Here is a 72,089-nt window from a genome sequence, read left to right on the forward strand (position 1 = left end):
AGTCATCATTCTTGCACTAACTTGTAAGGCTTGCCATAATCCAATGAGTACCTAGATTTGACAAGACAAGTTATTAGAACCCTTCATCATGACCTAGACTTGACTTAGACTTGAAATGACAAGAGAGGCGAAGACCATGCCTTGTAGTGAGTGAGATTTGACTCATCATTGAAGCAAAAGATTAAGGAAGGAGAGAGGGAGGGAGAGCTTCACCTTTTGCCTATAAATAGAACCTCACACCTTCAAGCATTCCCCACCTTCTCTCTAGAAATTCTAAGTGTTCTTGCTCTTTTTTGAAGTTCTAGTCATTCTTAAGTTCTTCTTGAGTTCTTCAAGAAACTCATCTAAAGCCACCACCAAACCACCACTCGACCACCATCTCGATCCAAAAAGTAGTTAGGAAAGTTCATATTTTTGTTTTTAGGAAAAGAAAGTCCATTTCTTTTCCTTTCGAAGCAATCTGGCAAACCGTTATTTCGACTGTTTGACAAACCAACCACCTTTTGATCCAAGCAAGCCTCATAGTTCAAGATCAAGTTAGTTTCTAGAGAAAAAGAAAGTCTTTTCTTTTCTCTTTCGAAGCTACCATAAGCGGTCACTCCGTTCAATAGCTACATTCACCTCCTGTAAGTTGATCTCCTTCTTTTCCGTAGCCATACCATCTGACAAGAAGAACGGTAGAATATATCTACTCACTTTCTCTTGTAAAAATTTTAGTTATATTTTCTTTTGTGTTTAAAAATGCATGTTAAGTTAAAGTACTAAAAATAGCTAGCAAACTTGTTTTACTAAAATTTTGAAATGAAATATGATCATGTTGAATATCTCGACTTTTATTCCGGAAAATATATGTGGTTTTGAACTTCCCAAAAATGAAGAAAGAACAGATTTTTGAAATGTAAGAAATAATAGCTTGATTGGTAGCATGGTTACTTGATTTCATTTGAAAGAGGTTATGAGCATGTATACATGTTTTTAGTTCTTAATTTACTTGTTTTGATGTTAAGTTATGTGCATATCTTGTTAAACTTATAGACTAGTCGATGGATAAACAACATAGAGTTGGATGATCTTGTTGTATTAATTATTCAAGTTTAGTTTCAAGATTACGATCAATGATGCATGTGTACGAGACACCGTATATAGTGTTCTTATGTGGAAAGTCCGACTACGGAGTCTTTGCATGAAAACGAGACACAGAAATCCAGAAAGTCTAGAAACATGAAATGTAGGGTACTAGTAATGAAAATGCGTGTTTTTGTTTTTTCTTTTTTTTTTTAAGAAAGTAAATGTTTTTGCGACCGCAATGTGGCCGGACTTGGTAGCCCATTGTGTGTGGGTGGGTTTTTGCGGCCGCAATGTGGCCGGACTTTGTAGTCCGTTGTGTGTGTGTGGGTTGCCAATGGGGCCGGACTTAGTTGTCTCATTGGAGGTGTGACTTGGTTATCCGTGGAGAGGAGCCAATGTGATTGTGTGCCAATGGGAGCCCAAAATAGCTGAACCATTGTGAGGATACTCGGGAGCCCGGGACAGTGGAATCGAGGTTGGGTGTGTAGATAATTTTGGAAATATTGATTTGGAAAATGAATGTTTTTGCGACCGCAATGTGGCAGGACTTGGTTGTCACATTGGAGATGTGACTTGGTTATCCGCGGAGAGGAGTCAATGTGATTGTGTGTTAATGGGAGCCCGGAACAATGGAACAATTGTGAGGATACTCGGGAGCCCGGGACAGCGGAACCGAGGTGGTGTGTAAATGTTTTCGGAAAATGAGAAGTGAAATAGTTAGAAAATAAAAAGGTGACACGGTCTATGAAAATATTGTGTAGGAGAGACTCTGATTACGCGGATACTGACACTAGTTTAATGGTGAATGTGGATGTGTCATTGTTAATCTCTTAATTGGAAGTTGTTTGTTATTGACATGTTATCATGGATTATTTACCTGCTATAGTATGTTGCTACTATGTCCTATTGTTAGAATTTATGGGTTAGCAGGTATGGGATTATTCTACTTAGCTTTTGTAGCTCACGATGTTATTATTGTAACCCTGACATATTATATTGGGGACGACGCTGGTATAATGTGTCAGACTTTGTAGATGAGCAAGGTGAGCTCTACACCTTGGAGGCTTTCAAAGCCAAGAAACTGGCTAGGATGGAGGAGCTGGCCGAGCAGTCGATAGGAACCCTAGTTTCCCTCCCTTTGTTGAATAATTGTACTCTTGTGAGAATTATACTGTAATAATGAGCCAGGCTCTATTTAGGTTTTTAATAAAAATGTTTATTTAACATTCCCAAAATTAGGGGCGTTACAACTTGGTATTAGAGCCCTAGGTTCAAACCCTTGGTCATAAGAAGTTGGGTAGACCATATCTTATACCGATACTGATTTGAGGTTTAAAATTGTTCGTTTAGATGAACAACCTAAATCCCTACCAAGTCAACCTGCTAGCTGAGACCCACCGACTTAGAAGCACCATAAGATCGATGACAAACTAACTAGTGGAGGATCCCTATTTCCCCTAAGCCTTCCCCTATGCTCACGACTTCTACCAAGAGCATGGTGCCACTCTACTTCTGAGGATGACGAGGAGGATGGAGACGTAGCGGCACCTGTCCTAGTTCAGATAGCACCCCCAGTCGATGCGGAGTTTGTGGTTGAGGGAGCCGAAGAGGAACCCGAGGAGCTGGAAGGGGATCCCGAGGAGGAACCAATGGAGGAGGAGGATCCTGAGGAGAATGTGCCTCAACTCGGACTGGAGGACTGGGAGATAGAACCTGAGGAGGAGTTGGAACCTGAGGTGGTTGAGCAGGAGCGGAAGGTTATGGATATACTCCCTGACTCCGATGATGTTCCACCTCCACCATATGAGACTAACATAGGCATCTTTATGATTCGATATCCGGACATCTTCTAGACTGGTTAAGAAAAGCTTAGCGATGGTTAGGCTTTGATGTAGTAGGGATGTGGTAGGAAGCTTTGACTAGTAGTACTATCTATGCTGTACTTATTCCTGTTTAGTAATAAAAGACTTATTATTTCAGTTGCTACTTGTCTTATATGCTTCTTTTAGTACAAGATTACTGTGCACGTGCACACTTGTATTTTTATCCTTGTGCCTGCATAACTACACTAGCAATAGAAACAGAACCCCTAAGTACGAGTATGAAAGTAGTATCATCATTGGGGGGGGAGTGTAGCTGTTAGTCTAGTGTGTAGAGGGTGCAAACTAAAAGTAGCCAACCTACGCCTGACCTGCGACCTTAGAGTGATCGACATGGCGGATTTCGACATAATCCCTGGGATGGACTGGCTATCAGCATATCGAGCTGTCATAGACTGCCATCAAAAGATGGTAACGACTTATACCCCTGATGGGACTCGTTTATGATTTAAGGGGGATAGACAGACGACGAGTTCGACAACAAGAAGATCAAAGTGGCAAAATCAACTGTTTGGATGGCTAGCTACTCTCCAAATGGAAGAAGCCGACATGATGGAATTGGAATTATCACACATCGTTTGCGAGTACGCCGATGTTTTCCCTAAAGAATTTCCTAGCTTACCGCCCCAGAGAGAGATAGACTTCACCATAGAACTCCAACCCGAAACCGCACCGATTTTTATGGTGCCGTACCGGATGGCCCCTGCCGAGCTAAGGGAGTTTAAGACCCAATTGCAAGAACTATTGGACAAAGGATTTATCAGACCAAGTACGTCACCCTGGGGAGCATCGACACTATTTGTGAAAAAGAAAGAAGGAACTTTGCGACTCTGTATCGACTACAGAAAGCTGAATCAGGTTACAATCAAGAACCGGTATCCCTTGCCAAGGATCGATGACCTGTTTGATCAATTGAGATAAGCAACTTGCTTCTCGAAAATCAATCTTCGATCATGCTATCATCATTTAAGGGTCCGGGACAAAGATATTACCAAGATAGCCTTCCGCACCAAATACGGACACTACGAGTTTGTAGTGATACCGTTCGGACTAACCAATGCTCCAGTAGTATTCATGTGTCTCATGAACAAGATCTTTTAGCCCTACTTAGACAAATTTGTAATGGTGTTCATTGACGACATCTTGATATACTCTGCCAGCAAGGAGGAGCACGAGGGACACCTTCGGATAGTACTACAAGAACTCTAAGATAGCCAACTCTATGCCAAAGCAAGTAAATGTGAGTTTTGGCTATAAATAGTTAAATTCTTGGGGCATGTGGTATCCAAGGACGGAATCGCAGTGGATGACGAAAGGTCAAAGCAGTGCTAAACTGGAAGCGGCCAACCTAAGTGTTTGAAATCAAAAGTTTTATGGGTCTTGTTGGGTACTATTGGAAATTCATTCAAGACTTCTCAACCCTCGCCAAGCAAATGATGAGACTAACTCAGAAAGGAGTGAAGCTGGACTGGAACGAAGCCTATGAGAAATCTTTTAAGGAGCTGAAAAAGAGGCTGACTAGTGCACCGATACTTATCATTCCCGAGCGGGGTGCATGTAGGTTATACAGTCTACTGCGATGCGTCAAGGGATGGTTTAGGATGCGTGCTAATGCAGAATGGAAAAGTTGTAACTTATGGATCTCGACAACTTCCACCACATGAGAAGAATTACCCCACTCATGACTTAGAATTGGCTGCAGTAGTATTCGCTCTCAAGTCTTGGCGTTACTATCTATGGGAGAACAATTTGAGGTTTTCATCGATCACAAGAGCCTCAAGTATCTATCCACACAGAAGGAGCTAAACCTGAGACAATGTCGATGGATAGAGTATTTGGAGGACTACAAGTTTATAATGGCTTTTTATCTCGGTAAAGCCAACGTCGTGGCTGACGCTCTGAGCTGAAAAGACAGGGCATAGAAACTCAAAACTGCCGCCAAGGTGTGGGAAATGGTGGATACCCTCAACGAATTCAACTTGCGACCATCGTCAAGGAACGAGAACGCACGTCTGTATGCTCTTGTTGCGGAACCAGGACTCCACCGAGAGATCCTACTAGCATAGACCTTTGAGCAGATTGCGAGTTCATACGATAATAGCCTGAGGTTCAAGGAAAAGGTGTTTGTACCTAACATTGGAACTCTTCGAGAAGCCGTACTCGGAGAAGCTCACCATTCAAACTTTGCAGTTCACCCTGGCGGTACAAAGATGTATCATGATCTGTGAAGGACGTACTGGTGGGAAGGAATGAAGAAGGAGGTGGCCCAGTTTATGTCTACTTGTCTAGTATGTCAGCAAGTCATGGCTGAACACCAGAAACCAGGAGGAGATCTTCAACCATTACCGATTCTAACCTGAAAGTGGGAGCATATCTCAATGGATTTTGTGACTGGACTGCCAAGATCCGCCAAGTCAAACACTGTTATTTGGGTAGTTGTGGATCGACACACCAAGTCTGGGCATTTTCTACCAGTCAAAATGACAGATAACATAGAGAATCTGAGCCTGCTGTATATTCAAGAGATTATGCGCCTACATGGAGCACCTGTTTCAATAGTAGCTGATAGGGACCCACGTTTCGTGTCACATTTCTAGAAGGGACTACAGAAGGCAATGGGAATAGATGTAAGGCTTAGTACGGCCTTCCACCCACAGTCAGATGGACAAACAGAGAGGACAATACAAACGCTGGAAGACATGCTGAGAGCTTGTGCCTTGGATTTTTCTGGAAACTGGGAGCAGCACTTGCTGTTGGTAGAGTTCGCTTACAACAACAACTACCAAGCAAGTATCGAGATGGCATCCTACAAGGCCTTATACGGACAACCCTATTGATCACCAGTGTACTGGACAGACGCCGGAGATACATGATTGATTGGACCCGAAATAGTGAGGGATACCACAAAAAAGATAAAGACCATCAGACAAAGGATCTAGACCACTCAGAGCTGACAGAAAAGTTACGCTGATAAGAGGAGCCGATCACTATCCTTCGAAGTAGGAGACCACGTGTTCCTGAAGATCAGACCAAAGAAAGGAGTCATTAGATTCGGGAAAAAGGGGAAACTGTCTCCACATTACATCGGACCCTTCGACATTTTGGAGAAGATCGGGAAGGTTCTGTATCATCTAGCACTGTCGCCTCAGCTAGATAGAGTACATAACGTGTTCCACACTTCAGTGCTCCGCAAGTATCTCGCATTGCCCACACATGTCCTCAACTGGGAAGACATAACCTTGGACGAAGACGTAACGTAACGTATGAAGATGAACCAATAGAGATTCAGGACCGAAGTGAGAAGATCATCCGAAACAAGACGATCAAGATGATATGAGTTCTATGGAAGCACTATGGAGATGAGGAAACCACATAGGAGAGAGAAGAAACCATGAAAGCAAATTACCCACACCTGTTCCAACCCTAGCGTCTGCTAAATTTCGAGGACGAAATTATTTAAGGGAGATATGTTGTAATAACTCTGATTTTTAGTAAATAAAAATTGTGTAAAATATTTGAATTCCTTTAATTAATTCTTGGATTGCTAAATAAAAATTTCGTTAAATATTTGAATTCCTTTAATTAATTCTTGGATTGCTTTATAAATCCCGTTTTACCTTCTAATAGTCCGTCATAATTAATTTCATTATTTGTAAAAAAAATTGAATTAGTACGCATCGGGCTATGTAGCCATTTTCTAAAGACAAGTGACCGCTTATATATATATATATATAGACACACACACACACACTTGTATATTGACTTGGTGACAAAAAAATTAATTTATAAAATTACATTTCTTGGCTAGAAATCTTGGCAAGTCTAGTTAATTTCTAAGTAACTAGTTGGGCCAATCCAGTTACTTTTCAAGGCTAGTTTCATCTAGTTGAACCTTATGACCCTTATGAACCCTCCTAATTCGTAGGTAAACCTTTTCACCCACCTCTGAACCTTATGAACCTTTGTAAACCCTAGTTGAACCTTTTCAACCCTAGACTAGGAAATCATTGCACTTTCATGACTAGTCATTTCAAGACTTTATTACTCATTATTACTTCTTCCAAGAATATATTTTCTCATCATTACCTCTTTACCCATTGAATAATAGTTCTTAGGGTAATTTTTATCCTTTGAGTAATAGAAATAAGACTTCCTATTGTTTAGAAAATAGTGCTACCATGGACTTGTCTAATCAAGACCAAGACCAAGTTTGTTCTTCCAAACAACCATGATTATGTATTATCACATCAAGAAGGCCATGATTCATCATCATATCTTTTTCTTCCCTAAGTTAAGCCTTGCATAGTATTGTCTTGTCCAAAGTCCATAATTCATCATCATTCCTTCTTGCATGGTGTTGTCAAATTACAAGCAAGCTTTGACCACAGAGAGAGAGAGAGAGAGAATTCAGAGGGAGAGAGAGGCCGAGAGAGGGAGATAGATGGGAGGGAGAGTTGTGCTAGCAACCCATCATTCCTAGTTAGTCATCATTCTTGCACTAACTTGTAAGACTTGCCATAATCCAATGAGTACCTAGATTTGACAAGACAAGTTATTAGAACCCGTCATCATGACCTAGACTTGACTTAGACTAGAAATGACAAGAGAGGCGAAGACCATGCCTTGTAGTGAGTGAGATTTGACTCATCATTGAAGCAAAAGAACAAGGAAGGAGAGAAGGGAGGGAGAGCTTCACCTTTGCCCTATAAATAGAACCTCACTCTTGCCTTCCAACTCAAACCTTCAAGCATTCCCCACCTTCTCTCTAGAAATTTTAAGTGTTCTTGCTCTGTCTTGAAGTTTTAGTCATTCTTAAGTTCTTCAAAAAACTCATCCAAAGCCACCACCAAACCACCACTCGACCACCCTCTTGATCCAAAAAGTAGTTAGGAAAGTGAAAAATCCTAGCTCGCCTAGGTATATAAATATTTGCTATTTTTATCTTTTTAATAAATCAATCCACCAATCAGTAAATAAGCTAATCACACGAACGGGAAGCAATAAAAAGATGAACACCAGATATACGTGGAAAACCCTAAATGGGAAAAAACCACGGGAAGGAATCGAATGCTATAAACACTGTGTAGTTACAAGTAATCTTACTCTATGATTTGAATCCTCATAATCGAGCCTAAGACCTACTTGCCGAATCCACGTTCACCACACCCATTGCTTGACGGCCGCTGCTTTGAATCCACTAGCCTTCCGTTTGCCTCCCGGAAATCCACCGAAGGACTTTAACTTCCCTAGGAATCCTCCTTAGGGCTTTTCTCAATTAAGTTGAAGAAGATATTGAAACCTCTTGGAGATGTCTTGTATGCACAATGATCCATCGATATCATTGTACTCCAAGATTCAAAGCAAAACCACTCGAGACTTTTTCTCTTCAAAAACTGTGTATTTAGCTGCTCTCTTTTTCTCATGTGTGTGCTATATACGTGGCTGCCTTTTTCTTATATATGACTGCCTCTTTTGTTTTTGTATGGCAGAGACAAACCCTAGGAGGAAAAATAATACAACTATTTATATTAGTTGTAATATGTGCACAAGCTGACCAATTCACTTCCAATTTTTGCCTCATTTAGTCAGTACCTTCTGATGGATATCCAATTGATCCGGATCCATTTTGATTTAGCCCCCCTCCATTCGCGAAGTCATTCTGCCTTTTGTAATTCGATTCATGCACACTCGATTACAAATAGAAAGATTCCTTCCACTCTAATCCTATAAAGACTCACTAGTCTATAAAAAAAATTACAACTTGATAAATAAATAATCGCCATCACACATACGAATGTGTTTTGACGCATGCCATTGACAATCATAAATATTTTGCCCTTACAATCTCCCCTTTGGCAATCCATGACAAAACACATAAGAAAAACTAACACCTCTAAAGCCTAATCCCAACAATCATAAAGATCATCCTGCAATGTTCTCAACAAGTGCACAGTTAGATCCCACAATGTCCTACTCCCCCTTTTTGTCATAGATTGATAAAGAAAAAGTAGGGATAAATGAACAACATATGCTAGGACACGCAGAGAAATCAATTAAGTGCATATAGACTAGGCAGAAACACAGATAGATCGATGACACCAAGATATGCCCACTCACCAAACAAAGATATGCTCCCATAGTGTGGGATTGCAAATAGACAAAAGAATATACCATGAAGCACTCAATCACCAAGATATATCACACACAAAAGAAACATCGCATGGTACCCCAATTTAGGATTGCTTTCAAAGGAGCTACCCTAAGAAAATTTCGAAGAACGACCATGGGTATGAAATCATGCAAGTGTTATAGTGAGTGTGTGCAATGATAGCCTTAACAATAAAATCAACTCATCCCTATGAGGTCATATCAACCAAGAAGGGACCAACTTACATCATTCTCCACAAGGGCAGCAGACCAACTCCAACCCGCATGAAGTATGATCATATAAAAAACGGGGTTAAGTGAGTATATAACATGATATTCTCCCCCTCAAGAGATGCCAACCTTATACCAAATAATCACACAATATTTTTGCACCGTCATGGGCGGCTTTCACACATCTAAGGCCGTAGCTTAAATCCATGACACAAAAAGCGAATACATGAGGTGCAAGTCAATGGTAGCTTACACGTGCACATAGAGGTAGCCCTTTACTCAGGTCTTTCAATTTTTTATATTTTCCATTTTTTTTAACCTATCAAACCGAGCCAATTGGCCTCACATGGGGTATGCAAGCCAAAGGTCAATACCCAAGGTGAATGACATAGGGTATCCACCACAAGGACAAATACTCACCCAAAGAGATAAGGATCAACTTCTCAAGGCTATCAATGGGTGTGTACAAACACATGCAATGACTGCCATACACATGATTTTTTGATGAAACTCTCATGAAAGTAGCTCTTGAGAAGGCATGCACGACAAGTATGAACCATGAGATGCATAATCATGAGATATAGCAAGGCATCACGATGAAACATAGCATGCTCAAAGACATCCCAAACCATGTGGGTCATAGAAACAACTTTTTTTTTTGTTTTTAAATATATATATATATAGAAAAACACAAAAAAAAAAAAGAAATGCAAAAACAACAACGAAACTCATAGAGCTAGGCAATAGATTATTAGCATAAAACATCCTAGTCTATGAATAAGGACCATGCCTCAAAAAGCAAGGTCAACCTCTCCGGATGACCTATTATCATCTAGAGAGATACATGTATGATTCACTTGAGACCTCACATCCGAACTTCTCACCCAAAGAGTTCAGATTCTCACTTTCTCAACTTTTGCCTTAGCCTTTGGGAAAGGCTTAGATTGGTGAATCACATTGGTCTTACGTGTAGGCATGTGCTTCTGAGTCCTACCCAAAAACTTTTATCATAAAAATTAGAGTGAGCATGGGGGTATCCAATCAATTGATAACAATGTGGCCTTATGTGACCCTTTACACCACAATGGTGACAAATGGGTATGAAACCCCTTTGCATAGGGGGGGGCTAGGAGGAGTAGGCTTTTGAGATGCATTATTATTTTTCTTGCCACAAACGAAAGATGAAGGATTAGAATGGTTACCTTTATCCTTACCAAATCCATGATTACCTCCACCTTTAGAAGTTGATGCTTCCTTTTGAAACCCAAGGCCGGTTTTATTCGAGATTCCCCTGCACTCCAACTATCTCTTCTAAAGCCTTTGACCCTGCATCCATTTTCTTAAATGTAGCATTGGCCTTGTCAAGCTCAACTTGCAAATTAGCTACCTTCAAGTCAATAAGCTTGTTAGTTTTATAAGACGCATGCAAATCAATCCCAAGTTTACCATTCACACTCTTAACATCAACAAGTTCATTAATCAAAGAATCTCTATCATTCTCAACTTGACTCACCCGAGCTTGAGCTTTCAAAAGCTCTTGCTTGAGTTTTATATTGGACTCATTGCTCTTCTTCACTTCACTAGATAGCTCAATGTTAGTCTTAGTCAACCTCAGGCTTTCTTTGTAGAGTTCACTGTAGGCTTTCTGCAAACTCTCTTCCTCCTCACTATCGCTGTTGATCAAATACTCATCATTCACTCTCTCATCTCCTAACTTAGACTCACTCACATGGGGATGCACAGAAACTCCTAAAGCCATGAGTTTAATATTCCCCCCATAATTTTGTTCTTCATCAGAGTCATTATCATCCCAAGTTCTGACATTATAGGATTTATTTTTCTGTTTGTTAGCACACTCTTGGGCAAAATGACCAAACCCCATGCACTCGTAACATTGGGGACCTGATAATTTGCTCTTTTTCCTCTCTTTACCATTGGAAGACCCAAATTAAGACCCACCTTCATTTTGTCACCACCATTTTTATCTTTCGAACTAGGACCAAAGGTTTTATTACTTTTAAAAAACTTTCCAAATTTTTTAACAAACAAAGCCATTTCCTCTTGGTCCAATTCATCATCATCACTATCCGAGACTTTCAAACTATCTTTAAAACTAAAAAAAGCCAAGGATTTTCCTTGTTTTTGTTCTTCTCTTTTTGAGATACGTATTGCAATAATTTGGTTTCAAATGTTAAGAAATGACCAACAATTTCCTCAACCTTCATGGAATCAAAATTAGGCATGCATTCAAGAACTTCAACTTTTGTAATAAACCTCTCAGGTAATGAATGCATGATTTTCTTAATAATTTTTTCCTGAGAAATAGGCTCACCCAGGTTAAAGCTTGAGTTCACCACTTCGCTCAACCTAGCATAAAACTCACCAAACGTCTCATTATTTTTCATCCTGATCATCTCAAATTCAGTTATGATGCTTTGAAGTTTTTGTTGCCTCACCTGACTATTTCCCTCATGAGTAATGGCAAAAATATTTCGTGCATCCTTAGCAATTTCACAAGTGGAAATACGTTGAAATTCAGGCAAAGACACACAACCAAAATAGCATTAAGAGCACAAAATTATAGGTTTCATTCTGATGATCACCGTTGGTCCTTGACTCATAAGGCTTTCGAATATTTTTACCATCCACGGTGGAGGTAGGCTCAGTATAACCATTAACAACTAAGAGCCAGACTCGATTATTTTGAGACTTCAAATAAGCGTTCATCCTAGATTTCCAATATGCATAATTAGACCCATCTAAAATAGGAAGTTCCACAATAGCAGAGTTATGAAAATTAGGATTTTCCATAACAGCAAATTAGAAAAAAAAAAGGATCTGCTCTAGGAATAAACCTTAATATTACAAGCGACCCGCTTTGATACTAAGTGAAAAATCCTAGCTCGCCTAGGTATATAAATATTTGCTATTTTTTATCTTTTGGTTTTAGGAGAGATGGTGGAAAAGCGATCAGACAAGTGGTATCAGAGCTTGGAAGTCATGGGTTCAAATCGCAGGAGCGTCATCATGAGGGAGGGATTGTTGGGCCCGGAATGCCCCCATGGATTTGGTTACACATTGCCACTCCCTGCGACCGCTCTAAAAACAGACTTTCCGGTGCGATGTCGAATGCCATAAAAGACTTAATTGAAACCCTTCCTACCACCAATTGGTTTTAGAAGAGATGGTGGAAAAGCGGTCCAATAGAAAGTTCACATTTTTATTTTTAGGAAAAGAAAGTCCATTTCTTTTCCTTTCGAAGCAATCTGGCAAACCGTTATTCCGACCGTCCGACGAACCAACCACCTTTTGATCCAAGCAAGCCTCATAGTTCAAGATCAAGTTAGTTTCTAGAGAAAAAGAAAGTCTCTTCTTTTCTCTTTCAAAGCTACCATAAGCGGTCACTCCGTTCAATAGCTACATTCACCTCCTGTAAGCTGATCTCCTTCTTTTCCGTAGCCATACCATCCGACAAGAAGAACGGTAGAATATTTCTACTCACTTTCTCTTGTAAAAGTTTTAGTTATATTTTCTTTTGTGTTTAAAAATGCATGTTAAGTTAACGTACTAAAAATAGCTAGCAAACTTATTTTACTAAAATTTCAAAATGAAGTATGATCATGTAGAATATCTCGACTTTTATTTCGGAAAATAGATGTGGTTTTGAACTTCTTAAAAAGGAAGAAAGAACGGATTTTTGAAATGTAAGAAATAATAGCTTGATTGGTAGCATGATTACTTGATTTGATTTGAAAGAGGTTATGAGCATGTATATTAATTTACCTGTTTAGATGTTAAGTTATGTGCATATCTTGTTAAACTTATAGATTAGTCGATGGATAACCACCATAGAGTAAGATGACCTTGTTGTTTTAGCTATTCTAGTTTAGTTCAAAGATTACAATCAATGATGAATGTTTACGAGACACCGTATATAGTGTTCTTACGTGGAAAGTCTGACTGCAGAGTCTTTGCATGAAAACGAGACACGAAAATCGAGAAAGCACTACAAGAAAAATCAAAATTGGTGACGAAAAAATGGCGACGAAATTTAATTTTGTCACTACATGAGTATATTTGGCGACGAAAAAATAAATTCATCACCATTTTGACATCTTTCGTGACGAAATAATTTTGTCACCAATTATACCTGTTTAGCGACGAAAAAAATATTTTCGTCACCAAAAGTACCCATTTGGCGACGAAATACATTTTTCGTCACCAAAAGATTAAAAAAGGTGACGAAATTATTTTTTGTCGCCAAAGATAATCATTTGGTGACAAAAAATATATTTTGTCGCTAAATGAGAGCAATTTAGTAACGAAATATTTTTTTCGTCACCAAATGCTTAACTTTGGTGACGAAAAATAATTTCGTCACCATTTTAACGCTTTCAGGGACGAAAAATATATTTCGTCATCAAATGGGTACCTTTCGTGACGAAATTTGTGAATTGCGCTTTGTCACTAAATGTATTTCGGACATAACTCTTTACTAAAAACTCCGATTGAGATAATTCAAATTGTGTTTGAACAATAACTCAATTGCCTACAACTTTCATGTTTATCAAAATTACTAATTTTAATGTTTAAAGGTTCAAAATTGCATTCAAAATATATTTTAATGTTAAACATTTATGTTATATATTAGATATTTCAAATATTTATTGAAAAGTGTGTGTGGTGCAGTTGGTTAGAGCTTGCGCGAAAAAATCAAGAGACTCGGGTTCGAAACCTAGTAGGAGCAAGAAAGAAGGATTTTTTTCCCATATGAAAACGTCTTTTGCAACGAAAATTTTCGTCACCGATGAGACTCATCAGTGACGAATTTTTTCGTCGCCAAAAGGAATAATTTATGACAAAAAATTTCGTCATCAAAAAGCACAATAAGCGAGGAAAAAAATTTCGTCACTAATTATTCACTTTTTGATGACGAAGTATTTTGTCATCAAAAGACACTATAGGTGACGAAAAATAGATTTCGTCACCAGGTAGGAATCCTCGACAACCTTTAGTCGACAAATATTTTTTCGTCACCTATATTATTTGTGACGAAAAACAAGCAATTTGTGACGATTTTCATTCGTCACCCAATGTAATTTTTCTTGTAGTGAAGTCTAGAAACATGAAATGTAGGGTACTAGTATTGAAAAGGCGTGTTTTTGTTTTTTGTTTTTTTCTTAAAGAAAGCAAATGTTTTTGTGACCGCAATGTGGCCGGACTTGGTAGCCCATTGTGTGTGTGTGGGTCTTTGCGACAGCAATGTGGTCGGAATTGGTAACCCATTGTGTGTGTGTGTGCGGGTTGCCAATGGGGCCGGACTTGGTAGTCTCATTGTAAGTGTGACTTGGTTATCCGTGGAGAGAAGCCATTGTGATTGTGTGCCAATGGGAGCCCGGAACAGCGGAACCATTGTGAAGATACTTGGGAGCCTGGGACAGCGGAACCGAGGTTGGGTGTGTAAATGATTTTGGAAATGTTGATTTGGAAAATGAATATTTTTGCGACCGCAATGTGGCGGGACTTGGTAGCCCATTGTGTGTGTGTGGGTTGTCAAAGGGGCCGGACTTGGTAGTCTCATTGGAGGTGTGACTTGGTTATCTGTAAAGAGGAGCCAATGTGATGGTGCGCCAATGGGAGCCCGGAACAGTGAAACCATTGTGAGGATACTCGAGAGCCCGGGACAGCGGAACCGAGGTTGGGTGTGTAGATGATTTTAGAAATGTTAATTTGGAAAATGAAAAGTGAAATAGTTAGAAAATAAAAAGGTGACACGGTCTATGAAAATATTGCGTTGGAGAGACTTTGATTACGCGGACACTGACGCCAATTGAATAGTGAATGTGGAAGTGTCATTGTCAATCTCTTAATTGGAAGTTGTTTATTATTGACATGTTATCATGGATTATTTACTTGCTATAGTATATTGCTATTATGTCTTGTTGTTAGAATTTATGAGTTAGTGGGTATGGGATTATTCTACTGAGCTTTTGTAGCTCATTGTGTTACTGTTGTAACCCTGACATATTATACTGGGAGTGATGCTGGTATATTAATGTGTCAGACATTGTAGATGAACTGGGTGAGCTTCAAACCTTTGAGGTTTTCGGAGCCGAGCCGAGGAGTTGGCTAGGAAGTGGGAGCTAGCGGAGCAGTAGATAGAAACCCTAGTTTCCCTTCCTTTGTTGAATAATTGTACTCTTGTGAGAATTATGCTGTAATAATGAGCCAGACTCAATTTAGGTTTTCAGTAAAAATATTTATTTAACATTTTCAAAATTAGGGGCGTTACAGTTTTATAGACTGATGTCAAACGATAGGAACGACTTAGTCTACAAAGAGAACATGTTCCAAATTTAAGGGGGATAGACAAGACCTGCATCCTCAACAACTCATTGATCGAGGTGACAACTACACGCAATAGGAAGCAACGATCTAATTTCAAGGATGAAATTGTTTTGAGGGGATAGGTTATAACGAACCTAATTTTCGCCCTAATTTTTTTCGATTAAAAAAAAAACATCTTTATTTTGAAATAAAACTGACTAGTATCTATCAATAATTTTTATTTTTTTAACCCATATGTTATAATGATCCAAAAATTTTAATAAGTTAAATTATAATTTTATACAAAAAATTATTTCTTTATTAAGTTAGTTAATTAATTATAAATTGTACTCTATATTAGTTTAAATTGAATTGTTTAAAATTCCATTTATGTGTGTGGTGTGCCACATGTGTCGTAACATTTTTTTCACCATCTTCATTCAATTAATTCGGCTCTCTCTCTCTCTCTCTCTCTCTCTCTCTCTCTCTCTCTTGTTCCCCACACCAAGGCGAACCATCCCCCCTTATCCTCCTGCTTGCACCCCACTCCACCCCATTTCTATAAATACCCCTCTCCTTCCCCTGAAAATCAACACACAAAATCATCACCGCTGTTGGAAAAACGGTACAGAAAAACAGTGAGTTCGAGCACCATCCATGGAGGTCCAGAAAGAGAAACAAGGTGGGTTTCCGATTCGCATTCATCAGAACCCGAATCCGGTTCACACCACGCCCACCAAATTCCCGAGCACCTCAGCTATGCCACCCACTCGTCTGAAGCCAGCCCCAGCATCCCTTATTCCGTCATTTTCTCCAAATTTTTTCAAAACCGTTCAAAATCATCCAGACCCATTACTCGCTTTTTCGGTCGGAGTCGAGGTAGTATAATCCCTCTCCTACTTCTCCGTATGTATATTAATGTCCTAATATGTTAGTTTTGATGTTTAAAAGTGAAAAGGATCGAAACCTTGCCTCAACTTTTACAAAAATCGCGACGAACCAGTTCCTCTATAATTTCACTGTACATACCGTTAGAAATTTGGGATGATGATGCCTATATCGTAGTTACACCCCTGAAGTTGTCTGGGATACATGATTCGGCCTAAATGAGTTATTAACTGTTAGAAAAAATATAACCATAGTGCGGAAGCGGGTGGTTCGGGTTACCTTGCAAACTTTAATCGAACCAGACCTTGGTGTGGATGGATTACGAACTCTCGATCACGTATCAAACCAGCGACAAAATCCTGCGATGGAGTGATACTACGAGGATCGTGTCACACCCCAAAAATGAGAAGTGACCGGCCGTGAACCATGAGGCTAATCCTTGGAACATGCAGCCTAAATAAATCAAAGTAACCGAAAATCAAATGATCACTTTTTCATTATTAATCAAATCAAAAGCCAAATATGTCTCATCATAAACATGGGGCACAACCATCCCATGAACCAAACAATATCCAATAATCCAACAATAATTAAAAGAATTTGTTATCTGACAATTGTTTCAAATGCGGAAGCGATTTTTAAAATAAAACTAGAATGAGACACCCTAAGGAGGTCAACAAAAGAAAATCCTAGAAATGCCGCCAGAGTCCTTGTCTAACTCCCCAACTTGCCTGAAAAAGAAGTTGGAATAAATCCATCAGCTGACGAGCTCAGTGAATAGAAAGTATGTATAATAAATAAAGTTGAAAGCGGGGATTAAAATAATTTACCATTAAATCATAATTTGGCATACGAGGTGTCCAATAGAATAATAAATGAATCAATGAAGCATTTAACCAAATAAATATTATTGGTGGTGATCACAACATTAACTCCATCAACAATGGGGAACTACAATCAAACAGTACCATGGCCAAAATAAATCTCAATAAAATTGGATCCAATATCGAACTTAGAGTCACCAGGGTTGGCAGCCCGTGGTACTTTTCCCTAAGACGATCCGGCAAAAGAAAGCCGTTGAGCATTAGGGTCATCGGCCTAACACGGTCTTTTTCCCAATGGCCCAGGGTCACCAACACAAGAAGGAATAATTTCCCTGGACTTCCGAAATAAATGTTCCCATTAATATCCACCAAGTTATCACCAAAAAGAATATTATCAATTGATCTCAGAAAATTCATCGCATGCCAATTTATAGAACAACTTATAAACAGTTTTGAGTCTCTGAATAACATTCATATAAATTTCTGAACGAAATACTTTTAAGGGACATAGGGAACTTTCGAAAATACGTAACATACTTAACTACTCACTTGGATCCAAAAATAATGCAACTCGAACACGCAAACGAGACTAACCTGTAAAAATAAAGCATATAAATTAACTAATTAATACATATCTATCACTGACCATTGAAGTTAGAAGTATCATTAATTAGTATAAGGCCCAAACCTAGAATCTAATCCTACGGTGCTAAACCAACAATGGACACCAACACAACCACCACTCAAGCCTATTCCCAATTAGCTCACATGCATCAACAAATTGAAGCCTTTTTTGCCTGTACAACATAGCACCAAAACTCATGCTCGGCAAATCCAAGCAATGCACAAAGAGAAAAGTCCTGCTCTGGTAATTAATTACCTATGATCAAATCCCCACTTGGGCTCCCTGTTATTCAATCTCGCACACACGCACAACTTGAACAACGTTCAGACCCTCCACTTTACACTAACCACAACAACACTTGCACACCCATCTGTCGTCTCTCTCTCTCTCTCTCAACCACTCACACCAATGTCACCATTCACATCACACAAACTCCTCCACTACTCCATATTTCATCAACAATAAAACAAATCAATCGGTGGCAGTAAATTAACTTTTACAAAACCCATCTAACCTCTCAGCAAGGAAATAAAAGAGAAGCAAGAATATTGAAGGGAACAAGAATTGCATACCCCAATGATAATCAATCTATCGAAACCTTGACTACGGCTTCTCTCTCGTCTGCACTAAGTTCTGTCAACCTCTTATCTCAATTGCTTTGCCCAAATAAAACCCTACACTGTGAAAATATCTCTTAACTTTGTTAAACTACTCACTACTCTCTATATTATAGCTAATTAGTTAATTAGAATTAGATAGTATGTAACACAATTTATAAAAATACCATCCGGTACCACTATTTTACCCAAAATCAATCTCATACCCAAAATATTACAATCGTGTCAACAATATCCATAGCGCGCACAAAATAATTACTTGGGACCCAACCACAACTCCAATTAATAAACGGCCAATATAATTAATTAAATAAATAAAAATGCTAGGTCGTAACAGATTGAGTATCACCCTCTATTCCATGGTGCAAAAGCTCGGATTGCTCTATAATGGTAGAGAGAGAGAACTATCGAAGAGAGAGAGAGTTTCCCACAACTCTATATCTTTTTTGTATACCTCTGGTGTATATTATGTTCTATATTCTTGTGTGTCACATTTATGAACATCCTGCAGGAAATAAATAGGGAGAGAGCATCCTAAATGCTTTAGAAGCCTTCTAATCCTAAGAGATTAGAATTACTTCAACTTCTCCTATCTTATATCCAAGATGAGATAGGACTCTCTAATATCTGGGTCACCGGGTCATGCCCACATGAACGACCCGATTTGGTCCCGGACAGGCCCCAAATTCCAACATCACCCACTCGTCCATGCATGGGCATGACAAGTTGTATCAATCTCTCTTCCATCTACCCAACTAAGAGGCAAACTCATATGCGCTAATGAACCGTGTGATCGCTGGAGCACCTGCAAGTGGGAGCTCTACACTAGAAACTCTTTAAGAGCCATCATAGAGACACCAACCCATAAGAGTGTCTCATGTACCCTAAATCCATTTAGTTACACCATACCAAGCATCTTTAATCCTTCCAAAAAGCCTGCTTGACCACCCAACATCATACACTCTATATTCACACCCAATCCGCATCCCAATAAAGCGACCTAAGTTGTCGACAGTGAATATATTGCAAGGGTGTACTACTAAATGATCCTCTTTTCGCCCTCATGTCACTTCATTTTAACCTTGCTGCTTTCCCAGCCATGCTCCATGGGACCCTGACATTTCGTGGTCTTAGGTAGTCAAGCTAGAGTAGCAACACAAAGTCTATACTACATGACATAGTCAAAAATCAAAGAGCACATTTAATATATATATATATATATATATATATATATATATATATATATATATATATATATACATGTAGTTACCTTATCTAAATGACTGCTTAGACTCACACACTGAGGAAACAATGATCCATTCACTCACCTCTAAAATAAATGATCACCAAACACATGTAGTATGAATACATGCTACGGTGGAGTTACTTTTCCAAAAAGCGACGCCATACTCCCAAACACCGTACAGACCTTAGTCTAGTCGCTACCTAGAGCCCAACCCGAGTTCTCAGATAGCTTGCCATCACATCGCTATACAAGTCCTCACATCTGGCTAACAAAGACAGGTTAATCTCAAGATAGAGGGAACTATCTGAAATTGGTCTCTTGCTAATAGACCTTATCTTGGTTCCAACCAAGGCGACATATGGTGGATATATCTGATTCTTCTTATCAGACTATATCACAGGTCCAACCTGTATATCTTACTACCCATCTGTCTCATCTTCGCTTGCTATCTCAAGCGCCGAAGGCGATTGCTCATGTGAGTGAGCCAATCTTACCTGTTGACATCAACCTTTAAATTCTGTATGTGTTGTTCAATAAACAGTTGTCCAAATTGCAACAATAATAAGCTAATATTAAGTGCACAAATGGCATAAATATCCCATAAATCTGAAAGAAGTGATTAATAAAATTAGTAAATAAAACACATCTATCATCATCTATGCAGTCCTAAACCCTTATCATGAGTCTCAAAAGTCCTCTTAGCAATGGGCTTAGACAAAGGGCATGCAACTATGCGACTCATAGCTATATGTTTTATAATCACTTCCTTTTGTGCAATAATATCTTTGACCCAACAAGGCATAGATTCACACTTTGGAAGCAAAGCATATAATCAACAGTCCCTTAGAGATATATTAATATTCTCTTGACTACTTGTCAATGATCACGACCAAGATTGGACCAATAACTACTTATAAGCTGCCAATGGTACTTGAATAAGGCACGTGGACCATCGGTTCCAATTCTTTAGGAGTTTTAGGTTCCATGTTAAGCCTCTAAGTCTCACCTTTAACAATAGAAGTGTCTATGAGTTTGCAGCTTTGTCTCCGAAATCATTCTAAGAACATTCTTAAAGAAAGAATCTTCCTAGAAGGATCCTTTAAGATCTCAACTCTGAGCACATAGCTTGCTTTGCCCATTCCTTCATCTCATAAGGTAAGGATAACCGCAACTTTGTGGTGACAATCATCTCCAAATTGTTCTAGCTAATTAAAATGTCATTAACCTACAATGACAATATCAAGAAACTATCGTTGGACTGTCTCATATGCACGCAATGGCCTTCATTGATCATCATAAACCCAAATGGCTAGATGAAATCTCAGGTACTACTGCTTGGATAATTGTTTTAGGCAATAGATAGACTGTTGGAGCGTGCAAACTCTGCGCTCCTAGCCTATTGCCTTAACATCCATCTAAAATAGTTCTAAGGCTAGAATAATTTTGCCACTAGACAAGTCTTATTGCTCAGTATGGGACCATCTACTTCGCGTTTGATCTTAAGAACCCATTTGTTCCCAATGATATTGCACCCCCAAGTGAAACATCAACCAAGCCCCAGACAAGGTTTATCTTCATAAACTCCATTTCATCTTACATTGCAGCTATCCATTCCTTACTAGTAGGCGATAAATGAGTTTCTCCTACTGTTTTGGGCTCTCCTTCATCTTCAGGAGCAATCATGACAAACTCCCCCTCAATCTCAAACAGACGATGAGGGATTATTCAATGTTTGCTTCTATGCCTAAGAGGATCTTGGGAATCCATATCCATTAGATCTAATCCATGATTAAGCAAGTCGCTCCCACTATCCCCAGGAGGTAGGAGAATTTCTTCCCCATTCTCAACTGGACAATTTGGTGCGCCTCTCGTTGGATTCTCCATCTGCTAGAGAATTCTCCTCGAGGAATCCACATCTCGTGACTCAATTTCAGCCACAACTGTCTAACGAATAGGCTGTAATGGAACAAATGCCCTTATGGTTTTCTGAATGATTTTCTAATTGCTTTTCTTGTTGGGCAATGGTCACAAATGGGTAGGTTGACTAACAAATCCCCCTCTTGCCCAATGTGACCTAATCTCGAATGCCATTTAATAGAATCAACATCAACAGAAGATGTAACAAAGCAAATAGAATTACTAGCATTATTATTAAAATGAAAATTAATAACATCTAGTATCATCAAACCATCCAAAACCATAACAAATTGTACCCAAATCAATCCTCACTAAGCTACTCTCAAACAAAAATAAAAACCTAGACCCATCATGCTGGTGACTAATAACAAGTTTCATCAAATTCTTGGAGCATAAAATACTTCATGAAAAAACAAAGTGCGCCCTTGTTGCATGTCCAGCTTGCCAACGCCCAGCACTAACACACTAGACTTGTTTCCCATGAAAATTCTTAGGCCTCCAACTAGAACTCAGCGATACTCCACAAACCTATCTTGTTTCATCGCTAATTGGTTGGTTGCTCCTCAGTCTACAACCCACGAATGAGGAGAATATGCTACTAAACCTTGACATGTTCCAAAATAGTCAACACGAGAAACAAAAAATATGGTGTACCTTCTTAGGCTCAGTGCACTCACGAGCAAAGTACCCAACTTGGCACAGAAAAAGCACGCCTTTCTGGCCTTGTTTTTGTCACCACTCTTCTTCTTGCCTCTATTGCGCTTAAAAGAACCAGCGCCAATAGGGTTAAGGCCTATAGTAGCTCCTTTCATAAGGGCGCGTTTAGCCTTCCTTCGCTGGTACCTAGACCTATGAGGGAAAGTCTCGAGTATGATGCATGAACCATTTGGCTCAACTACCTCTTGGCGCTTAGCCTTCGTGATCTCGGATTTATGTTCATCATCACATTTCAAGTTTGAGACCATCTTAGTAAAGAAGTCAATATCATATTTTTGTTTGATACCTTTCCCCAGCCTATGAGCAGTCTCATAGTACTCAAACTCACATATCAAATCATTATGCATGCTGCGTACCATAGTAAATCGCGCACAGTGATCTTTCTTGTACCATCTTTCAAAGGCCTCAAGATCACAAAGATATTGTGGTGAGTCACTGTCACGTCCTCAATTTTCAACAAAATAATAACACATTTTCTACAAACAAAAGTCTTTCTCTCAACTATATTTACCCTTACATGTCATGCCAATCCAAACAAAGAATCAAAGTCTCTTCTTCTTCTCTCTAATTTTCTATTTTTTTTTTACATAAAGTCTCCCAAACGTCTTCCACAAAATGGGGCTTCACAATAATCAAGAGGAGGAATTTAAACATAGCTTTACATACGTTCTAACCAAAAGGTACAATCTTCAATTGCAGGTAAAGTACACAACATGAATTAGACTAGATGATAAACACCTCCTTAATGTTTCCAATGAAGCTCTCAAGAGACGTTTCAATGTGCACTCCATGCAATCCAAGCTAAATGCCATGGCGAGTACCTGAAAGAATAGGGTGAGCTACACTAGCTTGTGTAAAAGACCCAAAGTCGCCCCTGATGTTCAACATGCCCAGAACGTTAACAAAAGACAGCTATGCACAGATTCGCACATTCAGGAAACAGCCGGCATTCAAAAACTCATAACTAATTGTGTGATTATCGGTTTTGCTTGATCTTGGTACTGAAATCTTCGTATTGAAACGTAATTTAACAGTTATGAAGACACCGAAAATTAATTCCTAGCAGAAGGGCCCCAAAAAGACAGATTACCAAAACCCACGAAACTTTCAGCATACACTGGATTTATTCAAGACTCAAAATAGATGATCAAACTTGATTCTTCTACATTGAACTAACACTTAAGCATGTAAAGAAGGCAGGAGATCCCTACCTCGAAGGTTAGAAGCAAGCCCGAACATGGAGGAAACCTCAAAGTGCTCCGATCATGATTCTTCTTGGATCGATAGGAAGATCTCATCGCGTAGAACAACTTTAGTACTTGGGATTTTTCCGAAATCTCATTCTAAGACGATGAAATCAGAGAGAGAAGTTTGGAGGAGAGGTGAGAGAGAGAGAGAGAGAGAGTCGGCCGGGAGAGCAGAGAGAGAGAAAAAGAAAAAAAAGAATTTTTTACTTCTCTACACACCACCCCCACCTATTTTTACTAGCACCAACACCAATCACACTCACACCCCTCCACTAATAACCTTACCACATTAACCCCAAATCTCATATTCACATCATATTTCACATTTCATAGTATAATCTCGCATTAAAATTATTAAAATAAATACGGGTCTTTACATTCTACCCTCCTCAAAGAAATTTCGTCATCGAAATTTGATAAACCACGTACAGTCTATCACGTTCTGCCTCAATGGATACAAGGAAAACCACTTTTGATCGAAGTTATGCAACCATTCAACAAACACGAAATCTTAACTTGAGAAACTTGCGTTCATTATACCAAATATAAATAAGGATTCCTTTCTAACCTTGTCTCTCCTTTCCTATGTCGATTCATTCTTACCCAAACTACTAAACAAAAACTCTTGCTACAGATATCACATTACCCCTCAACACATGATCATGGAGATCTAGGACACGCACCAATTTTTCCTAAAAAATATGCACCGACTCTAGCTCTAGACCTGTCCATTTTACGACACAATGCTAACAATCCCAATTCCAATCAAATAAACATGACCCACTAAGCATGCCATACAATTTCTTTCGAATGCTACCATTTCCATCTTCCTTTTTGCCTTGAGTTCAATCTAAAAGAAATAATTCTAACTATATGTCTGCTTATTATCGTTTAGTCCACTACCTACAAATCATTTCTAACTTCGTACACTAATGTTTCAGCCACAGTCATGCAAGAACTTAGATATTTAACACAGTCAAGAAAACACGAATAAGATAAGTCTGAATACTTCATTCTATTTCATTTTTTTTTCACACAAATTCCTCTTTTCTTTTCCCGTGCAACTCAAACTCTTTGCCTCAAAACAACCCCGTCATGTTTCTACATATTCAAGTGTTCCATCCAAGGCTCAACCTTAATTCATCATTAGATCGTTATTCAAGACTTAACCTTTCCTTTCAATATTTTCCTCAGCATAGAATCAAGAAACTAAATTCAACCACAAATTTACACTAGTTCTTGTTAATTAAACAACATCATCAAGTCATATTCTAACATCACTTAGTGTCAAACAAACACGTGCCACCCTATCATCATGAAGGTAAAAGAAAGCATTGCAATTCCAAATAAATTTAACCATTTCACTTCACAGTTCTCAATTTTCTATCGGATGCAAAAACACATGTTCACATGAGACATAACAAGACATGCATACTCTTCATAACCCCTTTCAAACAAATTGATAAGCTCACCAATAGAGAAAATTTTAAAGTTGGACTTATCTTTTTCTGTTTTAAAAGAATTAAATATTATCTTTCTTATTAGTGCACCGTATATGACAAGGTCCAAATTGATACCCCCCCTCTTTTTTTTTTAAAACAGGTGTCTATTCTTGATATTCAATCTCGAAGTCGTGGTGGCCAGCCGCACCTCAAACTGAATATCCGGAAGTAGATCCTAAAATTCTTAGAAAAAATAAGTTTCACATATGCTAGATACAGTCACCCTTAACAATCAAAATGTCACTTAACATAAACATATTAAATGCACTATATGTTCAAGCCTTACTATTTTGGATAACACAGAACATATACCAAAATAATTGCATAAAACATAAATAACAAACAAAATACACATCAATGCGTAACAATCACAAAGCCTAACCACATCATATCAACGCCGTCTACCGGTAACTTCATACAAATACACCTATTCGCCAAACAACCAATTTCTAGCCACTGCAAGCTTTAAAGAAGATAGGTAATCAACAACAATCACATCACCAATGAAGTCAAGCATTCAATTTTCCTCTGATATGTGTCAAAACACTACACAGCTCTTACGCAAATATACATGCAATGCCATGTAGACAACTGAAACCTATTTACATTGGCACACACACTTTCATGGCCCAAATGCAACCGCTAGACCCATGAGACCTAGTGTCTCCCCACGGTTCCGAGGTATTCTAAACCTATGCTCTGATACCAAGTTGTCACGTCCTCAATTTTTAACAAAATAATAATAAATTTTCTACAAACAAAAGTCATTCTCTCAACTATATTTATCCTTAAATGTCATGCCAACCCAAACAAAGAATCAAAGTCTCTTCTTCTTCTCTCTAATTTTTTTTTTTTTTACATAGAGTCTCCCAAACGTCTTCCACAAAATGGGGCTTCACAATAATCATGAGGAGGAATTTATACATAGCTTTACATATGTTCTAACCAAAAGGTACAACCTTCAATTGCAAGTAAAGTACACAACATGAATTAGACTAGATGATAAACACCTCCTTAATGTTTCCAATGAAGCTCTCAAGAGAAGTTTCAATGTGCACTCCATGCAATCCAAGCTAAATGCCATGGCGAGTACCTGAAAGGATAGGGTGAGCTACACTAGCTCGCGTAAAAGACCCAAAGTCACCCAAAATGTTCAACATGCCCAGAACGTTAATAGAAGAAAGCTACGAACAGATTCGCACATCCAGGAAACAGCCGGTATTCAAAAATTCATAACTAATTGTGTGATAATCGGTTTTGCTTGATCTTGGTACCGAAATCTTCGTATTGAAACGTAATTTAACGGTTATGAAGACACTAAAAATTGACTCCTAGCAGAAGGGCCCCCAAAAGACAGATTACCAAAACCCACGAAATTTTCAGCATACACTAGATTTATTCAAGACTCAAAATAGATGATCAAACTTGATTCTTGTACATCGAACTAACACTTAAACATGTAAAGAAGGCAGGAGATCCCTACCTCGAAGGTTAGAAGCAAGCCCGAACATGGAGGAAACCTCAAAGAGCTCCTATCATGATTCTTCTTGGATCGATAGGAAGATCTCATCGCGTAGAACAACTTTAGTACTTGGGAATTTTCCGAAATCTCATTCTGAGGCGATGAAATCGAAGAGAGAAGTTTGGAGGAGAGGTGAGAGAGAGTGAGAGTCGGCCGTGAGAGTAGAGAGAGAGAGAAAGAAAAAAAGAATTTTTACTTCTCTACACACCACCCCCACCTATTTATACTAGCACCAACACCAATCACACTCACACCCCTCCACTAACAACCTTACCACATTGACCCCAAATCTCATATTCACATCATATTTCACATTTCATAGTATAATCTCGCATTAAAATTATTAAAATAAATACGGGTCTCTACATTCTACCATTCTTAAAGAAATTTCGTCCTCGAAATTTGATAAACCACAGTCTATAACGTTCTGCCTCAATGAATACACGCAAAACCACTTGTGATCGAAGTTATGCAACCATTCAACAAACACAAAATCTTAACTTGAGAAACTTGCGTTCATTATACCAAAAATAAATAAGGATTCCTTTCTAACCTTGTTTCTCCTTTCCTATGTCGATTCATCCATACCCAAACTACTAAACAACACTCTTGCGACAGATATCACATTACACATCAACACATGATCATGAAGATCTAGGACACACACCAGTTTCTACTAAAAAATATGCACCGACTCTAGCTCTAGACATGTCCATTTTACGACACAATGCTAACAATCCCAATTCCAATCAAATAAACATGACTCACTAAGCATGCCAAACAATTTCTTTCAAATGCGACCATCTCCATCTTCCTTTTTGCCTCGAGTTCAATCTAAAAGAAATAATTCTAACTATATGTCTGCTTATTATCGTTTAGTCCGCTACCTACAAATCACTTCTAACTCCGTACACTAATGTTTCAGCCACAGTCATGCAACAACTTAGATATTTAACACAGTCAAGAAAACACGAATAAGATAAGTCTGAACACTTCTTTCTATTTCATTTTTTTTTCACACAAATTCCTTTTTCCTTTTCCCTTGCAACTCAAACTCTTTGCCTCAAAACAACTCTGTCATGTTTCTACATATTCAAGTGTTCCATTCAAGGCTCAACCTTAATTCATCATTAGATCGTTATTCAAGACTTAACCTTTCCTTTCAATATTTTCCTCAGCATAGAATCAAGAAACTAAATTCAACCACAATTTTACACTAGTTCTTGTTAATTAAACAACATCATCAAGACATATTCTAACATCACTTAGTGTCAAACAAACACGTACCAACCTATCGTCATGAAGGTAATAGAAAGCATTGCAATTCCAAAAGAATTTAACCATTTCACTTCACAGTTCTCAATTCTCTATCGGATGCAAAAACACATGTTCACATGAGACATAACAAGACATGCATACTCTTCATAACCCCTTTCAAAAAAATTGATAAGCTCACCAATAGAGAAAATTTTGTAGTTGGACTTATCTCTTTATGGTTTAAAAGATTTAAATATTATCTTGCTTATTAGTGCACCGTATAAGACAATGTCCAAATTGATACCCCCTTCTCTCTTTTTTTTTTTAAAATAGGTGTCTATTCTGGATATTAAATCTCGAGGTAACGGTGGCCAACCGCACCTCAAACTGAATATCCGGAAGTAGATCCTAAAATTCTTAGAAAAAATAAGTTTCACATATGCTAGATACGGTCACCCTTAACAACCAACATGTCACATAACATAAATATATTAAATGCACTATATGTTCAAGCTTTACTATTTTGGATAACACAGAACATATACCAAAATAATTGATTAAAACATAAATAACAAACAAAATACACATCAATGCGTAACAATCACAAAGCCTAACCACATCATATCAACGCCGTCAAGCCGTAACTTCATACAAATACACCTATTCGCAAAACAAGCAATTTCCAGCCACTGCAAGCTTTAAAGAAAGCAGGTAATCAACAACAATCACATCACCTATGAAGTCAAGCCTTCAATTTTCCACTGATATGGGTCAAAACACTACACAGCTCTTACACAAATGTACATGCAATGCCATGTAGATAACTGAAACCTATTTACATTGGCACACACACTTTCATGGCCCAAATGCAACCGCTAGACCCATGAGACCTAGTGTCTCCCCACGGTTCCGAGGTATTCTAAACCTATGCTCTGATACCAAGTTGTCACGTCCGCAATTTTTAACAAAATAATAATACATTTTCTACAAACAAAAGTCTTTTTCTCAACTATATTTACCCTTAAATGTCATGCCAATACAAACAAAGAATCAAAGTCTCTTCTTCTTCTCTATAATTTTTTTTTTTTTTTTACATAAAGTCTCCCAAACGTCTCCCACAAAATGGGGCTTCACAATAATCAAGCAGAGGAATTTATATATAGCTTTACATATGTTCTAACCAAAAGGTACAACCTTCAATTGCAAGTAAAGTACACAACATGAATTAGACTAGATGATAAACACCTCCTTAATGTTTCCAATGAAGCTCCCAAGAGAAGTTTCAATGCAATGCCATGGCAAGTACCTGAAAGGATGGGGTGAGCTACACTAGCTCGTGTAAAAGACCCAAAGTCACCCAAGATGTTCAACATGCCCAGAACGTTAACAGAAGACAGCTACGCACAGATTCGCACATCCAGGAAACAGCCGGTATTCAAAAATACATAACTAATTGTGTGATTATCGGTTTTGCTTGATCTTGGTACCAAAATCTTCGTATTGAAACGTACTTTAACAGTTATGAAGACACAAAAAACTAATTCCTAGCAGAAAGGCCCCCAAAAGACAGATTACCAAAACCCACGAAATTTTCAGCATACACTGGATTTATTCAAGACTCAAAATAGATGATCAAACTTGATTCTTCTACATCAAAGTAACACTTAAGCATGTAAAGAAGGCAGGAGATCCCTACCTCGAAGGTTAGAAGCAAGCCCGAACATGGAAGAAACCTCAAAGTGCTCCGATCATGATTCTTCTTGGATTGATAGGAAGATCTCATCGCGTAGAACAACTTTAGTTCTTGGGATTTTTCCGAAATCTCATTCTAAGGCGATGAAATCAAATAGAGAAGTTTGGAGGAGAGGTGAGAGAGAGAGAGAGAGTCAGCCGGGAGAGTATAGAGAGAGAGAAAGAAAAAAAAGAATTTTTTACTTCTCTACACACCACCCCCACTGATTTATACTAGCGCCAACACCAATCACACTCACACCCCTCCACTAACAACCTTACCACATTGACCCCAAATCTCATATTCACATCATATTTCACATTTCATAGTATAATCTTGCGTTAAAATTATTAAAATAAATACGAGTCTCTACATTCTACGCTTCTTAAAGAAAAATTTCGTCCTCGAAATTTGATAAACCACAGTCTATCACATTCTGCCTCAATGGATACACGCAAAACCACTTGTGATCGAAGTTATGCAACCATTCAACAAACGCAAAATATTAACTTGAGAAACTTGCGTTCATTATACCAAAAATAAAGAAGGATTCCTTTCTAACCTTGTCTCTCTTTTCCTATGTCGATTCATCCTTACCCAAACTACTAAACAAAACTCTTGCGACAGATATCACATTACCCCTCAACACATGATCATGAAGATCTAGGACAAGCACCAATTTCTACTAAGAAATATGCACCGACTCTAGCTTTAGACCTGTCCATTTTACAACACAATGCTAACAATCCCAATTCCAATCAAATAAACATGACTCACTAAGCATGCCAAACAATTTCTTTCGAATGCTACCATCTCCATCTTCCTTTTTGCCTCGAGTTCAATCTAAAAGAAATAATTCTAACCATATGTCTGCTTATTATCGTTTAGTACGCTACCTACAAATCACTTCTAACTCTGTGCACTAATGTTTCAGCCACAGTCCTGCAACAACTTATATATATAACACAGTCAAGAAAACACGAATAAGATAAGTCTGAATACTTCTTTCTATTTCATTTTTTTTCAACACAAATTCCTCTTTTCTTTTCCCTTGCAACTCAAACTCTTTGCCTTAAAACAACCCCGTCATGTTTCTACATATTCAAGTGTTCCATCCAAGGCTCAACCTTAATTCATCATTAGATCGTTATTGAAGACTTAACCTTTCCTTTCAATATTTTCCTTAGCATAAAATCAAGAAACTAAATTCAACCACAATTTTACACTAGTTCTTGTTAATTAAACAACATCATCAAGTCATATTCTAACATCACTTAGTGTCAAACAAACATGTACCAACCTATCATCGTGAAGGTAATAGAAAGCATTGCAATTCCAAACGAATTTAACCATTTCACTTCACAGTTCTCAATTCTCTATCGGATGCAAAAACACATGTTCACATGAGACATAACAAGACATGCATACTCTTCATAACCCCTTTCAAACAAATTGATAAGCTCACCAATAGAGAAAATTTTGCAGTTGGACTTATCTCTTTATGGTTTAAAAGAATTAAATATTATCTTGCTTATTAGTGCACCGTATAAGACAAGGTCCAAATTGATACCCTCCCTCTCTCTTTTTTTTTAAAACGGTGTCTATTCTGGATATTCAAACTCAAAGTTGAGGTGGCCAGCCGCACCTCAAACTGAATATCCAGAAGTAGATCCTAAAATTCTTAGAAAAATTAAGTTTCACATACGCTAGATACGGTCACCCGTAACAATCAAAATGTCACTTAACATAAACATATTAAATGCACTATATGTTCAAGCTTTACTATTTTGGATAACACAGAACATATGCCAAAATAATTGCATAAAACATAAATAACAAACAAAATAAACACCAATGCGTAACAATCACAAAGCCTAACCACATCATATCAACGCCGTCAAGCCGTAACTTCATACAAATACACCTATTCGCAAAACAAGCAATTTCCAGCCACTGCAAGCTTTAAAGAAAGCAGGTAATCAACTACAATCACATCACCTATGAAGTCAAGCCTTCAACTTTCCTCTGATATGGGTCAAAACACTACACAGCTCTTACACAAATGTACATGCAATGCCATGTAGACAACTGAAACCTATTTACATTGGAACACACACTTTCATGGTCCAAATGCAACTGCTAGACCCATGAGACCTAGGTTCTCGCCACGGTTCCGAGGTATTCTAAACCTATGCTCTGATACCAAGTTGTCACGTCCTCAATTTTCAACAAAATAATAATACATTTTCTACAAACAAAAGTCTTTCTCTCAACTATATTTACCCTTAAATGTCATGCCAATCCAAACAAAGAATGAAAGTCTCTTCTTTTTCTCTCTAATTTTTTTTTTTTTTACATAAAGTCTCCCAAACGTCTTCCACAAAATGGGGCTTCACAATAATCAAGAGGAGGAATTTATACATAGCTTTACATATGTTCTAACCAAAAGGTAAAACCTTCAATTGGAAGTAAAGTACACAACATGAATTAGACTAGATGATAAACACCTCCTTAATGTTTCCAATGAAGCTCTCAAGAGACGTTTCAATGTGCACTCCATGCAATCCAAGCTAAATGCCATGGCGAGTACCTGAAAGGATAGGGTGAGCTACACTAGCTCGTGTAAAAGACCCAAAGTCGCCCAAGATGTTCAACATGCCCAGAACGTTAATAGAAGACAGCTACACACAGATTCGCACATCCAGGAAACAGCCGGTATTCAAAAATTCATAACTAATTATGTGATTATCGGTTTTGCTTGATCTTGATACCGAAATCTTCGTATTGAAATGTACTTTAAGAGTTATGAAGACACCAAAAATTGATTCCTAGCAGAAGGGCCCTCAAAAGACAGATTACCAAAACCAACGAAATTTTCAGCATACACTGGATTTATTCAAGACTCAAAATAGATGATCAAACTTGATTCTTGTACATCGAACTAACACTTAAGCATGTAAAGAAAGCAAGAGTGTAACGCCCCGCTATTTTCTATAAATAACTCAAAAATACATTTTATTTCAAACACTTCTAGGCCCTATTTTCTCCATAAATAAATTGCATCACCGAAAATAAACTTAAGCCGCCTTCTAAATAATCTTCTAGATGGTCCAAATTTATCAACTCTTCCAAGACCTCTCCAAATTAATCCTTATATGCTCCGATTTAATTTCCACTAATTCAGCTCCACACCTGAAAAAGAAATTACCTGGGAAGTATACGATACAACAAAATAGCAAAGCTCATAAGTGGAATCAATAAACGATAATCGACCAAGTCGAAGCAACAATCACAAGGAACCTTATACCATGTCATCCTCAGTACATGACCAGTGATCCTCCCCAAATTCCTTCCTCACTGAGTCATCCTCGACCCATTCTGGCTATTGGATAGGCTATTGGTGCATGAGTTCACTGGATCCATGTACGAAACAATTCCATAGTATTCAGCCAACAACATCATATTCGATACCAATTATTCCACTTTTCAACAATATTCCACAGGATTGAACAAATATCATGAGATAATCAAAAGGAGTACAAAATTGAGAATGAAGAAAGGATTCCGGAAGTAGGAAGCTTATCGTATACTCCTCGGATTACCTCAATTATAACCGGCCGTTTCGTCAACGAATCAATGCCTTAAAAATATTTTTCCATACCAATATCCACCCTTCAAAACATCACTAACTATTTATAAACTAAACTCTTAAGGTTTTTTTCTCTTTTATCTATCTCTCTCTCTCTCTCTCTCTAAGCTAGAATTGGAATGAGAAGTGAGGTGTGTGGAATGGAGGGGAAGAGTGAAGCCTATTTATACTAGTAGCAAGAAGATTCTAGATTATATCTAGATCAAAACTAATCATATCTTATATAATCATGACCATATCTTATAAAATCTAAATCAAATCTAAGAAAATCCACTTATATCTAATAATATCTAATCAAATCTTATAAAATCTTACAATATCTTATAATATCCAATAAAATCTATATAATATCTAACAAAATCTTTATAATATCTAATAAAATCCAATCAAATCTTAATATATCTAAGTATATCTTAGAATATCCAATCATATATCATATCTAATATTATCAAATGAAATCTTATCCTAGATTTTTAGGATTACGGACCGAAGGCTAGGGTTCTATAATAGTTGGGTATAAGGATATCAAGGTTTAAGATATGAATAAAAATCCTATGATATCAAAGGGTTTTTAATGGCTAGCTCCTAAGGTTAAATTATAATACAATCACTTTAATAAATGATAAAATGATTTTTAGTAAAAGAATTATAATAAAATATTTAAAAAATTGACGTGAAAATTCGGGTCATTACATCCAACCCCCCTTAAAATAATTTCGTCCTCGAAATTAAAATGTATGTAATCAAAATCATATAATCAAAGTATTATACAATTTGCAAAAAAATATTTTTTTTGAAAGGAAATAAGTCAAAATAAATTCATATTTCTACCATTGTCCTAATAATCTCAAATTCATCCTTTGGATAATAGCGTATAAAAATTATAACTACGCTTTCGCTACGAACTCTGATAAATTTCTAATTCTTATAACCTCAAACAATAATTTATAATGACATCCTCTCCCAAGCAACACCTCTAGATTATACCCAAGGTCCCGATTATTCCAAATTTTCTCCTATAATAAATCTCAAATATCAACAAGGATCTTACCCCCAAGCGATGTGAAACTCACACTTTCGGTCGTGACCCGCTCTGATACCATTTTGTAACGCCCCTCTATTTTCTATAAATAACTCAAAAATATATTTTATTTCAACCACTTCTAGGCCCTATTTTCTCCATAAATAAATTACATCACCAAAAATAAACTTAAGCCGCCTTCTAAATAATATTTTAGATGCTCCAAATTTATCATCTCTTCCAAGACCTCTCCAAATTAATCCTTGTATGCTCCGATTTAATTTCCACTAATCCAGCTCCACACCTGAAAAAGAAATTATCTGGGAAGTATACGATACAACAGAATAGCAAAGCTCATAAGTGGAATCAATAAACGATAATCGACCAAGTCGAAGCAACAATTACAAGGAACCTTATACCATGTCATCCTCAGTACATGACCAGTGATCCTCCCCCAAATCCTTCTTCACCGAGTCATCCTCGACCCATTCTGGCTATTGGATAGGCTATTGGTGCATGAGTTCACTTGATCCATGTATGAAACAATTCCATAGTACTCAGCCAACAACATCATATTCGATACCAATTATTCCACTTTTCAACAATATTCCACAGGATTGAACAAATATCATGATATAATCAAAAGGAGTACAAAATTGATAATGAAGAAAGGATTCCGGAAGTAGGAAGCATATCGTATACTCCTCGGATTACCTTAAATATAACTGGCCGTTTCGTCCACGAATCAATGCCTTAAAAATAATTTTCCATACCAATATCCACCCTTCAAAACATCACTAACTATTTATAAACTAAACTCTTAAGGTTTTTTTCTCTTTTATCTCTCTCCCTCTCTCTAAGCTAGAATTGGAATGAGAAGTGAGGTGTGTGGAATGGAGGGGAAGAGTGAAGCCTATTTATACTAGTAGAAAGAAGATTCTAGATTATATCTAGATCAAATCTAATCATATCTTATATAATCATAACCATATCTTATAAAATCTAAATCAAATCTAAGAAAATCCAAGTATATCTAATAATATCTAATCAAATCTTATAAAATCTTACAATATCTTATAAAATCTTATAATATCCAATAAAATCTATATAATATCTAACAAAATTTTTATAATATCTAATAAAATCCAATCAAATCTTAATAGATCTAAGTATATCTTAGAATATCCAATCATATATCATATCTAATATTATCCAATGAAATCTTATCCTAGATTTTTAGGATTATGGACCGAAGGCTAGGGTTCTATAATAGTTGGGTATAAGGATATCAAGGTTTAAGATATGAATAAAAATCCTATGATATCAAAGGGTTTTTAATGGCTAGCTCCTAAAGTTAAATTATAATACAATCGCTTTAATAAATGATAAAAAAGATTTTTAGTAAAAGAATTATAATAAAATATTATAAAAAATTGACGTGAAAATTTGGATCATTACAAGGAGATCCCTACCTCAAACGTTAGAAGCAAGCCCGAACATGGAGGAAACCTCAAAGTGCTCCGATCATGATTCTTCTTGGATCAATAGGAAAATCTCATCGCGTAGAACAACTTTAGTACTTGGGATTTTTCCGAAATCTCATTCTAAGGCGATGAAATCAAAGAGAGAAGTTTGGAGGAAAGGTGAGAGAGAGAGAGTCGGCCGGGAGAGTAGAGAGAGAGAGAAAGAAAAAAAAGAACTTTTTACTTCTCTACACACCACCCCCACCGATTTATACTAGCACCAACACCAATCACACTCACACCCCTCCACTAACAACCTTACCGCATTGACCCCAAATCTCATATTTCACATTTCATAATATAATCTCGCATTAAAATTATTAAAATAAATACGAGTCTCTACAGTCACTATGCTTTAGCTCAACCATCTCATGGTCGAGGGTCTCCAAGACCTCTAGCTCATTAAGGAGAAATTGGATCTCATAGCAGCAAACATTATAATTGTTGCTTTTCAATTTCTCAACTTGAGTCAAACCTGCTACAGCTTTCTTAGCTTCCATTTCAACTCTATCAAAGAAATGCGCATGGGATAATTAATAACAACATAATACAGAATTATTTGCTGCAAGAATCTCAATTAGAAAATAATAACATCATACATGTCGCATTATCGATAACTCGCAAAGCTTATAATCATCTCTTGCGCCTCTAAGTATTTTACTATTACAATTTAATTTAATTCATGTGCAAAATTTTAGTTTACGGGAAAAACATATATAAATATTTTCTCTACCGATCAACCTCCCACTAGATATGGCATATCACAAGCATGAAACAAATTTGTTATGGTGCATAACACAATTTATGCATTAAAAAGTATTTTTCATGCTATCAAAATGAATAATTTAAATATTGAACAATGCCAAAAATTATTCAAACATGCCATATACAACATGTAAAATCGTCCAAAATATTAAACATGTTGTTTTCAATATTTTGTACATTTCCAGTTGCTCACATGCAATTATTGTCAATTTTTAGAATTTATTCTACTCCAAGAATAAATAACAAGTAGAAAATGCTAAATAATATCAACATGTACTGGAAAAATAAACAACCCACACCAACGAATAAGTACTAAATCCAAGAGGTTGAATGCAAAAATTTATAATTTTTCAGATTTTTATTCTAATTTTCGTAAATTATCAACGGATAGAAAAAATAGAATAAAAAACCACCGTTCATTGAAAAATTACACCAACCACTCCTATAAATTGGTTTTGATTCTAGGAGGTTAAATCTGAAAATTTATAATTTTTCAGAATTTTATTCTAATTTTCCCAAATAAACAACGGATAGAATAAAACAGAATAAAAAAAAAACATGTTCCCTAGAATATTACATCTCATACCTCAAACAATAGGTAACAGTAGCAGAATATGCCACAAAAATTTTGGTTCCCAATGGACGAGGCACGCATCCCCGCTCTCTCATAAATTGAGTCAAAAATTTCATTTTTCTTGTATTTAAAATTCTAAAAAATAATTTCACAAAAACGTAGGAAATACAATTATGAGTTCAACGGTACTCTCGTATTACAGTGAGGGGTGAATCTGACTCTCTCTCGGCTGAGAGTGAGAGAGTGCATAAACTGCACTTCATCTTCTTCCCAAGTTAGGGTTTTTCACAAAAATAACCAAAACTAGGGTTAGTCATAACTTTTGATCCATAACTGCAAATCAAGCTTATAATATATTTATGAAAAGCTAGAAACAAGAGCTACGCAATGATATAAGTCCCGCATGCTAAATCAAAACACAGAAAAAGCTCTACCCAGTCAAAGTTTTGGGAAAACAAACTAGATTTCAATTTTTCTCAAAAACGGTTTATCCAATAAACATGAAACTTTCTAGATATGATCTACATGTTATGGACTACATTTTGTAAAATTTTGAAACAATTTCGAGAACTTTTGAATAATCATGTTTTTTGGGCCCATATCCGGCATACACGAAAATCAGTCAATACGTACGCCTAAAACATTGTACATATGGCTATTCAAGTACTAAAGAGCACGAAAACATCCAACTAAGGATCTGATACCAACGTTAGAAAAAATATAAGCATAGTGCGGAAGCGGGTGGTTCGGGTTACCTTGCGAACTTTAACCGAACCAGACCTTGGTGTGGATGGATTACGAACTCTCGATCACGTATCAAACCAGCGATAAAATCTTGCGATGGAGTAATAATAGGAGGATCGAGTATCACCCTCTATTCCACGGTGCAAAAGCTTGGATTGCTCTTTAATGGTAGAGAGAGAGAACTATCGAAGAGAGAGAGTTTCCCAGAACTCTATATCTTTTTTGTATACTTTTGGTGTATATTATGTTCTATATATTCTTGTGTGTCACATTTATGAACATCCTGCAAGAAATAAAATAGGGAGAGAGCATCCTAAATGCTTTAGAAGTCTTCTAATCCTAAGAGATTAGAATTACTTCAACTTCTCCTATCTTATCTCCAAGATGAGATAGGACTCTCTAATATCTGGGTCACCGGGTCATGCCCACATCGACGACCCGATTTGGTCCTGGACTGGCCCCAAATTCCAACATTAACTTAATACGATTAGACGCTTGGGTTACATAAGTTTACAGTTCCCTATTGTTATATTTTGTTATTTTCTACCACTAATATGTTTACCTAATTATTTGGCATGGTCAATACACTCTAGTACTAACGATCTTGACTAGAAATGGATGTTGGAAGGTTTCTGAATAAAATAGTCTATAACAAAACTTTGTTTATAAATAACTATACAAAATATAAGATAATAGTAAACAAAAGTTGACATGAAAATAGTAACGTGATTAGTAATATTGAGAATGTTGATAAATTATTTGTATCATTTAGTAAAGACATGTATACTAATAAGTTGAGGAAATCATTAACTTATTTGCTTAATAAAATTACTCGTTCATTTAATAAACGTGAAGGTATAAATCATAAAATGCTATGTGTTTTATTTACTTGCATAATATCAATGGATGTGCTTGCTCTCGCATTGAAACATATCATGTTATTAATTGAGCTTTTATGGATATAACGTGATGTACATGCTAGTTCGGACTTAGATGTACTGGGTGGTTTACGATGAGAGAAATTATGCAAACGCACGTTGTTATCATAATGGAAAAAGCAAAACAAATGAAAGGTAATAAGCTTAGTAGGACCTCGGGGGTAGCCTGATAGGACCCCGTATTAATCAGGGGTAGCTTGGTAGGACCTCGAAGGTAGCCTGAAAGACCCGGTGTAGCTAGAGCGGCCAAGCAGGACCTCAGGGTTAGCCTGGCAGGACCTCAAGTATTGAGGATAGCCTAGCAGGACCTTGAGGGCGGCCTGATGGACCTAGAATTGTGAGGGTAGCCAAGCAGGACCTCATGTATTGAGGATAACCTAGTAGGACCTTGAGGGTAGCCTGATGGACCTAGAATTGTGAGGGTAGCCAATAGGACATCTGGCATAGCTTGGCAGGACCTCATGTATTGAGGATTACCTAGCACGACCTTGAGGACAGCCTGATGGACGTAGAATTGTGAGGGTAGCCAAGCAGGACCTCTAGGGTAGCCTGACAGAACCTCAGGTATTGAGGATAGCCTAGCAGGACCTTGAGTGCAGCCTGTTGGGCCTAGAATTGTGAGTGTAGCCTACTAGTACCTCATGATATTTGTAACGACCCTAATTTTGGCCCTAAATTTTTCAAATAAAAACTCGTATTGTTACCCTAAAATTTTATTAGTTAACTAAATTATAAGTATTTTTATTCAGAAATTATCTCTTTAAAAAATAGTAATAATTAACTAGTCATATATCTTATTTCTATATTAGTCAAAATTTTAATACCCAATTTATATGTATATATATACATATATATATATATATACATATATATGTTTGTGTACATGATAATTGCTCCCTAAAATTGTGGGATTGTGTTCCCCAATCCTCATCTCCCTGACTCCCTCTCACCTCTCCCGAATATATATCTCTCTCTCTCTCTCTTCCTTTGTTTCCAGCAGAACCACCACTCCATCTCCCTTATACTTCGGCTACCACCCTTGTCCCCTGAAACTTGCACGTACCACTCCTTCCTCCCTCCAATAAATACCCTCTCTTCTCCTTCGAAAATCAAAATATATACTGACACGCCACTAAAAAAAATAGTAGAGAAAAAAAAAAAAAATATATATATATATATATATATATAGAGAGAGAGAGAGAGAGAGAGAGAGAGAGAAACTTCCAAGTTCATCAATGGAGGTTTAGGTTAGAAAGAGAAAGGTGGGTTTTGAGTTTGCATCAAACCAAACCCGAATTTAGTTCAAAAATTCATCCACCAGGTTCCCGTACATCTCAGAAACGTCCACCACTTGTTCGAAGTCAGCCACGACGAACCGTCGCTCCGTCATCTTGCCCATTTTTCCAAAATTTATTCGAAATCCATTTTTCATTTCCAACCGGAGTCGAGGCAGGATAATCGCTCTTCTACTTTCTCCTAAGTATAACGTAATCCCTATATGTAGATTTTAAGGAGTATTAATGGTTGAAATCAAGCTACGGATCAAAACCGCGAAATCTGAATGATACTTTATTTTTCCAAAAAGTGCACTGTAGCATGCACGTTTAGTTTTAAAAGTCAGGCTATGAAATTACAATTTGCCCCCTATATTTATTTTAGTGCTAAATTCAACTCCGGTATTAATTAGTTTATGATTTCGGCCCTAGACATGTTTTGACTAGATTCCTTTCTTTCACTCTTCTATAACCTTGAAATGTTAGAATGCCTAACACTAATTGTGTGCAAATGTGAACATAATTATAATATATTCAAACATTTACTAAACTTCATTATAGTAAAATAATGATTATGTTAGATTAATAATAAATAGATTACAGTTCATAGTAACATAATACACAAGACAAATTTGTCAAAATATTATGTTATCTATTACTATTACTATTTTATTATTATTATTATTATTATTATTATATGACAAGGGTTAGACAATCCAGTAGATATCTATAGATTATTAAAATATCAAGAAGGATAAAATTCTATAATATCATGTTTAAAACTATTGTTTTCACCAATAGTACTACATTAATTAAAGTATCATGACTAGTTTAGCATAAACTATAATACTTAGTATGATAAGATAGTAAAATAATTACAGTGAGAGTAAACCTAATAAATTAGTAGTAAAACTTTAGGCCTTATTCTGGTACTAAATGTAGGATTGGATTTCTACTAGTTAGCCTCATAATAATGCTAAGAGGAAGAAAATATAGTAAGTAAAGTTGGACAATTGATTAAGTAACTACATATAAGATCCTAAATTTATAAATACAATACAAACTAGGATTCTAATTAGATTCACCAGATCATTAAGTATTGGACGGATTACAAAATTGCTAATTATATCTCAAGTTTAATAAATTGATTAAAGAACAGAGATATTCATTAAAATTTTAAGTACTCCAAAGGCATTGGCACAATCCAAATCCCCTATGTGTCTAATTATTTGCACCTAACAATTATTATGTTATATCTCATTAAAATGTTTGCACCTATAAATTGTTATGTTATATCTCATTAAAATGTATCATGTTATGAATTGAGCTATTGTTGATTGTATCATGTTGTACGTGCTAGAATGGACTTAGGTTCACTGGGTGGTTACGAGTAGTGACTCACGTAGATGATGTTTAAGTAAAGGATAAAATGGTGAAGTTGATTGAGGATGTTGGGTGTCGGTAAAGGATCTTGGTACGGTAAAGTACCTTTAGTTGAGTTGGGGAACGGTAAAGAACCCTGAGTACAGTAAAGTACTTAGAGTGTGTGGAGGACGGTAAAGGACTCCGGGTACTGGATTTGGGATACAGTAAAGGATCCTAAATGCGGTACAGTACCCCAGTGTGTGTGTGTGAAGGATGGTAAAGGACTTCGGGTACAGTATTTTTGGGAAACGGTAAAGGATACCTGAATACGGTATAGTACCCAGTGTGTAGATTAGGGGTATGGTACCCAGTGTGTAGAGTTGGGAGACGGTAAAGGATCCTGGCAATGAGATAGTGCGACCCCTAATGCTGAGTTGTCATGGTGAGCTGTTCCTTTATTATGGTTGTAGGCGAATTCAGACTGAGTACATAATTTAGTAGTATTCGCTTAGAACCCTGGTGTAGGATAAATAAAGGGAGCGTTATTCCATGGGACGGTCAAAGTTGATGGATGTGGGAGGAAAGGATCTCGTGGAGAGGATCCTTAGATTCTATGTAAGTTGATGGATAGTAAAAAAAAAAGGATGATGTGCTATTATGTTGTACCTTCTGTGTACTATCATTTGTTATATTGTTGAATTGCTAACTGTAGTGTATAGGGTTAGTAGGGTTGAGATTATCTACTGAGTTTCAAAACTCATTATAGTGTCGTTGGGCTGGCATTTCATGCTAGGTAATCAAGAGATCGGAGAACAGAAAACCTCTACAAGATAATCAGTATCAAGACGAGGATCTCCCTGTTGAGGAAGAGGAATTTGTCGAGCTTTGGACGTCTTACCCTTTAAAGCTCTGTTAATTTGAAGTACTGTTATTTGAAATTTTCAAAAGTGTTATCACATTTGTCAAACTCTGTTATATTTTTGTTGAGTTGTAAGATAATTAAGTAGTTTTGAATTTAGTATGTGAGATTTTCGCTGCTAAGCTCTGTTTAATAAATTTTATTTCTTAAATCAGTTTTTTAATTTATTAAATCAATTAAATTTTTTTTAATTAACTTGTCCGAAAATCGGGGCGTTACAGAATGGTATCAGAGCTTTAGGTTCAAACTCTTGGCCTTGGGTAGTTTGGGTTGATCACTTTCCGAGAGAGTAAACCTAGATAGTTAAACGTTTATCTTATATATTACTTTTCTAAGTTTGCAGCATCATACTTAGGTATAACATATAAATATTTTATTAATTGTTAGAATTTAGACTCTGAGGAAGTATGCAATCAATGTTGACTTCCATCCGAAGAAAGCGGTAGAGGAATCACTCCTATTGTATTTGGATAGCTGATCAACTGAGACTAAAAGTTCAAAGTCTGAAGACAAAGAGACAAGCCCTCAATAAAGGAGAAAGGATTGTCAGACGACGTTACTTAGTAAATAAAGTACTTACAAAAAAAAAAAAAAAGATCCTTCCCTGGGTAAATAGTGATTGAAAATAGGCCGAATAGGGTAGATCCATCGTGAGAACGTACCGTGAGAAAATAGAGGCTCTACATGTTGACTAACATTTAGGCTTATATGTTACGTGTCTACCGTATATCTATACTAATAGGGTTTGACTAGTTGTACTATAATATCATCTTCTTGAAATTATTACTTGTCATACATGAAACCAAAACTTTACAATTGCAATTCTAAAATCCTTGTCATGTTTCCGTAATTAGAAACCCTTAACCCTAATTTCGTATGAACACTAATGCCAACATCAAAGCCGCTCACCTCATCAACATACTTACATTAATCTCGAGGTCAACACAAAAGGAAGCCTAATGTGATACCGAGTAACAAGGAGATCGTACAACTTCTATGAGCGATTGCCACCGCGACTATTTCGACACCCCAACCTCAAGCACCGTAGGCCCCTCAAAATAGTTGATCGACATATAAAGCATGATGTTGTCAGAGGTTCACTATCGCCAACTGTAGAGACTCATATTTTTGAGGTTGTATTTTTCTTTTGTAATCGTATGGCACGTCGAGATAGACGGTACGGATATTTGGTGTGGCGTATTCGTGGAAGGATATAAGGGTGATTGTGCGAAAGGTGCATGTGTGAGTGTGTGGTGTGAGAAGTAGGGGATTACTCCCCCACCTTTATTATTTCTCCAGGACGAGAAATATTCTCATTCTCTCTCTTTCTCACTCTCGACTCTCTCTCTCTCTCTCTCCCCTCTCCTCCGAAAAATGCCCTCCTCTCTTCTCTCTTCGATTTTATCTACCTAGGGTGTGATTTCAGACAAGGTCCGAGAATTAAAGTTGTTATACGAAGCACGGGCTTTCCGAATATCCAAGAAAATTCATGATCGGACCTCGTGGGAGCTCGGTTGACTTGGTCAAAAGGTCGGGTTTTGCTTAAAACCCTTGAGGTAAGAATTTCTTACTTGTTCTATGCGTTGATGAGTTGAATTTGTACCTAAATCTCGTGTCTGATTGTTGTTTTGAAGTGTATTGTTGGCCCTTGAAATCTGTGTATCACGCTGAAATTTCCAGGCGCTACCCGTAGTCTGTTTTTGGTCCTACCCGTAGCCACTGATAAGAAACCGAACATTTGTTCCGCTACCCGTAGTCCGTTTTTGGTCCTACCCGTAGCCACTGCAGATTTTTGTAAAAACTCTTGTTCTCACATTCTAATGTCGTGGTTCGTTTCCATAAGTGATGATATGTATCTTTATGAGTTCAAGGACGTTAATTTACATTTAACGGGAAGTATGACGATAGCTTGATGTATACGATTGCCAAATGCCGAACCGAGAACTTAAGACACTATGTGAGGAATATGATTGAAATGGAGCACACGAACACCGAATGCAAGTTGTGAACTTTGTGACTTGGTGATGTAATAAGAATCGATGACATGAGTAATGAAATGGCTGAAGGAAACTTGAATGGGTCCGTCAATTGGCGTGGTGATCGGCAGGGGATGAACGGGGTCCTAAATACCTGGAATGAACGGATCCACCTATTGGTGCGATGACCGGTAGTGAATGAATGGGTCCACCTATTGGTGCGATGACCGGTAGTGAATGAACGGGTCCGCCTTTGGTGTGATGACCGGCAGGGGATGAACGGGGTCCCAAATACCCGAAATGTGCACTTGGAACAAAAGACTTATTAACTATGAAACATGGGACACTTTGAATGTGATGGTGAACTAGATGATTGTTTCATTTTCGGCTTGCCGTTTTGTATCCTCGCGATTTGTCTCATTGGTTTCTCTAAATTTCTTAAGTATTCATTCTATGGGATTTAAGCATAGGAACTAGCAGACTAGGTTTAGTAGAGACTATTTGTGGTTAATACGTTGTGTGGGATGCGGGAACATATCCAGAGGTATGGCATGGACTTGTGTATTTGTCGATGTACGATATGGTACTTTGTTTGTAATTAAAATGGGACAATGAATGATTGCTTGATATTGTGGACAATGCAAATGAACGGGTATCACCATGACCAATCGGTGATATGACCGAACCATCCAAATGAACGGGTATCACTACTTGGTGATATGACTGGACTATGAGCGATACATGCGAAGACCGTAAATGATGAAATGTGGAATAATATGTGATTATTGAAAAAATGATGAAAGATTGGCTTTTAATCAATTTTTTTTAAAAGGAAAAGGATTTTGATAAAAAAATCCTCCGATATTCTTGAGCGAATCAACAATTTCCAGTGTTTTGGCACAAATCAACGGACTCCGGTATTCAAGCTCGAATCAACGGAGCTTAATCTGATTTTGTAATACTTTACCTTCTTTTTTTTTTTGAAATCAGAAGGGAAAGTTTCATGGCGAAGGGGTTTGATGATGAATGAGGTGGAGGTGAGAAAGATTGTGGTATCATACGAGAGACGATGAGATGATTGAGGATTGATTGAGGTATATCGATGCGACTTTATTAATGTTGCTAGTTTGATGTGCGAACAGCTAGGACTATTTATAAGATGTCAAGAACCCTATGGTTGTAGCCCACTTGTTTGTTGTGGTAAACCTTGTTTTCTTGTGTTCGCTTATTGAACTTCACTCACTCTTGGTGCATGTTCTCTCGCATTTTTGCATAGCTTAAGTATAGATTCTCTACTTGGCTAGTGTAGCTCAACCTACCATTTTCAGGTACACCACAGGAGCACAGTCATGGAGAGTATGGAGTGCATGCAGACATCACAGGCTAAAGTTATTTTCTAAACTACTCGTCTTTCGTCGTAAATCAAACTGCATTGTACTATTTTCTCTAGTTTAGAATACTGTATCAGTTTGACAGATTTGTGAGATTCGGGAATTGTATTGTAATTTGGGGTATGGTATGTACTATTGCGAGGATTTGTATTTAAAATGGTATTGTTATTTATGTTAAAAATCGAGGGCGTGACAACATGGTATCAGAGCATAGGTCTAGAATACCTAGAGACCGTGGGGAGACTTTTTAGTTTCATGGGTTCAAAATTCGCTACATGTTTTGTTTCAACACATGTGTGCTTGCATGAACGAATTTGTACATCATTGAGGTATTGTATTTTGCATTATGGCAGAGTGACATAGAATTGTTGACCCGTGTTGGGAAGTTGGAGGCTTTGACCTCATTGTTGTGGTTGTGATCGTGGTAATGACGACATGTGAAACAAAATATACGTTGGCATGCGATGAAAGAGATAGACTATTGATATGACTCATAAGATGAATGTTTGATGTGTATCTATTTGAATTGTGTGGATTACGTACTAAGTATTATATGCATGGAGTAAATCATGTGAGATTTTAGTTGTGTTAAGTGTAAGTACGAGGAGAGTAACGTATATATTAGGAGATGAGCTAGAAAGTGTCTTGAGGTGTTAGCGGTTGAGGTAACATTTATGGTTGGTTATCTTGTGGGTAGTCGTTATTGTGACTGTTAATGAGGTTGTGATTGTGATTGTGAGCATAGGTAGGGCAAGCTAAACCTACATAGTGATTTATACGTAGCTAAAGTTGACTTAGGAAAAGAGGGTTATAAGTAGGGTGTCAGGATACGGTATGTGTTTTCTGGACACCAAGGCGACTACCGATGAGATCCAGTTGGAAGAGGCGCCTGATCACCGCTCCTTCTAGATGGAAGTCTCGGAAAGTCAATTGGACACTAGGATTGTGTATAGGGATTAGATCTCTAGGCTTAAGAGAGATGGCTGTATGTAGAAAGTTTGTAGAAAAAGGGAAGTGTTATGGTGTTGTAGTCTCCATTGTCGAGGTGAATATCGTGGTGGTGTCATTATGATAGGATGGTAGAAAATAGTGATAGCATTGTTTGGAAAAAAAAAGAGACAAGGCTTGAGGTGTACTACATTGATGTGACATGAGGTGAGTGATTAATGTCAGTATGTGGTGAGAAACTTGTTTGAAGTGAGGGCAATATGAATGAAGACTGTTGTGGTTGATTTTATATATATATATATTCTGTTTCTTATAGACACCTTCACTTCAAAGTCTAACTAGCGATCTTTGAGTCATAGAGATGTTAACCTTGAGGAAATGACTATCCACCAAAGCAAAGATGGTGATAGAGTATACTCCAAATGAAATGTATTTCAAATTTTAAAGGGATAGAGAGGACCTCGCATTAATAGCGAGTCGGCGATCAAACGTAGCACGACAAGCCGTTAAGATAGCCACAAATCCTTACTTCAAAATCATGCCAAGAAGAATCAATCGGAAGGAAACAAACGTCAACTACTCCAAGCGAAATCGACGCCCTAATTTCGAGGACGAAATTATTTTAAGGGGGATAAGCTGTAACGGCCCTAATTTTGGACCTAAATTTTTCAAATAAAAACTCGTATTAATACCCTAAAATTTTATTAGTTAACTAAATTATAAGTATTTTTATTCAGAAATTATCTCTTTAAAAAATAATAATTAGCTAGTCATATATCTTATTTTCTATATTATTCAAAATTTTAATATCCAATTATATATATATAGACGCAGATATGTTTGTGTACATGATAATTGCTCCCAAAAATTGTGGGATTGTGTTCCTCAATCCTCATCTCTCCTGACTCCCTCTCACCTCTCTCTCTCTCTCTCTCTCTCTCTCTCTCTCTCTCTCTCTCTCTCTCTCTCTCTCTCTTCCCTTGTTTCCAGCGGAACCACCATTCCATCTCTCTTATACTTCGGCTACCACCCTTATCCCTCGAAACATGCACGTACCACCCTTTCCTTCCTCCAATAAATACCCTATCTTCTCCTTCGAAAATCAAAATACATACTCACACACCACTAAAAAAAAAAATTAGTAAGGAAAAATATATAGAGAGAGAAAACTTCCAAGTTCATCAATGGAGGCTTAGGTTAGAAAGAGAAAGGTGGGTTTTGAGTTCACATCCAACAAAACCCGAATTCAGTTCACAAATTCATCCACCAAGTTCCCGTACATCTCAGAAACATCCACCACTTGTCTGAAGTCAGCCACGGTGACCCGTTGCTCCGTCATCTTGCCCGTTTTTCAAAATTTGTTTGAAACCCATTTTTCATTTCTAGCCAGAGTCGAGGTAGGATAATAGCTCTTCTACTTTTTCCTAAGTATAAAGTAATCTCTATATGTTGAGTTTAAGGAGTATTAATGGTTGAAATCGGGTTACGGATCAAAACCGCGAAATCCAAATGATACTCTATTTTTTCGAAAAGTGCACTGTAGCATGCACGTTTAGTTTTAAAAGTCAAGCTATAAAATTACAGTTTGGCCCCTGTATTTATTTTAGTGCTAAATTCGACTCCTGCATTAATTAGTTTCTGATTTCGGCCCTAGACATGTTTTGACTAGATTCCTTTCTTTCACACTTCTGTAACCTTGAAATGTTAGAATGCCTAATACTAATTGTGTGTCGAATGTGAACGTAATTATAATATATTCAAACACAATACATAAGACAAATTTGTGTAAATATTATGTTATCTATTACTATTATTATTATTATTATTATTATTATATGACAAGGGTTAGACAATCCAGTTGATATGTATAGATTATTACAATATCAAGAAGGATAAAATTCTATAAAATCATGTTTCAAACTATGTTTTCACCAACAGTACTACATTAATTAAAGTATCATGACTAGTTTAGCATAAACTATAATACTTAGTATGATAAGATAGTAAAATAATTATAGTGAGAGTAAACCTAACAAATTAGTAGTAAAACTTTAGGCCTGATTCTGGTACTAATTGTAGGATTGGATTCTACTAGTTAGCCACATAATTATGTTAGGAGGAAGGAAATATAGTAAGTACAGTTGGACAATTGATTAAGTAACTACGTGTAAGATCCTAAATTTATAGATACAGTACCAACTAGGATTCTAATTAGATTCACCGTTTTGAATTTGGTATTTGAGATTTCCACCGCTAAGCTTTGTTTAATAAAATTTGATTTCTTAAATCAGTTTTATAAATTACTAAATCAATTAAAAAGTATTTAATTAACATGTCGAAAATCTGGGCGTTATAGCATGGTATTGTGATACCCCGCTTTCCGGTGGCTGGCGGTACTGCAGGATTGCAAACTCAGTCCGGACGGGAAGGGGCAAGTCATGATTTATAAGAAAGAGGAAACATGGGAGGATGAAGCCACCAAACGAAAGCATCTTGGGATGCAAATCTTCTTTGATCAAGAATTCTTGGACCAGCACTGACAAAGAGGAAGAACCACCAAACCTATCCCCCACCCCCACAGACTAGATCAAAAAGTTAGCCATGGTTGATCAAAATATTCTGTTTGGCAAGAAACAGGGTCAAGAGGAGTATGAAACTGTGAAGAAAGAAGACGAGGAAAAAGAGGCGATCCCTGTGATGCCACAGAAGCTGCAAAGTCATGACGTACCAAGAATGAATTTCCGTTTTATCTTCCGAATTATGCTTATTAATATTTTGTTTCCCAAATTGCAATTGTTTTGCACCATGGTCTCTTTGCCAAGTAAGGGCAAATTAAGAATCAAGTTCTTAGTATTGTTGATAGAAGGGAAAGTAGGGACGAGCTTTTAATTACTTAAAACTAAGTTTTTGTCAAAATAAAAGAAAGGAGGCGCTATCTCTGCAAAAACACTTAGATTTAGCTTGCCCATTATGAAGATACAAACACAAAGGAGGGTCAGAAAAATATCTTCACCAGATTCTTCCCCTAAGTACAAAATCCTTTATGAGAGACGCTCGTGGGGTTATCAAGAACCCAAGCAAAAGTAAGAGCAAGCTTGCTAGGACAAGAAATTGCAAAAAGTAGCCTAGGCAAAAGTTAAGGCATTGAAAGAAAAGATCGCTAGGGTCTCAGCCTTCATTAGGCAACCTAGGCAAAATTTACAGCATGGGAGAGGAGAAAAATCATGAGTGGACCCCCACCCCCAAAAGTTGTAACTTGGAACTACGTAAAAGGATTGATTCCCTGATTAGGATACATAGGCAATCTCACATTGAGATGCATCCCAAATATGTTGAGAAAGAAAGAATGTTGCAAGTAAAAAAAAAAATGTGCTACTTCAATATGTTGAGAAAGGAAGAATGTTGCGCGAAATAAAGATTTGTGCCAATTGATGGGTATTGCTAACTCTGCGTATTGAACTCGCAAAAGATGAGTATGCCATTTTTTGAAGGAACGACAGTAGCAAAGTTATGAGAATTATCATTCGTCCTCTTCGACTTAAAAGTCATAGATGTAAACGACGGGACCTCTTAAGGTTCCTAGATTTGGCAATTGGAATATGGCAAAAGTAAAAGAAGGGCGTGAATTGAGTATGAGCATAATGGACAAAGGAAAAAGGGATATCATTTGGCTAATTCAAAATATGGCATCTTTTAGAAAATAGAAGTAACGGCCGAAGCCGAAGGATTGCCTCTCGGGATGAAAATTTTTTCAATGAAAGTGAAACGATTTCTCGACTGTTAAATCTATTTTGTTGTGCTTGGAATTTTAACCCACCTCCCCCCTACGGGAGCCGAGTGTCTTCATTCGCCTTCTCCATCCCTTTGGGAGGGATAAAGAGGGGCGCGAGCGAGAGGAAAACGGTCGGGAGATAAGTGATCCGGTTCCTATGGATTGCGACTTTGGTTTTTGAAAAAGAAGGGAAATGGAGGAGTTTTGTGTTCTATAAAAGGGCGTCGAATATTTTAGAAAAATACTTGAATTTTAGGAAATGAATGGGGTTTTATTTAAAAAGGGACTGAGCTCTCCTCAAGCTGCCTACATATCTCCGAGGAAAGGAAAATCAGGTCCAGCTGTAGTTCGGGCCAAAAGAGGGTTTAGAAAATTACTCAGAGTCGCCACGGGCATAGAGTTTAGGTGTGCCTGGTCACCACTTGGATTTCCAAAGAATAATTCAAGTATTTTGGAAAAAGAACCGTGGGCCAGATAACCTGGTTTTTAGAAAAGTGTGACTCCATTTTGCTTTTTAGGAAAAGGTTTTAGGTCTACGAGATTAGAAGACAAACGGTTCGGCAATTCACTATTACGTGTTGGGAAGCTAGAGCACTCTATCCTGCCCTTGCGGCACTTGCTCCTTTGAACATGCAATAGAATAGAGCTGTTTCCAGATGAAGATGAAATAAAAATGAGTTGAGAAGGAAGAATGTTGCACGCAAATAAAGATTTGTGCTAATTGATGGGTAAGGCAATCTCTGCATATTGAACTCCCAAAAGATGAGTATGCGATTATTTGAAGGAATGACAGTAGCAATGTTATGAGAATTATCATTCGACTTGAAAGTCATGGATATAAGGGACGGGACCTCTCAAGAATCCTAGATTTGGAATTAGGATTGTGGAATATGGCAAAAGCAAAAGAAGGGCGTGAATTGGGTATGAGCATAATGGGGAAACAAAAAAGGGATATCATTTGGCTAATTCAAAATCTTGCATCTTTCAGAAAATAGAAGTAACGGCTGAAGGATCAATTCCCCCGCCGAGAAATCGAATCCTCAGCCGAAGAATTGCCTCTGGGCATGAAAAGATTTTCAATGAAAGTGAATTGATTTCTCGACCGTTAAATCTATTCTGTCATGCTTGGAATTTTGGCCCCACCTCCCCCTTGCGGGAGCCGAATGTCTTCGTTCGCCAGAAAAAGGGGTGCGAGCGAAAGGAAAACGGTCGGGAGATAAGTGATCCAGTTCCTGTGGATTGCGACTTTGGTTTTTGAAAAAGATGGGAAATGGAGGAGTTTTGTGTTCTATAAAAGGGCGTCAAATATTTGAGAAAAATACTTGATTTTTTTTAAATGAATGGGGTTTTATGTTCTATAAAAGGGCGTCAAGTATTTTAGAAAAATACTTGAATTTTAGGAAATGAATGGGGTTTTATTTAAAAAAAGGGACCGAGCTCTCCTCCAGCTGCCTACATATCTTCGAGGAAAAGAAAATCAGGTCCAGCCGTAGTTCGGGCCAAAAGAGGGTTTAAAAAATTACTCAGAGTCGCCACGGGCATAGAGTTTAGGTGTGCCTGGTGACCTATTGGATTTCCGAAGAATAATTCAAGTATTTTGGAAAAAGAACCTTGGGCCAAAGAACCCGATTTTTAGAAAAAAGTGACTCCATTTTTCTTTTTAGGAAAAAAGGTTTTAGGTCTGCGAGGTTAGAAAAGAAAGGGTTTAGTAATTCACTGTTACGTGTATGGAAGCCGTAGCACTCTATCTCACCCTTGCGGTACTCGCTCCTTCAAACATGCAATAGAATAGAGTTGTTTCCGGATGAAGATGAAATAGAAATGAGTTGAGAAAGGAAGAATGTTGCACGTAAATAAAGATTTGTGCTAATTGATGGGTATGGCTATCTCTGCATGTTGAACTCCCAAAAGATGAGTATGCCATTAATTGAAGGAATGACAGTAGCAATGTGATGAGAATTATGATTCGTCCTCTCCGACTTGAAAGTCATGTTTATAAGGGACGGGACCTCTCAAGAATACTAGATTTGGAATTGGGATCGTGGAATATGGCAAAAGCAAAAGAAGGGTGTGAATTGGGCATGAGCATAATTGGGAAAGGAAAATGTCACGCCCCGTTCCGGAATAGCACCTCATCGGCCTATCCCGATACGACACGTGACAACCAGCTACTAGCAAATCCAAGAATAACGAACAACTACAGTAAAAATACCAGAAAATAACATGATCGGTATGTCAATGGTAAAAATTCGTCAAAAACAGGACAGGCTCAACTCTGCTCAAAACACAGTTATGCATATTCATATGTTATACACGAATTTTCAGGAATAAACTCAACTCCAAGCTCAAAAACCTTCTGCTATGGATTCAATCCATCTCTAATTACTTCAATCAAGTACATACTAGATGTAAAACATGAAACCTAACATGAAAAACATGAAATTCAGCCTTGAAGGAGATGGAAATCACCTAATTAAGCTTCAATCAACCTAACTCTAATTTTCTTCTTCTTTTCTCCTTCTTCTTCCTCTTCTCCACGCTGCTCTCTCACTCACTCTCTCTCTCTCACGTTGGAACAACCTGATGGATTTTCTTGTTTTTGTTTTATTTTTCTTTTCTTTGTTTTGAAGAAACCCACACACACCCAACACATCAGCACACACACACGGCACACATGCACAATTTAAAAAAAATTGCACTTTAGCCCTTAAGTTATTAAATTTAGCATTTAAGCACCTCAAAGATAAAAGGATGTTACACCCTCCCCCTCTTAGGAAATTTCGTCCCCGAAATTACTCACCAAGTTCAAACAAATGCGGATAACTCTTTCGCATAGACTCCTCCGTCTCCCACGTAGCTTCCCTTTCCGAATGATTACGCCATTGAACCTTCACCAATGGTATTACTTTTGAACGAAGGACACGCTCCTCTCGCTCCAAAATCTGAATTGGTTCCTCTACATAGGTCAAGTTCCCCTTTAGTTCCATCGGTACCATACCCAAGACATGAGATGGATCTGGCATGTACTTCCTTAACATTGAAACATGGAAGACGTCGTGTAATCGTGCCAACTCCGCTAGTAGAGCCAAACGATACGCCGTTGCTCCTACTCGTCCGATGACCTCATATGGCCCAATATACCTTGGAGCCAATTTCTTCTTACCCTTGAAACGTACAACACCTTTCCAAGGAGACACACGAATAAATACTTGGTCACCAACTTGAAACTCCAAATCTCGCCTCCTTTTATCAGCATAGCTCTTTTGTCGATCTTGCGCAATTTTCAACCGTTCTCTTATGAGTTTAACACCATCAGCAGTTTGTTGTACCAATTCCGGTCCCAATATACGCCTTTCTCCCACATCGTCCCAATAAATAGGAGTTCGACACTTTCTGCCATATAACGCTTCGAACGGTGGCATGCCAATGCTGCTATGGTAACTATTATTGTAAGCAAACTCCATTGTCGGCAAGTATTTATCCCAACTGCCTTTAAAATCAAGAACACATGCCCTCAACATGTCCTCCAAAGTCTGAATAGTTCGTTCAGATTGCCCGTCCGTTTGAGGGTGAAAAGCGGTACTGAATTTCAAGGAAGTACCCAAGGCATGCTGCAAACTAGCCCAGAATCTAGAAGTAAACTTAGGATCTCTATCACTAATAATAGACACAGGCGCCCCATGCAATCTGATAATCTCATCAACATAAATTTGAGCATATTTATCTGTAGTGTACGTAGTCTTAACTGGAAGAAAATGAGTTGATTTTGTCAATCTATCCACAATCACCCAAATGGAATCGTACCCCTTCTGAGAGCGCAGTAAACCTGTCACAAAATCCATTGTCACATGCTCCCATTTCCACTCCGGTATAGGAAGATTTCGCAATAAACCTGCCGGTCGTTGATGTTCTGCCTTAACTTGCTGACACACCAAACAACGAGCCACATACCGAGCTATCTCCTTCTTCATCCCATACCACCAATAATGTTCTCTAAAATCCCGATACATTTTTGTACTTCCCGGGTGCATTGCATACGGTGAATTATGAGCCTCCTCCAGAATTTCCATCTTTAAGTTTAAATTCCTAGGAACACACAACCGATTCCCGTACATTAACACTCCATCATCCCGAATCATGAAGTCTTTCCGTTTCCCCTTTCTCACCTGATCTCTGAATCCCCTCAACCTTAGATCCTCATACTGCGTCTCCCGAATGTGATCAATCAACACAGGCCTCACTCTAATTTGAGCTATTAAAGCATCAGTTCTTGTTAAAGCCAGCTTTACTCCCATCATAGCCAACTCAGTAAAGATATCAACGCGTGTACATTGAACACAAGCCAATCTCCCAGCTGTCTTCCGACTCAGAGCATCAGCAACCACATTGGCTTTTCCCGGATGATAGTGTATAGAACAGTCATAATCTTTGATTAACTCCATCCACCGCCTTTGCCTCAAATTCAAATCCTTCTGCGTAAACAAATATTCAAACTCTGGTGGTCCGTGTAAATTTCACAAGTCACCCCATACAAGTAATGCCTCCACAATTTCAAAGCAAAAACCACCGCCGCCAACTCTAAGTCATGAGTAGGATAGTTACGCTCGTGATTTTTTAGTTGTCTCGACGCAAACGCAATAACTTTACCCCGTTGCATCAGAACACAGCCAAGACCCTGATGTGAAGCATCACTGTATATCACCAAATCCTCATTACCCTTCGGTATAGTCAACACTGGCGCTGTTACCAATCGAGTCTTCAACTCCTGAAAACTGTTTTCACATTCTTCAGACCAAATAAATCTTACATCCTTCCTTGTCAATTTTGTCATGGGTAATGCAATAGCAGAAAAGCCTTGAATGAACCTTCGGTAGTACCCTGCCAAGCCAAGGAAACTACGGATCTCAGAAACATTAGTTGGCCTTTCCCAATTCACCACTGCCTCTATCTTCTTCGGATCAACACAAATACCATCCCTGGAAATTACATGACCCAAAAATACGACGCTGTCACGCCAAAATTCACATTTGCTCAATTTATCGTACAATTGCTTCTCTCGCAAAGTCTGCAATATGGTTCTCAAATGCCGTTCATGATCCTCCTTATTCCGAGAGTAAATCAGAATATCATCAATGAACACAATAACAAACGAATCCAGATATGGCTCAAACACCCTATTCATTAGATCCATAAATACCGCAGGAGCATTAGTTAACCCAAAAGGCATAACTAAAAACTCAAAATGGCCATACCTCATTCGGAAAGCTGTTTTGGACACATCACTGTCCTTCACTTTTATCTGATGATACCCTGATCTCAAATCTATCTTGGAAAAGACGGCTGCCCCTTGCAACTGATCGAACAAATCATCAATTCTGGGCAAAGGATACTTGTTCCGAATTGTAACCTTATTCAGCTGCCTATAATCAATGCACATACGCATGGTACCATCCTTCTTTTTCACAAAAAGAACCGGTGCTCCCCAAGGTGAAATACTCGATTGTACAAACCCTTTATCCACCAAATCTTTCAACTGAATCTTCAACTCTAGCAATTCAGCTGGTGCCATTCTGTAAGGTGGAATGGAAATAGGATTTGTCCCTGGTAGCAATTCGATAGTAAACTCCACTTCCCTATTAGGCACAATTCCCGGTAACTCGTCTGGAAACACGTCCGGAAATTCATTCACAATAGGAATATCGGCCAACTCTAGTGGTTTCTTTTCAGTGTTAACCACAAAAGCAAGATAACCCCGACATCCCTTTCTCAACAAGTTTGCTACCTTAAATGCAGAAATCATACCATTCAAAGGACCCAGTTTATCACCATAGAATTTAATTTCCGCCTCACCTGGTATTCTAAATACAACTTCTTTATTAAAACAATCTAGAGATGCATGATGCGTTGATAGAAAATCCATGCCAAGAATAATGTCAAAATCAGACATAACTAAAGGAATTAAATTCACCTCTATTTTCCTATCATTAACACACACCACACAATTCGGGTATGACACCCCAACTATCACTACCTCTCCAATGGGGGTAGATATCGCCAAAGCAGTGTCTAATAACACACAAGGTTTATTTAAACGCATGCTGAACACGTTCGACACAAAAGAATGCGTAGAACCTGGATCAATTAAAACTTGTGCATAAATACCAGAAACTACTAGGGTACCTGTCACCACTTCCGGAGTAGCTTGAATATTCTGTCGTGTCATAGCAAACACCCTACCCGGTGCAGTAGAACCCCTCACTCCGCCACCACGACCAACAGAACTACTCAAAGCTCCGCGTCCAACAGGAACGTTGCCAACTGACGATGCTGCCGGCACACGAGATTTTGGACACTGTGTTGACATATGCCCCATTTCACCACAATTGTAACATTTAATTCCCTTGCCTGCTTCTGGACAATCTCTAACACGATGATCAGGAGAACCACAACGGAAACACTGAAAGAAAGTCCCTCGACCACTTGATCCACCTTCCCTATTCACGCTTTGCTTACTTACCTCTCGCCCTTGTCCACTTTGTTGTTTGAAATCACTTTGGCCCTTCAAATGTTGAAATTTGCTTCCACCCTTGTAGTCACCACCAGATTTCCTTGCTTGCCTAGCTTGACTGGCTGCAATTTTGCTCCTCTTAGTCTGTTCCCGCTTTTCAAACATTTCTTCAACATCTTTGCCAATCTTGTTTGCCATGTCAACCAAATCAGCATAATCTTTTTCTTTATAAGGCGTTATTCTGGTTCGAACATTATCCTCCAGTCCCTTTCTAAACCGTCTGCCCTTCTTTTCCTCAGTATCCACCATATCCGTAGCATAAGCTGAAAGAGCATTAAACTTGGCATCATATTCGGCCACCGACATACTCCCTTGTTTAAGATTGATAAATTCTGCTTCTTGCGCAAAACGATACATCTCAGGACAATATTTATCATTAAAGGCCTTCACAAATCTCGCCCATGTAATCACTTGTGGCACAGGTGGCTGAACATTGGGTAATGGGGCTGAGAGCAACCTCTGACTTGCCTCCCACCATATTAAAGCTTGCCCTTTAAAGGTAAAAGTTGCTAAGGTCACCTTTTGTTCGTCAGTAACTCCCATAGCTGTTAGAACCCTCTCCACCGTTTTCAGCCAATCCTCTGCCTCTTGAGGTTTGAAAGTACCCTCAAACTCCGTTGGATAAAGCTTCTTGAATTTCTCTAGCAATCCGACATTCTGATTAACTGGAGTTCCAGCTTGTCGTTCAACATACTGTGCTATAGCCGCCAAAAGCCTTTCTATGTCTCTGGCCCCAGCCTGAACTCCTATCGGTGCAAGCCACCAGTCGCATCACCTTGCCCTGGATGAGAAGATGCTTCCCCTTCTTGATTTTCCATTTCCCTGTTGCAATTCAATTAAACAACAGCAACAATATATACTATTTTCATCATGTTAGATATACTAACACTAAACTCGACTCAACAAAAAGGAACAACTTCCTATAGTCCACTACTAGACCACAACTCGCTCAACGACACTCAGAATCTAGATAATTCTAGGCTCTGATACCAAAACTGTCACGCCCCGTTCCGGAATAGCACCTCATCGGCCTATCCCGATACGACACGTGACAACCAGCTACTAGCAAATCCAAGAATAACGAACAACTACAGTAAAAATACCAGAAAATAACATGATCGGTATGTCAATGGTAAAAATTCGTCAAAAACAGGACAGGCTCAACTCTGCTCAAAACACAGTTATGCATATTCATATGTTATACACGAATTTTCAGGAATAAACTCAACTCCAAGCTCAAAAACCTTCTGCTATGGATTCAATCCATCTCTAATTACTTCAATCAAGTACATACTAGATGTAAAACATGAAACCTAACATGAAAAACATGAAATTCAGCCTTGAAGGAGATGGAAATCACCTAATTAAGCTTCAATCAACCTAACTCTAATTTTCTTCTTCTTTTCTCCTTCTTCTTCCTCTTCTCCACGCTGCTCTCTCACTCACTCTCTCTCTCACGTTGGAACAACCTGATGGATTTTCTTGTTTTTGTTTTATTTTTCTTTTCTTTGTTTTGAAGAAACCCACACACACCCAACACATCAGCACACACACACGGCACACATGCACAATTTAAAAAAAATTGCACTTTAGCCCTTAAGTTATTAAATTTAGCATTTAAGCACCTCAAAGATAAAAGGATGCTACAGAAAAAGGGATATCATTTGGCTAATTCAAAATTTGGCTTCATTTAGAAAATAGAAGTAACAGTTGAAGGATCAATTCCCCGGCCGAGAAATCGAAACCTCAGCCGAAGGATTGCCTCTGGGCATGATGAAATTTTGAATGAAAGCGGATCGCTTACTCGACCGTTAAATCTATTTTGTCGTGCTTGGAATTTTACCCCCACCTCCCCCTTGCGAGAGCCGAATGTCTTCGTTCGCCAGAAAAAGGGGCGCGAGCAAGAGGAAAACAGGCGAGAGATAAGTGATCCGGTTTCTATGGATTCCGAATTTGTTTTTTGAAAAAGAAGGGAAATGGAGGAGTTTTGTGTTCTATAAAAGGGCGTCAAATATTTTAGAAAAATACTTGAATTTTTCCAAATGAATGGGGTTTTGCGTTCTATAAAAGGGAGTCAAATATTTTAGAAAAATACTTGAATTTTAGGAAATGAATGGGGTTTTATTTTAAAAAGGGACCGAGCTCTTCTCTAGCTACCTACATATCTTTGAGGAAAAGAAAATCAGGTCCAGCCGTAGTTCGGGCCAAAACAGGGTTTAAAAAATTACTCAGAGTCGCCACGGGCATAGAGTTTAGGTGTGCCTGGTGACCTATTGGATTTTCGAAGAATAATTCAAGTATTTTGGAAAAGAACCTTGGGCCAAAGAACCCAGTTTTTAGAAAAGAGTGACTCCATTTTGCTTTTTAGGAAAAAAGGTTTTAGGTCCGCGAGGTTAGAAATGAAAGGGTTCAGTAATTCATTGTTACATGTATGGAAGCCGTAGCACTCTATCCCGCCCTTGCGGTACTCGCTCCTTCAAACATGCAATAGAGCAGAGTTGTTTCCGGATGAAGATGAAATAGAAATGAGTTAAGAAAGGAAGAATGTTGCGCATAAATAAAGATTTGTGCTAATTGATGGGTATGGCTATCTCTGCAAATTGAACTCCCAAAAAATGAGTATGCCATTAATTGAAGGAATGACAGTAGCAATGTGATGAGAATTATGATTCGTCCTCTCCGACTTGAAAGTCATGGATATAAGGGACAGGACCTCTCAAGAATCCTAGATTTAAAATTGGGATCGTGGAATATGGCAAAAGCAAAAGAAGGGCATGAATTGGGCATGAGCATAATGGGGAAAGGAAAAAGGGATATCATTTGGCTAATTCAAAATCTGGCTTCATTTAGAAAATAGAAGTAACAGTTGAAGGATCAATTCCCCGGCCGAGAAATCGAAACCTCAGCCGAACGATTGCCTCTAGGCATGACGAAATTTGAATGAAAGTGGATCGCTTACTCGACCGTTAAATCTATTCTGTTGTGCTTGGAATTTTACCCCCACCTCCCCCTTGCGGAAGCTGAATGTCTTCAATCGCCAGAAAAAGGGGCGCGAGCGAGAGGAAAACAGGCGGGAGATAAGTGATCCAGCTTCTATTGATTCCAAATTTGGTTTTTGAAAAAGAAGGGAAGGAGTTTTTTATTTTATAAAAGGGGGTCGAATATTTTAGAAAAATACTTGAATTTTAGGAAATGAATGGGGTTTTATTGAAAAAAGGGACCAAGCTCTCCTCAAGCTGCCTACATATCTCCGAGGAAAGGAAAATCAGGTCCAGCCGTAGTTCGGGCCAAAAGAGGGTTTAGAAAATTACTTAGAGTCGCCACGAGCATAGAGTTTAGGTGTTCCTGGTCACCTGTGGGATTTCTGAAGAAGAATTCAAGTATTTTGGGAAAAGAATCTTGGGCCAGAGAACCCGGTTGTTAGAAAAGTATGACTCCATTTTTCTTTTTAGGAAAGGCTTTAGGTCTATGAGATTAGAAGAGAAACGGTTCGGTAATTCACTATTACGTGTAGGGAAGCCAGAGCACTCTATGCCGCCCGTGCGGTACTCGCTCCTTTGAACATGCATTAGAATAGAGTTGTTTCCAGATGAATATGAAATAGAAATGAGTTGAGAAAGGAAGAATGTTGGGCGTAAATAAAGATTTGTGCTAATGGATGGGTATGGCTATCTCTGCATATTGAACTCCCGAAAAGATGAGTATGCCATTATTTGAAGGAATGACAGTATCAATGTTATGAGAATTATCATTCGTCCTCTTCGGCTTGAAAATCATGGATATATGAGACGAGACCTCTCAAGAATCCTAGATTTGGAACTGGGATCGTGGAATATGGCAAAAGCAAAAAAAGGGCTTGAATTAGGTGCGAGCATAATGGGGAAAGGAAAAAGGGATATCATTTGGCTAATTCAAAATTTGGCTTCGTTTAGAAAATAGAAGTAATGGTCGAAGGATCAATTCCCTGGCCGAGAAATCGAATCCTGAGCCGAAGGATTGCCTCAAGGCATGACGAAATTTTCAATGAAAGTGGATCGATTACACGACCGTTAAATCCATTCTGTCGCGCTCGGGATTTTATCCCCACCTCCCCCCTGCGAGAGCCGAGTGTCTTCGTTCGCCATCTTCTTCCCTTTAGGAGGGAGAACAATGAAATGGCCGAGAGATAAGTGATCCCGATCTTGTAGATAGCGACATTGATTTTTGAATAAGAAGGGGAATGGAGGAGTTTTGCATTCTATAAAAGGGCTTCGGATATTTTAGAAAAATACTTGAATTTTAGGAAATGAAGGGGGTGTTATTTAAAAAAGGGACCGAGGTCTCTTATAGCTGCCTACGAATCTCCGGGGAAAGGAAAATTAGGTCCTGCCATAGTTCGGGCAAAATGGGGTTTAGAAAGTAACTTAGAGTCGCCACAGGCATAGAGTTTAGGTGTGCTTAGTCACCTCTTGAATATCCGAAGAATAATTCAAGTATTTTAGAAAAAGAACCTTGGGCCAAAGAACACGGGTTTTAGAAAAGAGTGACTCCATTTTGCTCTTCAGGAAAAAAGGTTTAGGTCCGCGAGGTTTGAAAAGAAAGGGTTCGGTAATCCACTGTTACGTATATGGAAGCCGTATCACTCTATCCCGCCCTTGCGGTACTTTCTCCTTTGAACATGCAATTGAATAGAGTTGTTTCCGGTTGAAGATGAAATAGAAATGAGTTGAGAAAGGAAGAATGTTGCGTGTAAATAAAGATTTGTGCTAATTGATGGGTATGTCTATCTCTGCATATTGAACTCCCAAAAGATGAGTATGCCATTATTTGAAGGAATGACAGTAGCAATGTTATGAGAATTATCATTCATCCTCTCCGACTTGACAGTCATGGATATAAAGGACAGGACCTCTCAAGAATCCAAGATTTGGAATTGGGATCGTGGAATATGGCAAAAGCAAAAGAAGGGCGTGAATTGGGTACAAGCATAATGGGGAAAGGAAAAAGGGATATGATTTGGCCAAATCAAAATCTGGCTTCGTTTCGAAATAGAAGTAACAGTCGAAGGATCAATTCCCCGGTCGTGAAATCGATTACTCAGCCGAAGGATTGCCTCAAGGCATGACGAAATTTTCAATGAAAGTGGATCGATTACACAACCGTTAAATCCATTCTGTCGTGCCCGGAATTTTATCCCCACCTCCCCCTGCAGGAGCCGAGTGTCTTCGCTCGCCTTCTCCTTCCTTTTAGGAGGGAGAACAATGAAATGTTCGAGAGATAAGTGATCAGGATCTTATGGATTGCGACTTTGGTTTTTGAATAGAAGGGAAATGGAGGAGTTTTTCATTCTATAAAAGGGCTTCGAGTATTTTAGAAAAATACTTGAATTTTAGGAAATGAAGGGGATTTTATTTAAAAAAGGGACCGAGGTCTCTTCTAGCAGCCTACGAATCTCCGGGGAAAGGAAAATTAAGTCCAGCAGTAGTTCGGGCAAAAAGGGGTTTAGAAAATAACATAAAGTCGCCACGGGCATAGAGTTTAGGTGTGCCTAGTAAACTCTTGAATATCCGAAGAATAATTCCAGTATTTTAGAAAAAGAACGTTGGGCCAAAGAACCCGGTTTTTAGAAAAGAGTGACTCCATTTTGCTTTCTGGGAAAAAAGGCTTCAGGTCTGCGAGGTTAGAAAAGAAAGGGTTCGGTAATTCACTGTTACGTGTATGGAAGCCGTAGCACTCTATCCCGCCCTTGCGGTACTCGCTCCTTTGAACATGCAATAGAATAGAGTTGTTTCCGGATGAAGATGAAATAGAAATGACTTGAGAAAGGAAGAATGTTGCGCGTAAATAAATATTTGTGCTAATTGTTGGATATGGCTATCTCTGCATATTGAACTCCCAAAAGATGAGTATGCCATTATTTGAAGGAATGATAGTAGCAATGTTATGAGAATTATCATTCGTCCTCTCCGACTTGAAAGTCATGGATATAAGGGACAAGACCTCTCACGATTCCTAGATTTGGCAATGGGACCGTGGAACATGGTACAACCACAAGATGGGCGTTAATTGGTATAAGCATAAGGGAAAAGGAAAAAGGGATATCATTTGTCTAATTCAAAATCTGGGTTCTTTTAGAAAATAGAAGTAACGGCCGAAGGATCAATTCCTCGGCCGAGAAATCGAAACCTCAGCCGAAGGAATGCCCTTGTGCATGACGAAGTTTTCAATGAAAGTGGATCGATTTCTCGACTGTTAAATCCATTTTGTCGCACTCAAGATTTTATCCCCATCTCCCCCCTGCGGGTTGAGTGTCTTCGTTCGCCTTCTCCTTCCCTTTAGGAGGGAGAACAAGGGGCGCGAGTGATAGGGAAATGGTCAGGAGATAAGTGATCCGGTTCTTATGGATTGCGACTTCGATTTTCCATAAAAGAAGGGGAATGGAGAAGTTTTGTGTTCTATAAAAGGGCTTTGGATATTTTATAAAAATACATGAATTTTAGGAAATGAGAGGGGTTTTATTTAAAAAAGGGATCGACCTCTCCTCAAGCTACATACGTATCTCCAGGGAATAGGAAATCAGGTCCAGCCAAAGTTCCGACCAAAAGGGGGTTTACGAAATAACTTAGGTCGCCACCCGGCATAGAGTTTAGGTGTGCCTGGTCACCTCTGAAATATCCGAAGAATAATTCAAGTATTTTGGAGAAAGAACCTCGGGCTAAAGAACCCAGTTTTTAGAAAACAGTGACTCCATTTTGCTTTTTCGGAAAAAGGCTTTAGGTCCGCGAGGTTAGAAAAGAAAGGGTTCTGTAATTCACGGTTACGTGTAGGTAGGCCGGAGCACTCTATCCCGCCCTTGCGATACTTGCTTTTTTAAACATGCAATAGATATGAGTTATTTCCGGATGAAGATGAAATGGAAATTAGTTGAGAAAGGAATAATGGGTTCTTTTAGAAAATAGAAGTATCTGTCGAAGGATCAATTCCCCGGCCGAGAAATTGAATCCTCAGCTGAAGGATTGCCTCTGGGCATGATGAAATTTTCAATGAAAAAGGATCAATTTCTCGGCTGTTAAATCCATTCTGTCGTGCTCAGTATTTTATCCCCACCTCCCCCCTGCGGGAGCCGGGTGTCATCAATCGCCTTCTCATTCCCTTTGATAGGGAGAACAAGGGTTGCGAGCGAGAGGGAAACGGTTGGTGGATAAGTGACCCAGTTCCTATGGATTGTGACTTCTATTTTTTTAAAAGTAGGGAAATGGAGGAGTTTTGTGTTCTATAAAAGGGCTATGGATATTTTAGAAAAATACTTGAATTTTGGGAAATTAAGGTGGTTTTTTTAAAAAAGGGACTGAGCTCTACTTAAGTTGCCAACGTATCTCCGGGAAAGGTAAATCAGGTCCAGCCGTAGTTTCCGCCAAAATGAGGTTTAGGAAATAACTCATTGTCGCCACCCGGCATAGAGTTTAGGTGTGCCTGGTCACCTCTTGATGTTCCGAAGAATAATTCAAGTATTTTGGAAATAGATCCTCGGGCCAAAGAACCCGGTTTTAGAAAAGAGTGACTCTGTTTTGATTTTTAGGAAAAAGGCTTTAGGTCCGCGAGGTTAAAAAAGAAAGGGTTCTGTAATTAACTATTACTTGTAGGTAAGCTAGAGCACTCTATTCCGCCCTTGCGGTACTCGCTCCTTTAAACATGCAACATAAATGAGTTGTTTCCGGTTGAAGATGAAATCGAAATGAGTTGCGAAAGGAAGAATGTTACGCATAAATAAAGATTTGAGCTAATTAATGGATATGGCTAACTGCGTATTGTACTCCCAAAAGACGAGTACGCCATTTTTTGAAGGAAAGACTGTAGCAAAGTTATGAGAATTATCATTCCTTCTCTCTGACTTGATAGTCATCGATATAAGGGACGGCACCTCCCACGATTACTAGATTTTGCAATGGGAACGTGGAATATGGCAAATGCAAAAGAAGAGCGTGAATTGGGAATTAGGATAAGGGGAAAGGAAAAAGGGATATCATTTGTCTAATTCAAAATCTAGCTTCTTTTAGAAAATAAAAGTAACAGCTGAAGGATCAATTCCCCGGCCGAGAATTCGAATCCTTAGCCGAAGGATTGCCTCTGGGCATGAAGAAATTTTCATTGAAAGTGGATTGATTTCTCGACCATTAAATCCATTCTGCCGCGCTCGGGATTTTATCCCCACCTCCCCCTTGTGGGAGCCGAGTGTGTTCGTTTGCCTTCTCCTTCCCTTAAGGAGGGAGAACAAGGGGCGCGAGCGAGAGGAAAATGGTCGGGAGATAAGTAATCCGGTTCTTATGGATTGCGACATTGGTTTTTGAAAAAGAAGGGGAATGGAGAAGTTTTGTGTTCTATAAAGGTCTTCGGATATTTTAGAAAAATACTTGTATTTTAGTTAGGAAATGAAGGGGGTTTTATTTTAGAAAGGGACCGATCTCTCTTCTAGTTGCCTAGGAATCTACAGGGAAAGAAAAACCAAGTACAGCCATACTACACGCCAAAACGGGGTTTAGAAAAATACTCAGAGTCGCCACCGGGCATAGAGTTTAGGTGTGCATAGTCACCTCTCGAATATCCAGAGAATAATTCAAGTGTTTTGGAAAAAGAACCTCGAGGCAAAGAACCCGGTTTTTAGAAAAGAGTGACTCGGTTTTGCTTTTTAGGAAAAAGGCTTTGTGTCTGCGAGGTAAGAAAAGAAAGGGTTCGGTAATTCTTTGGTAAATGTAGGGAAGCTGAAGCACTCTATCCCAACCATGCGGTACTCACTCCTTTAAACATGCAATAGAAATGAGTTGTTTCTGGATGAAGATGAAATAGAAATGAGTTGAGAAAGGAAGAATGTTGCGCGTAAATAAAGATTTGTGCTAATTGATGGGTATGGCTAACTCTGCGTGTTGAACTCCCTAAATATGAGTACGCCATTTTTTGAAGGAATGACAGTTGCAAAGTTATGAGAAGTATCATTTGTCTTCTCCGATTTTATAGTCATTCATATTAGGGACGGGACCTCTCAAGAATCCTAGATTTGGCAATGGGACCGTGGAAAATGGCAAAAGCCAAGGAAGGGCGTGAATTGGGTTCGAGCATAATGGGGAAAGAAAAAAGGGATATCATTTGGCTAATTCAAAATATGGCTTCATTTAGAAAATAGAAGTAACGGTCGAAGGATCAATTCCCCGGTCGAGAAATCAAATCCTCAGCCGAAGGATTGCCTCTGGGCATGATGAAATTTTCAATGAAAGTTGATCGATTTCTCGACAGTTAAATCCATTTTGTCGTGCTCGGTATTTTATCCCCACCTCCCCCTTTGGCAACCGAGTGTCTTCGATCGCCTTCTCCTTCTCTTTGAGAGGAAGAACAAGGGGAGCGAGCAATAGGGATACGGTCGGGAGATAAGTGACCCGGTTCCAATGGTTAGTGACTTCTGTTTTTGAAAAAAAAGGTAAAAGTTGGAGTTTTGTGTTCTATAAAAGGGCTACTGATATTTTAGAAAAATACTTGAATTTTAGGAAATGAATGGGGTTTTATTTGAAAGAGGGACCGAGCTCTCCTCAAGCTGCCTACGTATCTCCGTGGAAAGAAAAATCAGGTCCTGCCGTTGTTCGGGCCAAAAGGGGGTTTAGAAAATAAATCGAAGTGCATAGAATTTAGGTGTGCCTGGTCACCTCTTGAATTTCCGTAGAATAATTCAACTATTTTGGAAAAAGATCCTCGGGCCAAAGAACTCGGTTTTAGAAAAGAGTGACTCCGTTTTGCATTTTAGGAAAAAAAACTTCAGGTTCGCGAGGTTAAAAAAGAAAGGGTTCTGTAATTAACTGTTACGTCTAGGTAAGCCGGAGCACTATATCTCGCCCTTGCGGTACTTGCTCCTTTAAACATGCAGTAGAAATGAGTTGTTTCCCGATGAAGATGAAATAGAAATGAGTTGAGAAAGGAAGAATCTTGCGCGTAAATAAAGATTTGTGCTAATTGATAGGTATGGCTAACTATGCGTATTGAACTCCCAAAAGACGAGTACGCCATTTTTTGAAGGTATGACTGTAGCAAAGTTATGAGAATTTTCATTCGTCCTCTCCGACGTGATACTCATCGATATAAGGGACGGCACCTTTCACGATTACTAGATTTTGCAATGGGAAAGTGGAATATGGCAAATGCAATAAAAGGGCGTGAATTGGGAATTAGGATAAGGGGAAAGGAAAAAGGGATATCATTTGTCTAATTCAAAATCTGGCTTCTTTTAGAAAATAGAAGTAACAGTCGAAGGATCAATTCCCCGGCCGAGAATTCGAATCCTCAGCCGAAGGATTGCCTCTGGGCATGAAGAAATTTTCATTGAAAGTGGATTGATTTCTCAACCATTAAATCCATTCTATCGCGCTCGGGATTTTATCCCCACCTCCCCCTTGTGGGAGCCGTGTGTCTTCGTTTGCCTTCTCCTTCCCTTAGGGAGGGAGAACAAGGGGCACGAGTGAGAGGGAAATGGTCGGGAGATAAATGATCCGGTTCTTATGGATTGCGACATTTGTTTTTTAAAAAGAAGGGGAATCGAGAAGTTTTGTGTTCTATAAAGGGCTACGGATATTTTAGAAAAATACTTGTATTTTAGTTAGGAAATGAAGGGTGTTTTATTTCAGAAAGGATCCGAGCTCTGTTCTAGCTGCCTAGGAATCTCCAGGGAAAGGAAAACCAGGTATTGCCATACTTCGCGCCAAAACGGGGTTTAGAAAAATACTCATAGTCGCCACCGGGCATAGAGTTTAGGTGTGTCTGGTCACCTCTTGAATATCCAAAGAATAATTCAAGTGCTTTCGAAAAAGAACCTCCAGGCAAAGAACCCGGTTTTTAGAAAGGGCAAATTTTCGTACTCGTCCCTGTAGTTTTACGGTTGTCTCACTTTCGTCCCTCTAGTTTTAAAGTGCTCTAATTTCGTCCCTGTAGTTTGTTTTATGTTCCAAATTGGAAAAATCGTTAACACCGTTAACGAAACTAATGGAAAAAAAGAAGTGTTCCAATTTTCAATCTGTTTGAACCGGTGCGAAGATCTTATTTTTTTGATCATTTTATCCTAAATGGTCGTAATGAATTTTTGGCTCTAAGGCCTTTCAACGAGCACCCGAAGACTCCTTATTTAGTTTCAGGGCTCTCTTAGGGTGCTCATTGAATGGCCTTAGAGCCAAAAATCCATTATGACCATTAAGATAAAATGATCAGAAAAATAAGATATTTGCACCGGTTCAAACGGATTGAAAATTCGAACACTTTTTTTTTCCCGTTAGTTTCGTTAACGGTGTTAACGATTTTACCAATTTGGAACGTAAAACAAACTACAGGGACAAAATTAGAGCACTTTGAAACTAGATGGACGAAAGTGAGACAACCGTAAAACTATAGGAATGACTACAAAAATTTGCCCTTTTAGAAAAGAGTGACTCGATTTTGCTTTTTAGGAAAAAGGCTTTGTGTCTGCGGCGTAAGAAAAGAAAGGGTTCGTTAATTCCTTGGTACATGTAGGGAAACCAAAGCACTTTATCCCGACCATGTGGTACTCGCTCCTTTAAACATGCAATAGAAATGAGTTGTTTTCGGATGAAGATGAAATAACGATGAGTTGAGAAAGGAAGAATGTTGGGCGTAAATAAAGATTTGTGCTAATTGATGGGTATGGCTAACTCTGCGTGTTGAACTCCCAAAAGATGAGTACGCCATTTTTTGAAGGACTGACAGTAGCAATGTTATGAGAATTATCATTTGTCCTCTCCAACTTGAAAGTCATGCATATAAGGGACGAGACCTCTCGCGATTCCTAGATTTGGCAATGGGACCATGGAACACGGCAAAACCACATGGAACACGGCAAAACCACAAGAAGGGCGTGAATTGGTATGAGCATAAGGGAAAAGGAAAAAGGGATATCATTTGTCTTATTCAAATCTGGGTCCTTTTAGAAAATAGAAGTAACGACCGAAGGATCAATTCCTCGCCGGAGAAATCGAAACCTCAGCCGAAGGATTGCCCCTGTGCATGACGAAATTTTCAATGAAAGTGGATCGATTTCTCGACCGTTAAATCCATTCTGTCGCGCTCGGGATTTTATCCCCATCTCCCCCCTGCGGGAGCCGAGTGTCTTCGTTCGCCTTCTTCCCATTGGGAGGGAGAACAAGGGGCGCGAGCGAGAGGGAAATGGTCAGGAGATAAGTGATCCGGTTCTTATGGATTGCGACTTCGGTTTTCCATAAAGAAGGGGAACGGAGAAGTTTTGTGTTCTATAAAAGGGCTTTGAAATGAGAGGGGTTTTATTTAAAAAAGGGATCGAGCTCTCCTCAAGCTACCTACATATCTCCGGGGAATAGAAAATCAGGTCCAGCCATAGTTCCGGCCGAAAAGGGGTTTACGAGATAACACAGAGTCGCCACCCGGCATAGAGTTTAGGTGTGCCAGGTCACCTCTGAAATATCCGAAGAATAATTCAAGTATTTTTGAAAAAGAACCTCTGGCTAAAGAACCCGGTTTTTATAAAAGAGTGACTCCATTTTGCTTTTTTGAAAAACGGCTTTAGGTCTACGAGGTTAGAAAAGAATGGGTTCTGTAATTCACGGTTACGTGTCGGTAAGCCGGAGCACTCTATCCCACCCTCGCGGTACTCGCATCTTTAAACATGCAATAGATATAAGTTGTTTCCGGATGTAGATGAAATAGAAATGAGTTGAGAAAGGAAGAATGTTGCGCGTAAATAAAGATTTGTTCTCACTGATGGGTATGGCTAACTCTGCGTATTGAACTTGCAAAAGATGAGTACGCCATTTTTTGAAGGAATGATAGTAGCAAAGTTATGTGAATTATCATTCGTCCTCTATGACCTGATAGTCATCGATATATGGGACGGGACCCCTCAAAACGCCTAGATTTGGCAATGGGACCGTGGAATATGGCAAAAGCTAAAGAAGGGCGTGAATTGGGTATGAGCATAATGGGGAAAGCAAAATGAAATATCATTTGGCTAATTCAAAATCTGTTTTCCTTTAGAAAATAGAAGTAACTGTCGAAGGATCAATTCCCCGACAGAGAAATCGAATCCTCAGCCGAAGGATTGCCTCTGGGCATGATGAAATTTTCTATGAAATTGGATCAAATTCTCAGATGTTAAATCCATTCTATCGTGCTCAGTATTTTATCCCCACCTCCCTCCTGCGGGAGCCGAGTGTCATCATTTGCCTTGTCCTTCTATTTGAGAGGGAGAACAAGGGTTGCGAGTGAGAAGGAAACGGTCAGTAGATAAGCGACCCGGTTCCTATGGATTGTGACTTCTATTTTTTAAAACGTAGGGAAATGGAGGAGTTTTGTGTTCTATAAAAAGGCTACGGATATTTTAAAAAAATACTTGAATTTTAGGAAATGAAGGTGGTTTTATTTAAAAAAGGGACGGAGCTCTACTCAAGTTGCCTACGTATCTTCGGGGAAAGGTAAATCAGGTCTAGCCATAGTTCCCGCCAAAAGGGGGTTTAGGAAATAACTTAGAGTCGCCACCGGGCGTAGAGTTTAGGTGTGCCTGGTCACCTCTTGAATTTCCGAATAATAATTCAAGTATTTTGGAAAAACATCCTCTGGCCAAAGAACCCGGCTTTAGAAAAGAGTGACTCCGTTTTGCTTTGTAGGAAAAAGGCTTTAGGTCCGCGAGGTTAAAAAAGAAAGGGTTCGGTAATTAACTGTTACGTGTAGGTAACCTGGAGCACTCTATCCCGCCCTTGCGGTACTCGCTCCTTTAAACATTCAATAGAAATGAGTTGTTTCCGGATGAAGATGAAATAGAAATGAGTTGAGAAAGGAAGAATGTTGCGCGTAAATAAAGATTTGTGCGAATTGATGGGTATGGCTAACTATGCGTATTGTACTCCCAAAAGATGAGTACGCCATTTTTTGAAGGAATGATTGTAGCAAAGTTATGAGAATTATCATTCGTCCTCTCTGACTTGATAGTCATCGATATAAGGGACAACACCTCTCAAGATTACTAGATTTTGCAATGGGAACGTGGAATATGACAAATGCAAAAGAAGGGCATGAATGGGGAATCAGGATAAGGGGAAAGGAAAAAGGGATATCATTTGTCTAATTCAAAATCTGGCTTCTTTTAGAAAATAGAAGTAACTACCGAAGGATCAATTCCTTGGCTAAGAAATCGAACCCTCAGCCGAAGGATTGCCTCTATGCATGATGAAATTTTCAATGAATGTGGATTGATTTGTCAACCGTTAAATCCATTTTGTGGCGCTCGGGATTTTATCCCCACCTCCCCCCTGTGGAAGCTGAGTGTCTTCGTTCGCCTTCTCCTTCCCTTAAGGAGGGAGAACAAGGGGTGCGAGCTAGAGGAAAATGGTCGGGAGATAAGTGATCCGGTTCTTATGGATTGCGACATTGGTTTTTGAAAAAGAAGGGAAATGGAGAAGTTTTTGTGTTCTATAAAGGGCTTCGGATATTTTAGAAAAATACTTGTATTTTAGTTAGGAAATGAAGTGGGTTTTATTTCAGAAAAGGACCGAGCTATCTTCTAGTTGCCTAGGAATCTCCACGGAAAAGAAAACTAGGTACAGTCGTACTTCACGCCAAAACGGGGTTTGGAAAAATACTCAGAGTCGCCACCGGGCATATAGAGTTTAGGTGTGCCTGGTCACCCCTTGAATATCCAAAGAATAATTCAAGTGTTTTGGAAAAAGAACCTCGAGCCAAAGAACCCAATTTTTAGAAAAGAGTGACACCATTTGCTTTTTAGGAAAAAGGCTTTGTGTCTGCGAGGTAAGAAAAGAAAGGATTCGGTAATTCATTGGTACATATAGGGAAGCCGAAGCACTCTATCCCGACCTCGCTCCTTTAAACATGCAATAGAAATGAGTTGTTTCCGGATGAAATGA

General features: G+C 38.4%; 2 long non-coding RNA genes across 2 annotated transcripts; both read right to left on the reverse strand.

The window, feature by feature from the left end:
• Window positions 1–23,217: 23,217 nt before the first annotated feature.
• Window positions 23,218–24,041, reverse strand: LOC131308148 (uncharacterized). Its single transcript, XR_009194338.1, has 2 exons — window positions 23,699–24,041; window positions 23,218–23,308 (listed from the first exon to the last, which is right to left on the reverse strand). It is a non-coding gene; the product is annotated as an uncharacterized LOC131308148 (long non-coding RNA).
• Window positions 24,042–26,043: 2,002 nt separating this feature from the next.
• LOC131308149 (uncharacterized) lies at window positions 26,044–29,924 on the reverse strand. Its single transcript, XR_009194339.1, has 3 exons — window positions 29,712–29,924; window positions 26,720–27,592; window positions 26,044–26,329 (listed from the first exon to the last, which is right to left on the reverse strand). It is a non-coding gene; the product is annotated as an uncharacterized LOC131308149 (long non-coding RNA).
• Window positions 29,925–72,089: the final 42,165 nt, after the last annotated feature.

This window comes from Rhododendron vialii, chromosome 11a, assembly GCF_030253575.1.
Source record: "Rhododendron vialii isolate Sample 1 chromosome 11a, ASM3025357v1".
In the NCBI taxonomy this organism is placed as follows: Eukaryota; Viridiplantae; Streptophyta; class Magnoliopsida; order Ericales; family Ericaceae; genus Rhododendron; species Rhododendron vialii.